Source organism: Podarcis pityusensis, assembly GCF_964106645.2.
Source record: "Podarcis pityusensis genome assembly, chromosome: 3".
NCBI lineage: Eukaryota > Metazoa > Chordata > Lepidosauria > Squamata > Lacertidae > Podarcis > Podarcis pityusensis.
The window spans coordinates 38,783,482-38,855,570 of record NC_138026.1 but is presented as its reverse complement, the minus strand read 5'-3'; the positions used below and the strand labels follow the sequence as shown (position 1 = coordinate 38,855,570).

The 72,089-nt window shown below is 40.2% G+C and overlaps 2 protein-coding genes and 1 long non-coding RNA gene across 4 annotated transcripts in view; 1 reads left to right on the top strand and 2 right to left on the bottom strand.

Annotated features, from left to right (window-relative positions):
* The window catches only part of MYO6 (myosin VI), a 105,618-nt gene extending 91,430 nt beyond the window's left edge, over window positions 1-14,188 (bottom strand). The window contains exon 1 of the mRNA XM_080998282.1: window positions 14,058-14,188. The gene's annotated coding sequence lies outside the window, so the exon portion shown is untranslated. The remainder of the gene's footprint in view (window positions 1-14,057) is intronic.
* A 5,862-nt stretch (window positions 14,189-20,050) lies between these two features.
* SENP6 (SUMO specific peptidase 6) lies at window positions 20,051-66,105 on the bottom strand. 2 transcript variants are annotated; one of them, XM_080997966.1, is made up of 24 exons: window positions 65,874-66,105; window positions 56,998-57,091; window positions 54,683-54,746; window positions 53,917-54,056; window positions 53,379-53,480; window positions 49,749-49,769; window positions 44,867-44,937; window positions 43,876-44,021; window positions 42,704-43,082; window positions 41,571-41,803; window positions 39,037-39,210; window positions 37,511-37,544; window positions 36,258-36,443; window positions 34,930-35,156; window positions 34,200-34,303; window positions 34,001-34,117; window positions 33,637-33,759; window positions 33,025-33,117; window positions 31,270-31,703; window positions 29,067-29,170; window positions 26,816-26,904; window positions 24,676-24,744; window positions 24,432-24,582; window positions 20,051-22,350 (listed from the first exon to the last, which is right to left on the bottom strand). In XM_080997966.1, exons 1-24 carry the CDS (start codon window positions 65,971-65,973, stop codon window positions 22,141-22,143), a joined length of 3,465 nt encoding a protein of 1,154 aa, XP_080854092.1. In that variant the 5' UTR covers window positions 65,974-66,105; the 3' UTR covers window positions 20,051-22,140. The 2 variants fall into 2 exon arrangements, with proteins under 2 accessions (XP_080854092.1, XP_080854093.1); XM_080997967.1 differs by lacking the exon at window positions 49,749-49,769.
* Window positions 66,106-66,802: 697 nt separating this feature from the next.
* Window positions 66,803-71,828, top strand: LOC308472860. The gene is made up of 3 exons (XR_013983784.1): window positions 66,803-66,924; window positions 70,014-70,150; window positions 71,129-71,828. It is a non-coding gene; the product is annotated as an uncharacterized lncRNA (long non-coding RNA).
* Window positions 71,829-72,089: the final 261 nt, after the last annotated feature.

Here is a 72,089-nt window from a genome sequence, read left to right as displayed (position 1 = left end):
TTCTGCCTCAAAGAACCTACTTTTTCAGTAATGTTGACTAATATATTCAACACTGTATGCAATTCAAATTAGTTCTCTCACCAGAGACAGATTTATCCTGAGAGATTAGCTGTGCCAAAACAAACAGGAAAAGTCCCTGGATAGTCTTCACTCTTCAATATCATGCTACCCTACCATAAACAGAACTCAAGAACACAGATGATTCTTCCACAACTTTTGTAGTATCAAAATTTTATCCTTGTAAAAGCCTACTTGCTATTCTTTTAGGCATTCCACGCTTAAAATGCAAAGGAGATTTCCATTTATTTCCAGCAGATGGACTAAAACGGCTTAAGGTTTTCATCTGCCTCTTAGGATCTCCTAGTCCTATTAGTCTGTTTTCATTAAAAATTTACCAGGCTGAAATATTGTGTTTCTGCCTTTGAGGCCATTAGAGGAAACCAAGTACATGCTCTACCTGACTGAGAATGAACAGCTACAGTGAAAAGCTAGGTGAGCCACAAAATGCCCTTAGCAAATATACTTATTTGGCAGACGTATGAGAAGAATTGCTTATAGAACTGATGTCGAAACTGGTTTTATTTTGGCAAATTATGTGCAAAAATAGAAGAAGAAATCTATTAGTATCAGTACAGTATTGTTATTTTCTAAATTTGTATACTGCCTTCATCCGAAGATCACAGGGTGGTTCACAACATAAAAATACAAAACAAAAACAAACCAATAATCTGAGAGCAGACCATCCTAATAGGTCCCCCACCTCTGCAGAGGCTGTAAGGTGCTGAAAGCCTAAACCTCAAAAGGAAGTGATCTGGCCAGGACAAGGGACTAATTACCCCACTTTCAGATCACCCTCTTCCTGCCTTGTTGGGAAAAAAACCAAGGCCCAGAGTGTGGTTTGCCACATCCATTGGGCCAGTGATGTTGATCAGTGATGGTCATCATGGCAGCTATGAAGTTCTGAGCCACCCCAGAGCCTGTAGCCTCAGCAGAGATGTTGAAACCAGCATTCTGGGAATCTTCAACACTGTGTCTCTGCCAGCTCAGGCAGGGAGACTGCTGGGTAGTGAGGCGGGTGTTAAACCAGCAGAATCCCTAATCTGTCCCAATTGCCCAATGCCAGAAACACACACTCTAGATCCCGTCTCAGTTGGGACAGAGAGCCTGGAGAAAGAGACAGAATCTCTATAGACTACAGCAACTCCCCCTCCTCGACTCTCAAGTCTGCCCGATGCAGCATCAAGTACCCAGGTGGGCACAACTGGGTGAGACCAACCAGATCTGTCTTCTCATCAGATCGTGGATGAGGGAGGTTTTACTCAGAGCTGAGCAACAGCAGCTGCAGAACCAAGGGCTGGCTGATAGGACAACCACGATTCCCCAGGAACCACAATTCCCTAGCCTGACCCACCTCAACACCATACTTCCCTTTGCCCAGAGCCATTGCGATTAGTCTCAACCCTGCTCCCCTAGCTCTTCCCTTCCCATGTATATCTTACATCCCTTAATTTTAAAAAACAATAACAGCTATGTAGAATTACATTTATACATCATTTAAACCTAAAGAAATAAGACTAAACATTCTAAAGCAGCTGACAATTTTACCCACTCAGCCTTCTTGATACAGATATAAGTAAAAGGTGAGGGTTGCCACTTCAAAACAAGATGCTTTCGCTTGAATGTGTCCTTGAGATACAACTTTTTGCATGAAGCACTTTTAACTAAATACTTTTCTATGCCAACTGTACTCACAACTGTACTCACATCTACTTATCTCAAACAGGAAGTGGAATCGCACACAGAGAGTAGAGGCAAATGGCCATCAAAAACCTGCTTCTGATATTCATGCAAAACTCATTTAAATGAAACCTATTCCTGCACATTACTTTTAAGTCTAAGGACGCTTCACAGCAGCACCTGCAAGACTGAAGAAGCCATCTCCTGGTTCTCAGGTCAATGAGTAAAGCACACCCTTTTTTTAGAGTTTACCGCATAACCAGCATGCAAGTGGTCCCCTCCCACTTCCATGAAGGACTGAGGCTTGAAATACACCAAGATCCAAAAAGGCAACTGTTGGTTTGCAAGATTTGGGAATACCCCTCCCTTTTGTCATTGTGCTTGTTGCCTATTGGTGCTGCCCTCCTACATTACTTGAGGTGTACCACAAAACTGACTCATTTTCTTTGAAGGAGTATACAGAGAAGTGCAAAAAGAAAGAAAAAATAACCTAACCAACAGAGACTGCTCTTGTCCCCATATAAACACTTCACAGAAAAATAGGGGTGGGGGATAAAATAATAAATGATAATAATAATACATTTTATTTATACCCCGCCCTCCCCAGCCAGAGCCAGGCTCAGGGTGGCTAACAATAGTAAAATTACAGTAAAAACATAATAGGGGGGGAACCAATTTAAAATACAGGTTAAAATGCAATTTAAAATGCAGCCTCATCAAAACCATAAGGGGAGGGAAACATAAGGGTCAGACTGAGTCCAGACCAAAGGACAGGCGAAACAGCTCTGTCTTGAAGGCCCTGCGGAAAGATGTCAAGTCCCGCAGGACCCTAGTCTCTTGTGACAGAGTGTTCCACCAAGTCGGGGCCAGTACTGAAAAGGCCCTGGCCCTAGTTGCGACCAGTCTAACCACCTTGTGACCTGGGACCTCCAAAATGTTGTCATTTATGGACCTTAAGGTCCTCCGCAGGGCATACCAGGAGAGGTGGTCCCGTAGGTACATGGGTCCTAGGCCGCATAGGGCTTTAAAGGTCAAAACCAGCACCTTAAACCTGACCCTGTACTCCACCGGGAGCCAGTGCAAGTTTGTACTAAATACAGCTTATTTTAGTTATTTTTCATATCACCCTTCAGTTCAATAACTCCTAGGCTGGTTTACAATAAAAATAATTCGGGGGGGGGGGGGAATAGTTCCAAAGATGTACAAGTATGTGAGTAATGATGAGCGAAATTTCAGAAGCCAGAGAGAACAAAAAGAGGATGCCCAAGAACTGCAGGCAAAACTATGAAACAGTAATGATTCCTACTCATTACTAAGGTGGGGGCACCTTTGTTCCACTCATATCTTAATGCAAACTTTCAAAATTTGCTCTTCTCAAACGAATACGTGAACAGGTCTTTGAAACAGAAATTTGATCTCCTCTGAATTTTGCGATGCAGTTCTCCAGCCAAATCATGCATACAGAAACGCATGCATTTGTAAGAAGTGCTTGGGAAATGTAATGGTTTCTAAGGGGTTGCTCGTGCGTAAGCAGGCACCTATCTCCCTGGCTGGGTGCAAACACCTGGCTGGGCTGCCAAAGTGAACCTTTTCTGTCCGGACCACCACTCACCCGTGGCTGACTCAGTCGCTGGCAGAATCCGTGAGTGGGTGTTTCTTAAACTTCTTCCAGCAAAGAAGTTCTTTGACGCCTAGTCTCTGCCTACCCTCTCTGTGCGGAAGCCTTCTGCGCAGGGAGGGTGTGGGCAACGGAGGACCCCTACTCTCCCCGCTGGTCCCAGGCAAGGAGTCATGGGACCGCCTCGCCACTTCCCCCACCTGCCCCCCTTCTCCACTGGTGCTACGCTGATTCTCTTCCCCAGAAGATGGGCTGCTTCTCCCGATCCCTGGACGCTCTCTGGAATCCCTCTGGATTTTGCGCTCTCCCTCCAGTACTGATGGCAGTTCCCTGACAGAAAAATAATGCATGAAAATGATATACAAACATGGATTTTATCAGGGTGTGTGTAAATTTCCATGCAAACTTTTTTCATGAAAAGCTTTGCAAATGTTCAGCTGTTTATGAATGATATAAATTGCAAATGAAGAAAAAAGCACAATTAGAAGCAGAGGGGGACTTTGTACTTGTATGTGGAAACGGGACACAGAGAATTTAAGATCAGAAAAAGTGGGAAACTGGAAGAATTTGAAACAGAGAGATTTGTTCACTCCTGCACTGACCCCAAAAGAGAATACACACAGACCTCTGAATAACTAAAATTATATTGTTTTAACATATTGCATGTTTCAATAATGTTTCCCTAGCGAAGCTCCTCCTTTCTGTTTCCAGCACCACCCAAGTTTAAAGCAGCAAAAGTTTCTACTATTAAACAATCCAAGGAATATTTAACAGTACAGAGTAATGGGATTAGCACACTTAAGAGTCCAACGGACTGCAGCTGTTATTTAATTCTCAACAGCCCAACTTTGCTTTAAAAATGAATTGAGCTCCATTTTTTCTATAAGGCCACACAACAGGGGTAGCCAATGTGGTGCCTTTAAGATGTTGCAGACTCCCACTCTTACCTGCCCCAGCTGGCATGGCCAATGGACAGGGCAGAGTTGGAGTCTATGATATCTGGAAGGCACCTAGTTGGCTACCCCCATCCATTTAAGGATCAATGCACTTTCTGAGTCTTCTGCAGAGGTTTTATTATGAAATCTACACTGACGTAATTACAGGTTTGCTCAACTAAAAAGCCTGGCATTGCAGAATTGCCTGCTCACAACACACATCAGGGTGCCTACGTTAGTCCTCATGCTGGTTGTTGTCAACGCTACAGGCTATATATCCTTCGGCATTCAACATCTTGCCTGGGGAAGATACAGATGTTCCACATCAGCTTCATAATGACCTTGTCTGAAACAAGTTTGGCCAAATACAAGCTATATTGTTAAGCAACAGAGATTAAGCATTTGGGTGAGGAGGAGTATGGCAGTTGTAATTTAATTGCTTCTTGCCCTGCTGAAGTCTTGAGAAAATAAACAGAAATTTATTCTCCCTCATGTTCCGCACCTTCCTTGCCATGACTCTCATCAGGACAGAAATGACATCATTTCTCATCTACAGATATAGATATACAGTGGTACCTTGGGTTACATACGCTTCAGGTTACATACGCTTCAGGTTACAGACACCGCTAACCCAGAAAAAGTGCTCCAAGTTAACAACTTTGCTTCAGGATGAGAACAGAAATCGGGCTCCAGCGGTTAAAAACGGACCTCCGGAACAAATTAAGTACTTAACCAAGGTACCACGGTATATATATATATTGCTTGCAAAAAGTTTAGTATGTTATGCTAGAAGATGACCTGTCATCTACATAAAGATACACAGAGTGCCTTAAAGCAGCCTTCCTCCACCAGGTGTTCTCCAGATGTTTTAGACTGCAACTCATGTGCTGGCAGGGGCTGTTGCAGTCTAAAACATCTGGGGAGCACCAGGTTAAGGAAGGCGGTCTTAAAGAAAAGGAATTCGGTTTATCTTGTATTTAACACAACTGCACCAGCAAATTCTTGAACAACCTGTTTTATTACATACATTTAAACCGTAACATGGTCAGGTATGCTCACCTAAAGGCCTGCTTTTGCCCATAATCACCAGCCAGCATTTCAAGATCACCATCTCAGGCCCTGCTCTCTGTTGTCCCTTTAAATATGGACTCGTTTGGCAAGAGAAAGGACCTTTTTGCAGTGACACTTCAGCTAGGAACTCCTTCCATGGAGAAGCCCACCAAGCTTCTCCCGTTTTCTGTTTGTTTTTAAAAAACAAATCTTGAGGGAAAAGTTTAACCACGAGTCTGTGTCTGAGAAAGTTTCTCCGCCAAATATTGGCTTAGCTCAACGCAGCATGGGAGTAAAAGAAATACTCAACAAAGTGCCTGTGGCCTCCTCTCCATGAGCCAACACGTTTGTCCAGTTGCAGCACTGCATAATTTGGTCTACTGTGTTGTGTGAACCAAGCCCATGTTTTTATCCGTGGTATTCCCCCCCCCCCCCAGTTTCTTTTTTAAACTGGACGGGTCAACCTGCTTATTTTTAAAACTGGATGGGTAAACCTGCTTTTCAAACTATTTTTGTTAGCTTTGCTGCTTTAATTATGAGAGTTTTCATTTTTATATCTTCACAGGCCACCTTCTGAGAAGATTTCCTAAAAGACAGAGTATAAATCTATAATCTATCCTCCACAAGCGGCGATAAAAATTTCCATAGAAAAAAGGCTAGCTCTCGAGATTGTCGCATCCCAGGAAAAACAAGGACCGAACAGTGTGATGCAGATGAAAGGGGGAGGCCTGCATTTATGGGAAGGAGTAGGCTTTCATTGCAACCTGGAGGATAAAATAACGATGTCACAAAAACAGGCCACCAGATCTGCCCTATAAATTTCCATCCCCGCTGGCACAAAGTCACCAGGGGCACCCTACAGCTAACTCTTATATGTGGATGGTTACCTTTCCCTGATAAATCACATGGCAAACCGAATGTTTTATTTCATAGTTTTTTTCCTAGTGTAGGAATAAATCAGTGCTAATCAGAGTGCATTACATATTAATTATAACACTTTAGTTTTACTTGTCAAGTTCTTGTACTTCTGTTGTAAAATCCATGTGAGGCCCAGTCTTGATTTGTACAGATACCTCAGGAGAGACCAATTGTACCACACAGGGACCCTGTTTGTAATATTCAGCTCTTCACCTCCAAAATGATAAGCACAATGCTTGCTACAGAGTAGGCTTGCCCAACAGCTGTGACATTACCTAGCTTTCTAAAACGAAATTTAAGCCTGCGTTGCTGAAGCCAATAGGATCTTACATTTCACTTGACAGATAAACTAAAGCTGCAATTCTAACCCCATTTACCTGGAGGAAGCCCACCGAATTCAGTAGGACTTCTGAGTCAGCATAATTAGGAGTGTGCTCTAAGCTCCTAAAGCAAATATTCTTTGCACTGTCCTCCTATACTGGAAAGAATGTGTATTCACGAAAAACAACCATCCTTTACTTGTCAACAACTCAGTGGAAAAGCACAGTCTATGATTCTCTGTTTTGCTTGCATTAGGTCTCACATGGAATCCCTGGCACCTCCAGTTAAAATGAGCTGCGATAATGAGGCGTAGAGAAATTGTGTCCACAGTCACTGCCGGTCACTTTAGGCAATATTGAGCCTAGTCTCTGTCAATCCAAAGGAATACTTTTTAAAACAAAAAACAAAAATTTGGCATAGCAAAGGATCTAATATGATATTCAACTGGCAATTCTCACTTCAGTAACCATCATTCCCTCATATTCAGTTGCCTTCACAGACTTTCACCAAATGTAGAAAAGCATCATCTTTTCATTCTTTGCATATCAAGCACCTCCCATTCTCATTATCTATCTAGTTTATTAATTTTCTAGGTAAGTTAAATGCCATTGCATGGCCATTTTAAACCAATTCATTTTGTAAGTGAAGTACAAGGTAGACTGTAGACTCATGTGTCCAAGAAAAATAAAAATACCACAGGAGCTAACATCCAAACAGGAAGAGACAGAAGACAAATGCAATCAAAATGAGTTTCTTTATTTATTATTATAAATATTATTATAACACTTAACATGAATGTCTCACCAATGCATCTCTCTTAGACACAAATTTATTTTTATAGCTATATATTTTATGTCAGGGCCTTTCTGCTAATTTGACAATGGGTGAGTTGCTGGAGTGGGAGGAAAGGAGTATCCATCCATCATTACTTTGGTCAGCAACTGCCTAGAGCACTGTTTCCCAAAGGGGGCAATACCGCCCCCTGGGGGGTGCTGGAACGACCCAGGGGGTGGTAGTAGCCTTGGGTGCAATTGGGGCGGGGGGGTTGAATAAAAAGAAGGGGGTGGTGGAAGCATAAAGAAAGAAGAATTTTTTGAAAAACCATCCATACATGTTTCATCTGTTCTGTAATTATGCTTACCAATGTAACACAGAGTTAAAGTCGTCGTGATTATTTTCCAAATAAACAGACAAAATGCAAGTTATAACTCGAAATCAGTGGTCAAGTCCGCCGACAGATCTTAACAAGCATTTTTTATTTTAATATTATCCTTTCGAAATTTAAAAATTGTCCAGTAGCACCTTAGAAACCAACTAAGTTTGTTCTGGGTGTAAGTTTTCGTGTGCATGCACACTTCTTCAGATACTTCTTCATCAGACCAACATGGCTACCTACCTGAATATTATCCTTTCCGTGTAATGCACTATGTTACTATGGTTGATTTTAATAAGTAATTTTATAATTTAAAGCTTCAAGGTGTCTTATTTACAATAGCATCTTTCTTTACTATGTTGTAGGACATAGGTAGAAATATAGACACATAAAAAAATGCCAATTTGTCACTGCATCTTTCTGTTCATTCACTTAAAGAAGGCAGATTTCCAGGAGGGTGCTAAGTAATTATTTTTATGAAAAAGGGGTGGTAGGCCAAATAAGTTTGGGAACCTGTGGCCTAGAGGCAGGTTGAACATTATGATCAAGTCATAAAACCCCATGAAATCCCCCTCTTTGCTGGCCTCTGTCATAGTGCTGTCATGCTGCCAGAATTACTTAGAGATTTCTCCAGTACCCTTAGGAAGCACTACAGATATTTCATGAGGAAAGCTACAGAGGGTGAAATTCTAGCTGCTCTGCCCTTTTCAAGGCACAGTAGCCCTCAGGGCCAGGGCCTGGCAGCTACCTCCCTGCTTAGGCAAGAAAAGAGAGAGGCAAGCAGTAGCCTTCCAAGGAAGCCCCACCCTGAAAGCGTTTGATTAAGAATGAAAACAGCTATGACTAACAGTGTAACAATGCAAAGTCCCAATGGGCAGAGCTGCCAGTTCCCAGCTGCCAAGCTGCTAATAGTTTCACCTGCTATTACCTGGTATCAGGTGCTTTATGCTCAAACCAGAAGATCATCTCACCAGGTAACTTGGCACAATGACAACCGACGGCAAATGCCTCCTGATACAGGCACACTCTAGAAGGCAAGTTGACCCTTCCAAGTGGCCCTTCAAGAGAGGGAATCAATAATCAATTTCCACTTTGCTCTCAGCTTTAGGTTCTCCCATGCATTGTTTGCTTTAATGTTGTGGATGCCCCAAAGGCAGATATCCCTGAAGAAGCATGGAAAATATCCCAGGTTCGTTCCCCAACATCTTTAGGTGGGGCTGAGAATCATAGAATCATAAACTTGTAGAGCTGGAAGAGACCATGAGCATCATCTGGTCCAACCCCCTGCAGTGAAGGAATCCTTTTGCCCAATGTGAGACTCGAACCCAGACCCTGGGTTCTCATGCTCTACCAACTGTGGGAAAGACCCCTGTTTTCAACCATAGAGAACTGCTGCCCTTCACTAGAAGCTTTAGCTACCTACATCCTGGCAAGATTTCTTGACATAGTCAGTAACACTGGCTACGTTCTCCCCTGCCCCCCCCCCCCCATGATATTGTTCATTTTTCTTTTCTATTCTATTTTTAACAGACATGCTGCTCATAATAAATACAACTAAGGGTGCAGCTAAATTACTGTTTATCCATCTTTCTGTGAAACTTTGTTCCGTGTGTATTGTCTACAAAGTTGCCTACAGCTATCCACAATAAGAAAAAAAACAGCAAACTGCCTGGGAAAGCAGCCTTTCTACAAAAACAACAACCAAAAAAACCACTCTCATTTAAAAAAGAAAACCTCTTTTACTGTGGGGTAAATTGAAGTCAGAAAGGCTTTTCATCATTTCTTTTGTTTTGAACTTTTTGCAGGACTCCAGCCTTGGCCTACTAAGTATTAAGCACTGCAATGCTCTGTTGGTTTTCAATAATAACTTGATAAAAATAAGAACTTGATAAAAACCATTCGGAATGGCACAGACCCCTTCAGACAACTGGGCCAGTTCCTTATGAGCTCTACTGCAGCAGTCCTCACACAGTGTGAATAAACTGTACCTCTTATAATGGGTCTCTCATTTGGTGATATGCTTCAGAAAGGCAATTTCCCCCCAGGACTAAACCTGGAGAGATTATTTATACTACTGAGCATGCCTTACATAAATTAGGTTTTATTAAGTATGCTGTGAGTGTGTTTTATTTTTACCTTGTCAGCTACCCTGAAAGGGCTTCTGCCCTTAAAAATGCAGCCTAAAACTCTTTCTAATTAATTAAACATGCAACAGTTTGGCTTTTATTCCAATCTTTCTCTTGCCAGTAAAGATAACAATGCATATTTTTTTAGTTTTTATTATCGACATAATGCTGTAATCCTTCAAAGACTCTTGAGGGATGTTAAAATAACCACCATCAACAATTTATAGTGTACTTGGGTTTTGGCAGAGCTTGTTACTAAAGCTAAATTGGAGAGCAAGAGTCTCATTTTTCACCTCTGTTAATGTGTCATACTTGCAGCACAAGAAGGCTTGCTTCAGTTGTCAACCTTTGTACTCTCCTGAACTGAGGATCAGGTTCACAGGCCATTTTACAACTTAATGATTTCAAGAACTGTGTGAGGAAATTAGCTCATCTCTCCATCAGCATTAGTTGCAAATGACAAGATCTAGTCCTGCTCTGGGATCAGAATCTGTAATTATTCAACTATATTTATTGCTCTGAAAGACACCATATTATCTAGATCTATTACTGCAGTATCTTTAGTTATTTTGCCTCTGATCTGAAGGGTGAAAGCAATAACACCTGTTAGGAACTGCTAGCATCACATTCACTGCTAAGGGACCTCCTGCATATGAGATTTTCCTGCATCTGCTCATATAGTGCACCCAAAACTCACTGGATACAAAGCCCCCATTTACAGCTTGTTGAAATGCCCTTTCTACATAGCACACACACAGAATCCTGCACTATGGGTGGGTGGTGCCATCTGCATATGGGAAAATATGATGCGAGAAATGCCATGCTATGGAAAATGCACACATTTTCTAATTCAAAGATCACTCCTGCAAGCAATTCCCTTCTTCCTTTGCCCATGAAAGTGTAACATGTAAAAATAATGCATTCTGTCCACAGTCCAAAATAATATGTTGCATCTCAGGTTTCCCTGGTTAATCTGCAAAATATCCAGCACCATCTAATTATGTCATATAGTCAAAAATACTGTGCTTCAACTGAGAAATATGTTGGCAAGTGGTTTTGCACAGGTTACAGGAACATAGGAATACCTTATACCAAGTCAGAACATTAATCCATCTAGCTCAGCTTTCTCAACAATGACTGGCTGTAACCCTCCGCGATTTCAGATGGGAGACATTCCTTACCCTACCTTGTGATACCAGAGATTGAACCTAGGATATTTTGCATGTAAAGCTCTACATCTGAACACTTGATAGTTTGTGAAAATGTCCAATTAACAATGGCCAAGATCCAAATAGAGGTATAGGTTTATGCAAGAGGCTTGTCCTAGTCTAATGGAATCTACAGTATAATTTAAGATTCCCTTGCCACCCAATAGCAACATTCTCTAGGTAGCTTACAGTATCCTAGACAACATTTTAAGAAGCTTCACTTACTGATATACATGTACATGCCACGTTCAGCTTTGCATAATTCAAGAGACAAATAGCATAATGAAAGTCACTCCCCTCTACCTTAAGGAGCTTTTGAAATACCATGAACTAGTCATGTCCCATCACCAACATAGAATTTGTCCAAGGAAGAGGCAGGCATGGTTCTTGACTTTAGCAATACCATTCCAGTGTCTCCACTTTTCCCAATTTCTGTACAAAACCCACACAAAGAAAGGCACAGCTTCCCGAAACAGGGGCCATCAGACAAACTGAAATTTAATATCAACAGCTAATGCAAGACCAAACACTTAAAATGATTAATTTTCTGCCACACGCCACAAAGGAAGCAATTTCTCAAGATTCGTAGATAACCATCACCCTTCCTTCCTGAATTAATCCATGATAAAATGTATTATATTATCATTTTGCAGCCCAGTTCCTGTTATCTTTCGTTCTCACCTTGCTCACTGCGGGCAGTCAGCACAAGTTACAGTTGCCTGGAGATGATGCCAGAAATTACCTCCTAGCACCCTTTGTGCTTTCTGTCTCCATCTCCTATTCATTGCGGCCTTGGAGCGGGCCAGGATGGCATAGTTAGTACTTCTAAATAGAATGTATAGCTTCTTATAGTACAGGCATGATAGAGATCTCCATATACAATAAAATACACTCACTACACAGCAGTTGCTTTTAGTAACATGTATGTGGAGACGGCAATGTAAACTTAGGCTCACTATTGTATCTCCATTTCCTTATCTGTGAGTATGTACACCAAGGGTACCCAATCTGGCTCCTCCAAATGTCACAGTACTCCAACTCCCATCAGCCCCAGACAGGATGGTCAGGGGTTCTAGGATGATGGGAGTTGTAGTCCTTCATTATCTAGGGAGCACCATATTGGCTGAAGTCAGAGAGAGAATACACATATGCGTATAAATATACGCAATCTACTTAGAACACCTGAGAGATTCAACAAGAGATCCGGGCCAGAGGTTGTGAATCACAATTTCTGCCACAGAGAAATGTGTGAACTCTGTTTTCCATCTAGATTATGAACACTTCCCAATGGGGGAGACCCCCCCCCCAAGCCTCAGCTTCAGACATTCAACAGGAGTCCATAAGCACCACGGTACCATTATTGCATCCTGGTAACTTCTCTTTCTTACCTACCAGATATCCAAAGCTGTTCCATTTAATGTATCTCACAATTAGTTCCTGGCTCTGAAAGCTGATGCAACTTCTTTTTTTATAAGTTTTTTTATTGTAGCAGACAAACATAGATATTCTTCTGTAACTTGTACTAATAACCTGTGACCTTTGATCTCAGGTGTGCATTTTGGGTCAGAACCTTCCACCAAATGCTGGTGTTTATCTTTTCCCTAAAAGTCTTGAGGAAGGTTATGCTGTAATAAACATCCTGATAAGGATGTCTAGCTTTTCCCTGCTGCAAAACCCAGAGTGCACCCTCATTGCTTCCTTCTTTAATTATAAGAGATTACTCAGGTAAGGGCTCAGGACTTCTCTATTAACACCAGAGACTCAGGTTCCACAGTAATCATCACATTCTGAATTAATTAGCAGGCGGCATGTTAATTTAATGAAAGAGGCAGGCAAGGTAACAACCACTGTGTGCAAGGAAACCTTCTTTCGTAGCTATAGTTTCTAATGTTTAGATGTTGCTGTTATTGTTAAAAATAATAATAATATTTTAAACCTCATGAGTACCCGCTATCCTCCCACATCATAAGGCAACACACAGCATCAGGAACTTTAAACCCCGCTCCCCATTCTCCAAATACCAACTGCTCTGGAATCATAGCTGTCAACTTTTCCCTTTTCTTGCAAGGAATCCTATTCGGAATAAGGGAATTTCCCTTTAAAAAAAGGAAAAAGTTGACAGCTATGTCTGGAATGTCAGCTTCTTTCTTCATTTCAGAATATCTGATATATCTAATATAAGCAGTAAACAAACCCAAGGTAAGTGTGTTTGTGGGGAGGATTTTTTTTCCAGAACTCAGAAACCTTCAAAGTTCTCTTTAGGTCAAAAGTTCTGCAGCCTCTCCCAGCTGCAATCACTTCCTACAGAGAGTAATTACCGCATTTAGAAGTTCTCCTAAAGGTGAGCAATCAACCTGCAACAACTGCCACCCAAAGTTTCCAAAATCAGAGAGAGAGGCTAAATCATTCCATAAAACAACATGCCGAGAATGACGAACAGGATGGAAAGCCACCCTTTAACCTATATATACACATACATGTAAATTATGACACATATATATGCACAAACATACCGTGTGTGTAGAAAAAAAGATTACTTGCAATGTACATAAAAAAGAGCAGGCTAGTGTATGCTTTTGGAGGTGACTTTTAATGCGTGTTTGTGGGAGGTGATCTTGGAAAGTGTTAACAACTTCCCCAAACCAAAGCCTGTGTTGCTGTTTATATCTATCTATAATAAAACAAGTCGTATTCCAAGCTTTATCTAACAAAAGTCAATCAGGGTTCCCACATGAACAGCGTCAGCAACAGGAGGGGAAAAGCCCAAGACAGAAAGCAGACCCGAATGCAAGCGGAGAGAGGGAGGGAGGCGGAGAAAGAGAGAAGAAACTCGGGATGGAAAAAGAGGGAAGGGGCTCAGAGACGGGGAGGCGGAAAAGAGCCAGAAGAGGCGAAAGGGGGGACAGGGCAGCAGCAGCGCAGCCGCCGGCTTTCAGAGCCGGGAGGGAGGAAGGCAGAGCGCGGGGCTCTCCGTCTGGCCCCCCCGTTTACCTGCCGTCGCCGCCGCCGCGCTTCGTCCCCAGCTGATGCCGACTCGGCCCGGGCGTTGCGCGGCTGCTGCTGCTGCTGCTCCTCGCAGCTCCGCCCCGGCGCTCCTGGGAGCCGAGAGCGGCCGGGCCGGGGCGGGGCCTCCGCTGACGCCACGGCAGGAGAGGGAGGAGGAGGAAGCGCCTGGTGCCGGCCGGAGTTGCAACTTGTCCGCTCTCCTCCCGGGCCAAGGGATGCTGAGCATGCGCCGACCCAGCCGAGCGTGCTCAGTAAGCGGCGCCGAAGTCGCCTGCCCAGTTCGTTGCCCTTTCTCGGACTTCTAAGTCATATACAGTGGTACCTCGGGTTAAGTACTTAATTCGTTCCGGAGGTCCGTTCTGAACCTGAAGCTGTTCTTAACCTGAAGCACCACTTTAGCTAATGGGGCCTCCTGCTGCTGCCGCGCCGCCGGAGCCCGATTTCTGTTCTTAACCTGAAGCACTATTTCTGGGTTAGCGGAGTCTGTAACCTGAAGCGTATGTAACCTGAAGCGTATGTAACCCGAGGTACCACTGTATGCAAGAAGTAGAACTCGAGCGATCTGCAGCGGGGCAGGAGGACTCGGAGGGTTGTTCAGATAACAGAGGCTCCCTGCTCAGGGCTCTCCCCTTTGGCTGCCCGCACGAGTCTAATCTTCCGAGTCTGCTGCATGGCAAACGCAAAGCATCGCCTCAGGCCCCCCACCCCATAGAAAAGGAGAGAATTGGTACCCACACCACGATCATACGCAAAGAATACGGAGGTTTTATCTAGCACAACACCAACAAAGCTTGTGCGCAGCTACAGCAGTCCATGCATTTTAATATTTTATGAAATATTATATTTAGTATTTTATTATCCCTGTCTTTCCATGTATCTTGGTATTTCGAGGTTCAATTTGTGATTCAATATACTGTATTTAGGAAGTGAAGATTGAGTTTTCTATGTTCATCCAAATGTGACATTCCCTTCCCCAAACCTTCTTTTTTGAAGAAGTTGTTTTTCCTGTCCTGACATACAGGTTTATGAGATGAATGAATATCTGTAGCAATAACAAACACTTTTGGAACATTAGGAGAGAAAGGATAGATGTTCAATGTGGGCATTTGTTAGGAAGATACATAAGGAAGGAAGGAAGGAAGCTCGGAGCAAGTAGGACTCATGTTGTTTGAGCACAGTAAGGCAATAAATCCCCTGTCCAGCCCAGAATTTCCTGTGTTATTGAAACCAGCTCTGAGCAAGTTTGTTTTCTTTTTCTTTTCATCTTTGTGGGACGCAGAGTGGCGCTTTCAGCTACAAAGCTGACCTGCACATTCTTGCAAAGAATACTTTCCTCTTTGGCCTAGAATGCAGGAGTGCAGGCTCAATGGAACACCTTTTCTTTCCATGCCCATTGTCACAGGAGCGCAGTAGAAATCCCATTTCTAAAATAAAAAGCTAACAAGCAAAGTTCACAATTCAAAGTCTGAATAGCTTCACTTTAGGCTTTCCAAAAGCAGTTTCTGAGATGTGTTTGGGCAGGATTCTTACAAAAGGCATGCTTTGCAGCTAATTACGTTCCTCATTCACATAACATGGCATTCACATAACAAAACAATTATTGCTGGGATGGTTAAAGTGGGTGACCCATTTCTGTGATGTCAGTGCAAGGTTATTTCCACCTTGTTTTTCATGCCACTCCCACTTTTCTTCTTAGTTCCCTGTCACATACCAACAACCTCTGTTAGGCTAGAAAACGCCTTCATTTGTTTATTGGCACACACAGAGGCAATCACAGATCATCTTGTTAATGGGAACTTTACAGGACATAGATGGTCTTTGGTTATGAGAGCCAGTGTGGTGTAGTGGTTAAGAGCGGTAGTCTCGTAATCTGGGGAACTGGGTTCGCGTCTCCGCTCCTCCACATGCAGCTGCTGGGTGACCTTGGGCCAGTCACACTTCTCTGAAGTCTCTCAGCCCCACTCACCTCACAGAGTGTTTGCTGTGGGGGAGGAAGGGAAAGGAGAATGTTAGCCGCTTTGAGACTCCTTAAAGGGAGTGAAAGGCGGGATATCAAATCCATACTCTTCTTCTTCTTCTTCTTCTTGTTATTTTCCCTTGTGTCAATTGTGTATAAATTTACATAGATCTTGCTCTTCAATACAGAAGGGTTCCCAGAGCAGTTATCATCCAAAAGCAACCAATGAGCCAAAAGCCAATGGTTTCACTAACATAGCAAGCAAACAGCAATAATTTTTAAAATTTTAACTGGCAAGATACCACAGCTACAACCTCACTCCCCAAATTAACCCTTCATACCACAGTATCTGCATCCTTCAGGATGGTATTTACCGGTAACTATTAACGTCACAAAAATCATAGTAAAACTGCAGTAGCAAGCAAAATATATAAACTGTGGCAGGCAGAAGAGAAAATTGCATCTATTGCCCACCACTGCCCCCCCTTTTTTGTCCAACTCTGCCTGAGCCAAAATTATATAGTATTATCATACAATGGGGGTGGGGAATCCCATGGACTGGGAGGTCTGGTAATTATTCAGGTTGCCATAGGTGTGGAGAGAGAATTTAACTCTTTATTAATGTGCTGGAGTCCTGAATAAAATTCCTCCCCGAAAGCTGCTAATTGGCGCCATGATTTCCTCACAATGCACAGAGCAACAGAGGAGGAATCTTATTCAGGGTTGTAGCACTCAAAGAAAGGGTTAATACTCACACACTTGCTGCATCTTGGGTAATGATGAGTCATCCTCCCTGCACAGTTGATGCTATTAGCATTTGCTTAAAATCTGCCTGTTCAATGCTATGATGCATTTAATGTCATGTGTGCTCTGGTGCTCTTCTCTGCTGCATAGTTCATGAGCAGGCTTCACCACTGTGAGTATTTTATGTTACGAAGTGGTGTGCAGAGCATCTATGGAATTTTAAAGAGTTGTTTTAAATTTGCTGTGTAGTGTTTTGTTTTGTTTTCAAGGCACAAGCAGGATGCATAAGAGGAAATACGGTAGTTTGCTGCAGCGTAATGTATTTTAATGTATACAAATTGCTCAGTCCCCTTCTTTTTTTGAGGCCAGAACCATCTTGTGTGACAAACCTGCTGTATGCTTGGGGCTATTCCAGTTGTAGCAATGTCCTACACATATATGCTTCTCCATATACATTTTGGAAGCAGACCAGGAATGGGTTTTCCCACTACAAGTACATTTATTGGCAGACATTAACATAAGAGTGCTGTTAAATTGCAACTCATGTTGCACTTCAAAAGGAAGGACAGGGTCAATCCCACTTATAGTGGTGGACTATGCTAATATGGCACCCTGGACAAGGGCACACTTTGGCACCCACTAAATATATATGTGTTCTTCTGTATAGAACCCTGCAAGGCAATTCTTGAAGTTTACATGATCCAATTGCCCCTTTTTAATACAGTCAAACCTCAGTTCTTGAATGGATCAGTTTTTGAACGTTTTGGCTTCCAAACGCCAAAAACCCAGAAGTAACTGCTTTGGTTTTTGAACGATTTTCGAAACCCGAATGTTCTACGTGGCTTTTGTTTTGAGTTTCCCTATTGTACTGAGGCTTCCACTTTCCGTTTTCAGTTGTCGAACGTTTTGGAAGTTGAACGGTCTTCCGGAACGGATTACGTTCGACAACCAAGGTTTGACTGTATAGGAAAAGCTGTAGTCCTATGTTCCTTTCAATAATTTGAAGAAAGGACTCAACACTATTTCTTTTTATAAAGCTTTGTATTTAGGAAACAAAGAAAACAACTCAAAAAAGGCAAGATGTGCTCCAACCAGATTGGTTAAATTTTTGGACAAAGTACACAATAGTCTGCATTCAACTAATCTTTACTCAGAGTAGACCCACTTAAATTAATGAAACAAGTTAGTTGTGGCCATTCATTTCAATGACTCTATTCTGAGCAAAAGTTCATGTTTCTGCTTATTTTTTTAATAGAAAAAACGTAATATGCTTTCTTCTGACCAGCTTTGGTTTTAATGCTATAAAGGAAAATCTTTGTAGTGCTTTACAAGGAAAGGTGAGAATGAGTAATCTGATGCATTATTTATAGACTTGAGTACATTCTACCCAAATACTCCAGTGAAAAAGGAAATGCTGCCTTGGTTTACTGGCCCACAAAAATGTCTGGTTTCTGTAAAACTTCTCTAATGTTACAGGGGAAGGAACAGATCAAACTAAAGGGCAAAAATGAACAAGAAAATTAGAAGTAAGATTTAAGTAGTGAAATGCATGCGAGTTGTACATACCCCACCAACTCAAGTGATTTCAAAGGTGCATATACTCACTTGTAACTCTTCGACCTAATGCTTGGACTACCAGTTCGAACACAAATCACCATGCTTGGTTTCTTACGACAAAATGAAATCTAACAGTATTCAGCAAGGCTTCCTAGAATGAGGAAAGTTTCCTAGCCAGAATTCTATATACACTGGCAGTGTAGTAAGTTCAAGTAAAAGTGTTGGGACTTGCCTCCAAGCAAGATGTGTTTAGATCAGCGGTTCCCAAACTTTGTTGTTTATCTCTGGACCACTTGGAAATTGCTATGGATCTTGGTGGTTTTGCTGCCTGTTTAGCAATTGTAAAGCACTGTGCTCATGGTTCACCGTACTGGGGGGGGGGGGGGGAGTGACAAGTGTGACACCACTGGGATCTATCCTGGCCCCAGTGTTGTTCAACATCTTTATAAATGACTTAGATGAAGGAACTGAGGGGCTGCTCATCAAGTTTGCAGATGACACCAAACTGGAATGGGTAGCTTGTACTGCAGAAGACAGAATCAGGATTCAAGAGAAGGGTAACACATTGGAGAACTGGGTCAAAACAAACAAAATGAATGCCTTAGTCATACCCCACCTGGAGTACTGTGTCCAGTTCCGGGCACCACAATTAAAGGAGGACATTGAGAAGCTGGGATGTGTGCAGAGGATGGCAAGCATGAGAAAGGGTCTGGAAACCAAGCCTTAAGAGGGATGGTTGAGAAAGTAACAACAATACTACATTCTCCATTTGCAAAACCAAACCAATAGGGAACATCTACTGAAAACAAGAGGAAAATATTAAACCATACAATGCTTGGGAGAATTTTTAGAGGTCATGAAAGCTGGTGTATAAATTGTCTCAAACGTGTCTTCCCACTCCCGCCCCCACACTTTTCCTATCATGTGCTCTATCATTTTATAAAAACCTGCTTTGAGCACCACCTCACATTTTAAAAGGGGTGTCTGAAATGTTTCTTCAGCTAAACTTGTCACAGAGCCTTTGGGAAAGAAAGATACAAACATCTAAATAAAAAGGAAAGTCCTGTTACACTAGATTAACAGGACCTCATTTTAGAATATTCCCCAAACAGTTTGCACTCTTAAGTGTAAGCAGGCAATTCTCTCAGCAAGAAAAATAAAGAATGCCACAAGGGAATATTAAATGTCACCTCTCCTTCTGCCTCTAGCAAATGTTTACCAGCACATCATACATTTTTCATGCTAAGTAACCTAAAACTTTTATAAGAATTCCTAACAGTTATTCTATCCAACATGAAAACCAATACAAGAGAGACATCTAATTAGTAAGCTATTTGATAGCTTTCTCTGAAGAACTCATTCATGCTGCTTTTAATGAATACAGGTCATACTGTCTTAAAGGCATTATTATGCAGGCAAGAATGTATTTTTATAAACACACCCACTAAGAGTACACCTCTGTGTATGTCTACTCAGAAGGAACCTTCACTGACTTCAATGGAACTTATTCCCAGGCCAGTGTGTTCTGGACTGCAGCCTCTATTGGTGCATTCCCTCCTTTGGTTTCTCTGTATAGGATTTCAGCTCGACTTTTATACTTGAACTCAGGTGCTGATTAATGTCAGATGAGCATGTGCTGTTGTTTTTCAAAACACTGTAGAAACAAATCAGGATTAAAGCTTAGGCAACATGCAGCATAAATTACCCAAGGTCTTCAAACTTGTTTTTGACCATTTTATTAAAAAAATAAATTTCCTATATCAACATGTGTATCAGGTTGCTGCATGACTGATCCATTACCATAATATTAAGAGAAACATTGCATTCTTCACATCTCGAAAAGGAATACAAGCTCCAGGACATTCTGAAAAACAGAACCATGTAATCAGAACTAAAGTATACCACAACCTGTTTTGTTTTTGTTTTTTTAAAAAAATCATTTCAACAAAAAACCTTGCCCAGGCTGGTATGCATTTTGCTAAGTCTACTCTTCTAATATAACTTGTTCAAGAAGTACTATTATTATTATTTTGCCACACCAACAAAAGTTTACATTTGTTGCCAAACCTTTTTAGGTTTTACTCTAGCTAGCTTTTTTAAAAAATGACTAGTAATTCTCAATTTTGAGGATCATTAGTGCCACTTGTGCGCTTTTATATCTAATCCCAAGAGCTGTTGCTTCAGAGTCACAAGTTATCACTATGGATTTCTTGAGTGTAACACTGACAATGCCATGAGGGCTCTACAGCTGGTCTGATGACGGCAAATATTGGGAAAGTATGGAAAACATAAGGCTGCAATCCTAAATCTGGGCTCCTTAAATTGAAGCCAATTAGACAGAAGCAATTTTGTGTGCTGCACTACAGCGCCAAACAGTACTGCCTTGGTCTTCCTCTTTGGACAAAGTAATATCAGAACTAGCTGCGTGTAAAAACAAAAGCAAAAAGGTGTACTGAGCGGGTGACACTGCTGTAAAAATCAAGAACTGATGCAAAAGTAAAAAATCCTGTGTATACAGGTTAAAAGGACATATGGAGTCATGATGGTCTAAAACTCAGTATATTCCAACAGTATATTTCCTCCCATTCAATGTCTCTTTTGGACAAAAGCATTGTTACACCAAAACGTATCTGCAAAGGAGTTTCTGTTCCGCAGTTTTCAATATCAATACCTTGTGAATATTTAAGGAGTTATGGAAGAGACTTGATTTCTTTTGGACTTTTTAAAAAAGCTGGCATCATAAGGCTGTACTTCTTGAAACGTAATTTAAAAATCAAATTACATCATGGAAATATGCCAATAAGTTGTCTCAGTATTGGAAGATAACTCTACTTAAAATTGAGGGGGGAAGGAAGCAAGCAAGCAATGACATCTAGCAATATTTTGGTTTTCTGGACAATACAAAAAAATAGTACTCGTACATTTAAGAAATGTTCCATCAGATAGATAAAGCACATATGAATGCACATTCAGAATTCTGACACAGAAAATGTAATGTGGACAATTTGCTGCTATTTCCAAGCACACTTACAAAAAATACAATTTCATAATGAAAGAATTGTCAAAATACAGTTGAGCAACGATCGGGAGCCACACCCCCAAAAAGGATTCAACAGTATTACTTAAGCTCTGTTTCAGACTGTATTAAATACTGCTTGAGTAAACTTGTGGTCATAAAGCAGCATTATTCCAAGCACTTGTGAAGTTCCTTCTTTCATTATCTGAAGTGTCCTTTACTAAAGATTACACTGCCTGGCACTCGGATTCAAAGTGCAAACTCCTCACCTTGGAAACACAATGCATTTAGACACATTCTTATATTGTTGTACATAGCTGAAGCAGACACATCTTGTATATGGCAACTGTAAATCAAAGTATGGGTTTGATCACCTTGCTACATAGGTATTCCCCGTGCATTACATAAGTCTTACTGGGAAATGTTCAATGACAACTTTACTTAAACACAGAAAGAGTTAACCAATTCATCCTATAAATATCTTCTTTATTTGCTTTGTGTCTAGAAGTTTCTATTAAGTTCTATTAACAGAAATACATAACAAAAGGTCTTCTATGTAGTGAAAAACTTAATTACAAATATTGAAAAAGGTTGGACTAATTAACATATGTACAGATTTGTCTAGTTAATATATTGAGGGGAATCTGTTTAATTAATGACATACATTTATAAGCATCAACAGTAAGTTTCAGTTGATAGTACTCCAAGTCCTTAGTTTGGGCAATGAGGATATGGTAAATTTCAAGATTGTGTTGTTTTTTTAAAATGTAGCCATAACATGCAACAGAAAATATTCAGTCTGAACAGCTGCTGATAAATTGTTCTATTCCTTCCTGAAAAGATTTCTCTGCCAAATTAGTGTCCTTCGGTCCCTTCTTTTCTTTGTTCTGCTGTTCCTGTAGATTCAGGATTATGTTTCGTATTTCTTCTCGTTTTGTTTTCATTCTTGGGCGAGGAAACCAGTCTGTTAAATTCATTGGTAGTTCAAAACTTAGAATAGGAGTCTAGTAGGGACAAAAGAAGTAGGTTTATAGCAAAATGGCCTATAATGTATGACTTTTATATGACAGATTCAAAAATTAAGAATATCGGAAAATGCCAGATTTGTTACATTTTTACCCTTCCTCCAGTTTCCTCTTAAAAGAGCATACACATAGTACAACATACTCCTAAAGAAAACAATCATACAGAAATTCTCAACAAAACAATAAAAACTATATTTATTTCCGCTTGCTGAAATGTACAAGGCCTTCATGAGCAGAGTGCATAAACTAGCCTAGCTGAACTAGTTTTGACTACATTGAAACATTGATTACTATATTTGGTTCTATTCAGCTACCTTCTTAAGGTCCCAGCTGCACAATACATTTAAAGCAGCGTCATAACACTTTAAACTGTCAAAGCTTCCCCCACGGAGCTCTGGGAACTGTAGCCTGTCACAGCTGAGAATTGTTAGGAGGACCCCAATACGCCTCATAGATCTACAATTGTGGCTTAACAGTCAATCTGTCTTCTCAGGAACTGTAGCTCTATGAGCGGAATTATGGGTCTCTTAACAACTCTCAGCACCCATAACAAAATGCAGTTCCCAGAATTCTTTGGAAGAAGCAGTGACTGTTTAAAGTGGCATGATGCTGCTTTAAGTGAATAGTACAGATGGGGCCAGGATAAAGCTGTGACAATGTTCTGTAGACCCGGGGCATTAGGCTAGAATGCTGGCTTAATAAGAGAAGCAGGAAGGTTGTCTTGCTCACACCTTACAGATTTATCTATCGTTAGAAGCAGTTTATGGTCTTCTACCAGAATGCCCTAGATAACTTTTGCACAGGCTCACACAATACGGCAAAAGGGAGTGAAATGCTTTTTCTTTTCTTTTCTTTTTTGTCACAAATGGAGCACAGGTTTGCCATTGTTATAGTACTCGTGATGGATCATCATCTGCAAAGAATTCTACAGCTCCAACACTCAGCACAATACAACATGCATTGGAAAGGGTTCCTACTGACACCTCACTACACAATTTAAATGTGTACTTAATCCATTTGCATCTATAAAATTGTTCAAGGCACACTGGGGAACTAGAGTCCCCACAGCATTTTAAAGCTACTTTACATTAAATGTGTGCATGTTTATATAACCTATAGAACAAAACAAAACAAAGTATCAACAGAAGCATTAATCCTAGGATTCAGCCATCATCATTATTCTATGTTGTGGAGAAAGCTACACTCTTGCTCATTCTTCTTAATTTAACCTATAATAGGTGCTGCCGCCAACTAGTCATCCTGACACAGTAGCCTACTGAGAATGTGGCAAAGATAGGCAGGAGTTGCCTTATCAAATCCAAAGCAAACATAACATTGGGAAGTAACTGGTCTTTTACAAATGCCGTACTGCAGCTTGTTAACTACCTCTAATCATTGTAAAATAAAAGCCATGGAGGTATAAAAATGTGGAGACAGGGCCAAGAGGTGCATACAAGCACTGCTTCCAATGTCCCTGGGTACATGAGCTTCCGTTCAGATGTCTGAAGAAAGTGATTAGTTCTGCATAAAATGCCATATTCCACAAAGAAAACAAGATAGCGTGACACTGAATTCCACTATTTTTGGCTATTATGAACATTCCGCCTGCCCGAGCTTGCCAGATTGAATGATCCCTCCACCCCTCCCCCACTGTGGGGGTAGCAGGGAGCACATGGGGGAAGAGAGTACAGTCATACCTAGGATCCCAAACGCCTTGCGACTTGAACGTTTTGTCTCCCGAACACCGCAAAAGTGAGTGTTCCGGTTTGTGAATGTTTTTTTGGAAGCTGAATGTCCGACGCAGCTTCCTATTGACTGCAGGAAGCTCCTGCAGTCAATTGGAAGCCACGCCTTGGTTTTCGAACCTTTTTGGAAGTGAAACGGACTTCTGGAACGGATTCTGTTCAATAACCACAGTATGACTGTATAGAAAGCCCAGCTGCATGGAGTTCATTAGGTGACTCCCATCCACAGGCTCCAGAAATGTGCATGGTGGCTAAATTAAACCCAATAATTTCAATGTCCCTAAAATTTTAAACTAAAAATACCAGTAATCTCACCTCAAAAAAGCTCTCCACATACTGTAGCACATAAACTCCACAATCACTAAAGTTGTTCTGCTGTGGCACTTTAGGGTTTGAGCCTTTCATAACATCTTTGGAGAAACTTCTTTTAGTGCCTTTCCTGACTTCCCACTCCACCTCCAAGTATCTGCAATATAAAATCAAGAGGATGAGAAAAATGCTTTTATGGGATGTTCCAGCATTGACTGAAAAGGTTTTGCTTGAGAGGTCAACTACTTACTCCCGTAGTGTTCTAACGACGTTTGATCGGGAAGGCCCTCGCAATGAATCCATGAGCAGAATGCAAGGCCTACAAGAAAGCAAATTGTTTTGGTCTCATTAGAATTTTGCATATGCCACAGTGTTAAAACAAGGAAATGATATTATTTGATGAGGGTTCATATAGCTCTCACAGGTATGTGGGGGGGAAAAGGAGATTTCTTTCATGATCCGTACACAGTAGAAGTCTCTTTTTTCTTCTTCACATCTATGCAACCAGGAAGAAGACACAGGTTTTGTTTCACTCCACCTAAAAACTATGCAAGGAAATCAGCCCTGAGTGCTCACTGGAAGGACAGATTGTGAAGCTGAGGCTCCAATAGTTTGGCCACCTCATGAGAAGAGAAGACTCCCTGGAAAAGACCCTGATGTTGGGAAACATTGAGGGCACAAGGAGAAAGGGACGACAGAGGGCGAGATGGTTGGACAGTGTTCTCAAAGCTACCAGCATGAGTTTGACCAAACTGCGGGAGGCAGTGGAAGACAGGAGTGCCTGGCGTGCTCTGGTCCATGGGGTCACGAAGAGTCGGACACGACTAAACGACTAAGCAACAACAACAAAAGCTATGCTGCATTTTGCTTTCATTTCATTGTGAATGCTACATGAATGTACAGTAAATTACAATGAGATTTAACAAAGGACTAAACACAAATAATTTGAGCAGCTATGTACATGTATTATTTCATGACAATATAAGACTAGATCAGGAACAGGGAGGGAGCTTGCTGCCCTCAGGATGTTGCTGAATGAAAACTCCATTCTTCTCTGACTACTGGTCATATTGGCCATCCCACTGAGTGATGGAGTCCAAAAACCTCTGAAGGACCACAGGTTCCTTAATCCCTTGCCTAGACAAGACCCAGAACTACACTCAAAAGATCAGAACTTTACTTCATTTTTCCTCTAACCTGTATATCTCAAAGCAAGTGGATTTAGATTTGCATAAATATGCCTACCTTTTAAACCACCTACTATTATTGCAAAAAGAAAAGTTTATGTCCAATTCTTTATATTCTTATAAGGCAGATGGGAGTTGAGGTTGTGAAAGAGTGCTGAAGGTCACATAATTACTTCATGATGGAGAGGAAATAACAAGTCAGTCACAGCTCAACTGTAGAGCCACAATGATAAATAATCTACCTAATTCTTAAAGCAGGAAGGTAATTAACAACTATACAACGAATGTAGCCCAGGTGTGTGTATAAGGATAGCTATCCAGCACCAAATCCAAGGGTCAGATCCTGCATTAGTATAGCAATTATATTCCCCAAGCACTCCACTGGTAGGACTTTTCAAGCATAGAATAGAATTATGTACAGTTATATTTACCCATATCAGTTACTCTATGTTTGGCCCATTAAACTTTTAAGAGGAACAACATATTAAGAACAGCTTACACATAAGGTGCAAAACAGAAAAAAATCAAGTGAATAATAATAATAATAATAATAATAATAATAATAATAATAATAATATATTTCTATTGAAAAAGCAAATTTAAGGAACTGGTTAGCAACATAAGGAGCCATAGCCTAATATGTGTGGATATTAAAGTAGTTGTGCCCTTTTTGCTAAGCAAAGCTGATATCTGAAGTAGTATTACATCGACCGTTAAGCCTTTGGATTCGAGCTGGATAGATACTTGAGCCACCATCTGCTTGAGACAATCCATGCCAGGCTGTGGCACAGAGTCACAGTAGCTCTGAATGCGATATTCTAAAAGCTTACAACATTAACAGGTTTCTCTCTGGTGGAGCAGGCAGACTGTTAAGAATACTTCACTGGTGATGCAGATACTTACAGCAAACATAAGCCATAATAATGTAACAATGTATATTAATTCTTTTGTAAACCCAGAATTGGCAAATGAAGAAAAAGAGGTTGAGTAATCTAAATTCTGAAAGAATAAAAAAGCAGAGATTTTATACAAGCTTATTTACAATGTTCAAATCCTGCCTTACCAGAGCAGGAATTAATTTTTTTTTAATTTGAGCTTTTAATTTGGAAATGACAGAACAGGGGAACGAAAAGAACACTGGATTCAGAAGACACATCTGTGATTATTAATGGAAAGCCATAAATGTGTCACTTCAAAACTTACTGTTTACATATAGTTGGCTTCAGATGCCATTGTCCTAATTCTGAATTACAATGATCATCCGCAAGACCATCATCATCACTGCTGTTGTCCTAAAATAGAAAATATGTATTTGTAAGATTCTATCTTAAGAAACTCAGGAGAAGCTAGATTTACATATGCAGCAAGGTGGCATGATCCATGTGGTTATAGGACTCAGGCAAAATGCCAGCTCCCTCCCCTACTCATGCCTTTTATGTTACAGGCATTGGGGGCTGGTGCACATTGGGATTGGTCGGGCAAAGGCAGTAGATGAAGCCAGGACCAATGACAGAGAGAGACAGAGCCAATGAACTTTTCTTCTTTAAGTAACCGAGTTTGGCGGGAGTGGAGAAAAAGAATTTAAACTTTTTCTGCAACAAAGACCGCCACCTGTATTTGAACTACTCTTTGTAATAAAATCAGGAAGCAATTCTTCTGTTCCAGGAGGAACATTATCTAGAAATTAGAACTTAGAAACCAAATGAACCTATCAGTACAGAAAACCCCCACATCATAGAATGATGGGAGAAAAATAATCACACACAAAATATAGTTTCCATTTCTGCAGTAATCTCTGCAGCCTGCAATGCAATGTAATGAGCAATATACATTTCTGCCTTTATGCAGGTAAGTGTGATACTTCAAAGTTTTGAAGTTCCACCTTTATGCTATGTGAATATTTTCTTGGAGGACAGCAAATGACCCTTCACCCTTCTGAAAAACTGACCTGTTTACCAAGGCAGGTGCAATCCAAGTACGACTGCAAATATATGAATTATATATGACTATATAATTCAAGCTGCACACAACACAGAAACTACATTCAGTAGATTGCCTCTAGCTCTTGAATAAAGGCAGGAGAACTAGCCAAAAGAAAACCTACAGGAAAGGCTAGAAATAACTCAGACAAAGATTACAAAGTATTTAAGAATATAAAAGCTAGATAAAAGGTTATGTTTAGAAATTTCTAGGTGGAGGACTATAAATCCAAGCCATCTTCCTATTCAGAATCTAAGTATCACAGGATGAGAGTATTTCAAGTGTACCACTAGGACTATGAGGATAGAACTTCTTTCTTAGCTATTTTTATTTCCTGAACAGCTGTGAAAATACTTTTCAAAAAGATTCTGAAGTCCCTCTAGGTAGAAATTACTGACCTGCATCCAGTCTCACTATGCCTCACATATACAGCTGATGAAAGGAAAAACAACTCATTGGATGAAGGAACAGGACAGCCTGTAAGTATTAGTCTGTATAGTCTTTGAAATTGCAAACCACACTAGTAACTCTTCAAATAAAGACTGCTATTTAATATATAACTGGACTGATATCCTTGAATAATAGAAGGGGAAAAAGGGAAAAGCAACATTCCCTTGGTGCACGTAATGTGGAACAAGTTCCACATTAAAGTGAAACTTTAACACAGTCCAAAATTCTGTTTAACAAAGAAGCACTTTCTGCTCAATTTTTGATGATTACAATGATGGATAAAGCTCGCCTTCTAGTGGCTGGAGTTGGGAACATAACCACAGAAAGTGCTCCAGAGAAGTACTGGAGAAATGCTAGGCTGTATTTTATTGAAATAGAAATACAGTGGTACCTCGGGTTAAGTACTTAATTCGTTCTGGAGGTCCGTTCTTAACCTGAATCTGTTCTTAACCTGAAGCACCACTTTAGTTAATGGGGCCTCCTGCTGCTGCCGCGCCAACAGAGCATGATTTCTGTTCTCATCCTGAAGCAAAGTTCTTAACCTGAAGCACTATTTCTGAGTTAGCGGAGTCTGTAACCTGAAGCATATGTAACCTGAGGTACCACTGTAGTGCTAACAGCACTAAGTAAGAAGCCTTAATCTTTATATATATCTTTAATATATAGAATACATGCATGTACACACACACGTATCACTAGTTAAAATTAATCTTCCATTTGTCTTTGCAAAAGCACAGCCACTTGAAAACACAGTTAAGTGTCACATTGCCATCGTACGTTAGTTTACTAGCCTCAAATAAATGACTGATAGGTTGTTGAGGGAGTCTTGCAATATACACTACACTAAGAACACCTCAGCTACAAAAATGCTGAACACCTACTTAAAAAAAAAAGTACTGAAAAGGTGATTAACAGGTTATTTGCTCCATTTTAATACCTGTTCTACTGAATTCTTTTAAACACCTTCACCCCTAGAAATAAAGAATACTAGTTATATCCAAGTAATGCTGTTTAGACTTTTTACCTGGTTATCTTGATCTTCTGAAAAATCTATTAGTTCATCTTCATTTAGTTTAGTGCTGTCAGTTGAATCTTCACTGTAGTTTAGTCTAATTTTCTGTAAACCATCTGCATTAACCACAAAGATTAGTAAAAAAATGAAAACAGAATTGCCACAGACATATACATTATATACATTAGCTTCTGGACAGAAACAGTAAACCACAAAGTGGAATAAATGTTGTTGGGTTTTTTTTTTGTCAGCATCATACATGAGAACAAGTGTCTAACTGAAATCTATACTTCCAACAGTGCAATCCTATCCCTGCTTAATAAGTCCCATTGAGTTCAACGGGATTTACAGGCAAGTGGGTTCAAGACTTTGGGCTCAGCTATCAAGCTAAAAACACTCAGCTAAATTACATCTCACAGCAGTGCTGAGACATAGCTTACTGTACTGACTGGGAAGCAATATAGCACACACAGCAACACAGTAGCAGGATGTCAGCTTGTGAAACAATTTTTTCTGTTGTGTGTTCAACATAACATTAAGCCAAACCACATTCCCAGAGAGGAGATTGCAGCCACTTTGCTCCTTCCCTGGTCCTGCTATTGTGACCTAAATTGTGGTTTGCCTTAGTGCATTGTCAGAACCCGGGCTTGTAATTTGTCTTGCTCCAGACAGAGCAGGAATTGCAGCCAAAGTCTGTTCTTGGAGCTCAGGTCGAAATGACACCCTAAGCCAAAAAGTGGCTTAGCTAGCAACAGGACTAGAGGAGGTAGGTAGGTAAGCAGTCACAATCTTCCCACTCACATTGAGTCCACCCATTCGCAGTGAGCCAGTTTGGCTATTATGAATTAGGCAGATGCACACTTTCTATACAAGAACTGCTTAAGCGGACAAATCAAATGGTTTGCTTGATCAGAACTAAGTAGACGGTTTTACTCTTCTCCAGTTGTGAAATGATATATTTTTGTTTTGTGTGGTTTGCAATGTGCACAAGTAGGAAAAAACACACAGCAAACCTTGAGCTCGGACCTTCTGTTCTCTCCCTTCCTCCCTTATGGCCAGTAGGATTTCAGAAGTTTTAGCTTTTACTTTTGGTTTATCCAAATCAGCCCAAGGCTCACTGCAGCTTGTGAATGTTTCACTAAAACAGGGTTTATTGAAATGTGTGAACAGGACCACATATTTCACGATGTAAAATATGTTGTAAAAATGGTGTCCCGGGGGGTGTATGTGGCCAAATCAGCAAAATGTCAGGGAAAATCTGGACGTACGGCAACGCAATAGAAAAAGCTGTGGAAACAACTCAAAAAGCTTAGGTTTACCCAACAATGTTGGAGTCATCCTAAAAAAACCCCTTGAAATATGGCAACCCTAAACAAGCTGATCACTTGGCTCTAGTTATACAGGGTGAGCCCGTTAAAAGAGGCCCCGTGGATAGTATGACATCTTCCTCATACATTTACCTCAGCAACAAATTACTTCAACAAAGTACCGAATGCTGCATATTTTTAGAAACCAGTAAAGCTTAGTATCTTAAGGAGGCATCACTGATTGCATTTCTGATTTTGAAAATGGTGGTCTTTGAATTCCACATCTGAATCTCCAGAAGGAGCAAAACAGTGATGATCTGAAGAAAATCTAAACTTGAAATCTATGACTAAATTTATATTAGCTTTTCTGCAGCTCTAACTAAAGAAAATATAAATGTTAGTTTTTAGTTTTCCGAGCCAAGATTCACCAACCACTGCACATTTACCGTAGATCAGCTAAAATTCTTACATTGGTGTTTTTGCAACACTGAAATGTTACCATTTGATGCACAGCTGGAGGAAAATATGTAGAACAAATCTTTAGTGGCTGGCTGATTCTAAAGAAACCGGATTCTTAATGTGAATCTAGAAAGTGGTCTTATAGTGAGCATATACTTGGCTTATCTAGCACGGTATTGTTTACTGTCGCTGGCAGCTATTTGCCAATGCTCAGCAGAGGGCATTCCCACCAGCAATCGCTGACATGCTTTTTTACAAGATATGCTCCATATTGAACTCCCACTGAGCTTTAGCAGTGCTACAGTCTCAACACTCCCCTCCTCCACCCCATCATTCACTGGGATTTTTTTTAGCAGTTTAATTATTTAAAGGAAAAAAATATAAGTTATATTAGCAGTAATAAGGTATCAAATTCCAAATATCAAACATATATAGCCAAAAGTACATACCCGTAGCCTGGATGTGAATTTTATCTTCGTTCTGCATGCCATTTGCCTCTGAAATCCTATGGTCATGTTTATGAAACACAGATTCCACAGTTCTCAGTCCTTCTGGGGTGCTGTTTAACTGATTTAGTTTTTTAAAGCCACTTTTCACAGAAGGGGATCTTTTGCAATACTGTGATTCAGTCTCCCCGGCTTCTATGCTTGTGTCAGTTAATGCTGCAATATGTTTCTTGTTCAGCACCTTCTTTGTAAAAGATGCCGAAGAGGAGTGATGTAACGTATTCAATTCACTAGGTACAGGAGGAGAAGTGCTTCTTTCTTGATCCAAAGAGGAAGATTTAATCTGCATAGATACGTTTTCGTGGTAGTACGGATTGGTCTCATATATTGCATTTTCTAAACCAGGGAAACAGATGACAGCCAAAAACCAATGGGCCCTGAAAAAAAAACAAAAAACTAAGAATTGACTCATCATACACACACACACACACACACACACACACACACACACATAATATTACTCATTTAGTATAGATCAAATAACTCCAAAATTATTTGTTCATTATTTACATTCTTATCATAGTCATCTGATTCACACATTCATATATGTAAATAGTGTGATCACATTTAGAGAACAAGAAACAATAATTGTATGGATAAACTGTAAAGGGAAACTTAAAAATTGCCTCCTCCTGGAAATTTCTGGTAAATTGCACTGTTTTAAACCAGAATCCCTGGTCAAGCACAATGCAAAGCCAGGACTCAGTAAAAGGGAAACCAAATGTTGCTGAAGTACAGTGCAATCACAGCTTATGCGTTCAATTTCAAAGGTTCTGTGTATAAGCAAAAAACACATATACTCAAACCCTTAGAACTGAACTACCTAGGGCTTTTGGAACTGGTACATTGGCTCTTATGAGATCTTGCAGGGCCATCCAAGTTTCCACGAAATCTCACAGGTGCATCCCTGATCCAAGAAGAGGAGACAGCTATGCTTGGGAGGCAAGGCAGAGAGCTTAAAAAGCTCTTTTTGCACCAGGAAAACCCAGCACAAAAAAAAACCTTGCCAGACTTCAACCAGCTAGCCTTCAACTGCATATATTTGAAATTGCGCAAGTCAGATGTGCAAAGATGTGATTGCATTGTACTCATCCTGTGTGGTCAGGAGGGGAATGGGGGAATTTGTGCACATGTGTGCCTGGTGTTTTGCTTGGGCTCATTCAAGCTCATCCTCATAGCACTACATCATGGTTTAGCATTACGTGCAAACACAGCCAATGACCTGTGCAATCCTAGCATGTGTTTCATCATGAAAACAGTCTGTACCAAAAACACAGCTGGTTTTGCCCATACTAGCTGCACTGCTCAGGAGCAAATGTGTCCTTCAAACAAATAGAGACGCCGCATTGCAATGCAACTACCTATTCCAATTTTCCCAGATAAGTGATTTATGCAAGGATCTCTCTGTAGATCTAGTTTCCCTATTGGGGGGAACTTGAACCAAAAGAGAATCTTCAAGGACATCAGAGAGGTGGAAGAATACTCAGTTTGTGGTTCTGACAGTTGAAGAGAAGTGGGGAAAGAATATTTGGGGGAAAGGTGTGCATATTGAGAGAATAATAACTCAGGCCCCAGAGAAGATGGGGTTACATACAGATGATATCCAGGGTTTTCTGGACGGTATGATAGTTGAGAACATGGCTCAGATAACAGACACACAGTCCCACAACCAGTCATAGCAGAACAAATTCTACTTACGCTTCATTAAGAGGAACAAAAATAAAATCTTTTTCAAATATATCAACATGTCGTGTCCATGTTTTCACTCGTCCATGCCGTTTCTGCTGAATTCTGCGAACACATCAATATAAAACAATATAAAACACAAGGATTGGTATTTAGGTGATATTTATGCATTCTCCTCTCCAACAATGAGGATTTGACTATTATCACAATCTTGTGGCACCAGCTATGTGAATATGTTTAGGACTTCTCCTGCATCTTCAGTTGTTTGGGCGGAAATAATATTTTTAAAAAGTCAAAATGAATTGCCAAGTGGTAAATCATACAGCTTTTACTTATAAAAAGTACCATTCTGTTCTTCTACTCAATTTATGATAAATGAATTTGTCACATATTAATCTGGGTCAGATGTACATGACCCTCTGGCTTGTGTGCTCCCTCCCTCTCCTTCTCTGGTGCAGCCAGAGGCATATGGGAAATTTTTATTTTCAATCTCCTTATAACCATATTGGAAGGGGAGGGCCTTGAGTCTGAATGTTCATCTTTAAAAATGCCATTGTCCCCACAGGGGATGGATGAGACATGCTGAAACTGGAATTTTATAATACATATGTTAACCAAACTTACGTAAGTTTTGAGGTTTCTTGGAGATTTCTCCTCTCCCTCTGATTAAGGCGTTTGTAAAAGAAGGAACTGAATACATGAATTCTATCAGCATCTTCTTTTTTCAATTGTTCAAGCACCAGATATCTTTATTTTGAAAAAGAGAAACAAGAACAAAATAAAACAATGCTTTCATTCTTGCCTCTAAAGACCTGTTATTCTTGAAAAGACTGCCACATGCTGGCCATTCTACGCAGACAAAAGTAGACAAATGTAAGAACTTTATAGTTTCAGCAGATATACTTTATTTAGAATTTAAGGTTTGTCCATCAACTTGCCTAAGTTAGACAGACACCACAAAAGGTTTCAATACACTCAAACAACTTACTTCAAATAGAAATCAATGATTACGTCGTTTAAAAATTCTCCTTCATTTAAGCAATGAAGATCTTCATTGGTCACAGAAATACCACCCTTTGCAGGAGGTGGGGGATAAACAATCAACCTGCAAATAATAATAAAAAGTTAAATAAATACTGAACTGAATTATTTAGGAAATAATTACAACACTCAGAAAGACCTCTTACTTTTCTATAGGACCTATAAAGACTGTATGTGGTTCAACACTTTCATCATCATCAAAAAACTGGAATTGTGTTGCATTTCGCAGCTGCATTTTCGATTCAGAGACCTTTGGGGGGAAAAGAATACTTATTTACAATGCAATACCAAAGTCATAAAATATTAAAATCCTTTCCAATTCCCAAATAGCACAGCATGTCCCTCTTTTTATAAAACTACCTGTTGAAACCAAATAGAATATGAATTTGAACACAGTGGGCACATAGAGACGTAATGTTCCCAGCATCTTAAAACCATGGTTTATGGTACAGACAATGAGCACCAGGCCTGCACCCTCCTCTGTTACCCCTTCCCCTTTCCTGCTCTATGTCAGCTCCAGGGCAGATTTCCTGGACTGTTTCAACCAGATTCCCCATTATGTATGAAACAGGTAATTCAATTTTAATATTGATTTATTAACCAGGATATTAAGTTAAGATCAGAACCTGACTAAATATTCTGTTTAGTAAACAGACATAAAATAGCTGAAATATCACATTGACAAAATATGTTACATGGAAAGCATATATTTTGACTTGATAACATTTCATTTTTTCAGTTTTACTATCCAAAAATATATACTTTGGCCCTCTCTTTGATAAAATTTATCTAGAACATTGCAAAGGGCATTTCTAAACAAATGACTTCACAACTTATTTAACATTTTAATTCAATTTTGAAGAAAAGGAGTAGTACATGTTTTGCTTTGCCTTCTTTATGAGCCGTGCTTCCTCTAGAAGTGTCTTCAAAGGATTTTGTAAAGGCCACAAGCCTACTATTTGCTTCTTCAAATGTAATCTTCACAAAAAAATCAGAAATGTTGTTCCTAACACCAATATCAATGATTATTTTTTCAAATATTGCATTTGCATGTGGATCAAGGCCCGTCTCAAAAATTAAAATGATGTATTGTTCTTCAGGATCTATGGAGGGGGGGAAGAGTTAGGAGACAATGAAAGCATGCTTTTAAAACCATAATGCTTACATTTTCAAAAGTTAAAGTTGATAATAATAATTTTATTATTTATACCCTGCCCATCTGGCTGGGTTTCCCCAGCCACTCTGGACAGCTTACAGCACATTAAAAATGTCTGAATAACAATCACAGCTAAGAGGTCCCTGGCTGAACCAATTAAAGAAATTATTCATAAGAAACCGCCATATAAATGGAACAAAACTAAAATTCAATGCCTCATTCTAAAGAAAAGGTTCTGCTCATGAAAAAGCTAGAGTAGGGCACATTATGTCAACTGCTACTCGTGCAAGTTGCTGAAGAGACTGATGGAAAGGGAAAGAAACGGACACCAAACTCAGTTCAGGCACCCCCTTTTTTACTCCACAGCTCAAGTGCTTAACTACTTTCCTATTCTCTGGAATGGTAGCAAAGATCACCCAAGTGGGGGGTGGGGGAGTAGTATTAAGATACTGATCCCCAAAAAGGGCAGCTTGAGCATAACAGCACACACAGAGTTTTGTGCTGCACACAATTATCTCTGAGTAGAGTAGAGAGAACTGTGGTTCCTAACCTATTCTGGGCCACAGATCCCTTTAAGAATCTGATGAAAGATATTAACCCCCTGCCCAGAAAAAAAGGACATAACACATACCAGGGCTGCCAACTCCTGGGGGCCAAGCCCTTTTGCCCCCCTCCACCAATATTCTTTGGGAGGGGTCACTCCCAGAAATGCAGCATAATTGCAATAAAACATTCCAAACCAGTGTGTTACTTAAAACTTCAGGAAGTTGGGAAATGCAAAATATGCTATGCTGTCCTCAACATGATCTAGACAAAATTTTCTAAATATGCCAGACAAAAATATACCGTCTCCATTTATTAACCTAAAAGTACCACTGAATTCTGGTGCTGGCAAAATATGACTATTTTTTTCTAGTGCTATTTAATTAGAGCATTTTCAGAGAAACCAAAATAACTTTTAGTGAAATACAGCTCATCTCTAACACATCTCTGTTTCAAAATATTTTAAAACACCTTAAGTTTCAATAGCATACAAAGGTTCACTTACTTGCACCTTTACAGTCATACCAGACATTATCTTTTTGCCTGTTCATCTTCAGTTGGGATCTCAGGCTCTGACAAGCAGCAGGTATAGTTTGGAGGAAAACTACTGGCAACTTGCGAACACCACACCACTCACACTTCGTAAGGTCAGATGTTCTTAAAGAAATATCTCTAGTATCGTTTTCTGATTCTAGAAAGGTTCAAAACATATTTTGGTCAGAGATACTTACATTAACATTATCTGAAAAATGTAACTGTATGCATTTCAAGAAAATAAAACCTGTTAATCTATCTCTGAAATTTGCAATAGGTATATTTGCCCTACTATCAAATATAGCCTCGTAGTGTGTCTCTCTGCCTGGCTTGACAGTTTTAAAACTGAAATTCATGAAGTTAATACTTAAGGAGCGATTATTATTTCCAAGATCTTTTTTGAAAAGGAACCACTGAATAGTCATACAATATTAGGTATATTCCCTGCACCATCCAATTTTACTTTACAAGAAGGGAAACTGTCCCTTAAAGACTTATGCACTATTTACATGTGATGATATTCAGTATCCATTATTTCAATGGATCTACTATGGGTATGACTAATATTGTATCTTAAGGCTAAAACAATATATTCAGCAGCAAACACAGGAGCTTGGATCTGCAACTGGGCAAGAAGAACTTCCACTCACAGAAGGAGCACATTCTGCGCTTCTGCCATTCTCTGTAGGCCACTCACACCACAACCCGTATCATTCTGGAGTGACTTTGGGGGTACACAGAGGAAAGCAGTGGAAGGGGTGAATGTCACCAACACTTCTTTAGTTCAAATCCAAGATCCCCATCTTGGAATAATGCAGCCTCCTATGTTTACAAGTCAGGCCATCTGTCTCAGTACTGTCTACCCAGACAGGCAGCGGTTCCCCAAGTTTCAGGCAGGACTATTCCAACCCTACCAGGATATATTAGGAATTGATTCTGGAATCTTTTGCATTCAAAGCAGGTAAGTCTACCCCTGTTCTTGCCTATTATATGCAAAGCAAGGGCAGGACATGGTAAGTTAGGCTTACCGTATTTCAAACAGTGAAAAAGTGCTAAACATTTATCTTCTGTGGTAAGCATATTAAATCAGAAACTCCAAATCCAAATACATAGATTATTCTTCCACCATTCTCAGTACTTAGTACAGCTGTTGTGCACACTAATAATTCCAAACCAAGCACTGCTAGCTGCCCAAATTATAACTTAGAATAGGGAAATACAAACCTTCCAGACGTATCTTGATATAGTCTAGGCAAAACTAAAAGAGAAGGTCCAAATTACTGAAGTTATACACACAGGGAGAAAATCAACATCACACTCTTCTGATCGTTCTGTCAGCACGAACTTTTCTGCTTGTCAGATAGAACAACCCAATCTTTCCCCCTCCCCCTGTGTGCATTTCTGGGGATTTTCTTGACCCTCCAGAGCGGATTTGGGGGAGGCATGAGGAAAAGCCCCATTGCACGAGTAGGAGTCCTTATGATGGCTTCCACTGGTGCACTGGGTTAGTTGAATCTAGGCCACTGTCTCATTAACAACCTTCCCAACCTATTTTTCAAAATCAAAGCCCTAGTCACAAACCAGATTAGAAATTGCACCTCCTGACATAAAAGCCCCACTTTCTAAACCCCAGCATCATTTGATTGTAAAAGAAATGCATTTTAAGAGGTATGCAGGATATAATGAAGTAGCATCTGTGGTTGGTATACTAATTTTATAGAAGTTTAGGAATACATGGCTTTCTAAACCTGCAGGAACTATTCCTTTTTGTGTAAACAGAACTACGTTTCATTGCAGTGGAAATGATAGCTGCTTTTCAATCTAAGTAGAACTAGATTTTTTTTGGTGACACAACTATGTCTCCTGAAGCTCTACTAAGTGGTGAACATGGTCCTCTAATACATTTGAGTTTGAACATTTGTAGCCTGTGGCAGTTCAAACTAAGCACACTTCTGAATCAATATGTACACACACCCTGAATCTGCAGTACAAGTATAGATAGAATTATCTTTAAAATGGTAGCACATGTCTACAACAGTGATGGTTACCATCTGATTTTCTGCATCCAACTACAGATGGCACGCATGCACAAGACTCTAATAAATGGGCATGCTGTCTTTTTGGCACCTGCTAAAGACTTTCTTTGTTCAAAAAGCTTTCCTAACAGATTTTTATTCCAGTTGGCATCTGTATTGGAATTGTTTTTATATAAGTAATTGTCTTAACAATTAAAACTTGCCATTGTCATAATCATCTTCATATATCCAATTGCATTTAGTTCATCATCTTCCTGCCACCCAGCCCACTAACTGCATTTCCAACCTGTTCCTTAAGGATTTCAAAATTCATCTTGTTGGCCCAGCTATCTTCTGCCTCCCATCCAAATCTCCATATCCTTTGACCTCCATATTTTGAAAGACTTCCCAAATACTGCTATTGTCATTGCCTTGTTCTTACCTTCAAGAACTGCTCTTTGCAGCCTTTACTACGGAATTTCCTTTAAAAGACAAGGTGACAGAAGAAAAACACTTCCTGTGTTTCTCACACTTTGGCTCCTTCCATGACCTGCTATTGATACTGTAGCTCAATCATTTTTCATCACTCCATTTTATCTGCTGATTCCTTAAACTCTTCAAAGTTTCCATTTTCAGCTGCTTCCTACCTTCTACTCTCAATCTCGATGCCCCATTAAGCTATTTGTTATTATAAAGCAGGAACTAACCAAGCACAATATTAATTCTTTTACTTACAATTACAGGCTCCACCACCATTCTTCGCAGGGTTCCTATTCTTATGCTTCGACAATTTAGGATGACGCTTTCATAATTATTCTGATATTTTAAAGATACGACGACGTCAGTAGCATGTTCTTGCGAGAGGACTTTGCGCCGTTTTACTGGAGCATTGGCTACAACATTGCCAAACTGAAAAATAATTATCAGAATTCATCAAAACATTTTTACTTCAAAAGTTGCCTTTAAAATGTGCCTTTAAAGATGATCAGGCATTAAAGGCACTGATGGGGGGAAATGTGCAAATGAAGCTTTTCTTTCTTTAGAAAAAAATTTTCCAAACTTCTGTAAACATTAAAAACATAAATACTGGAAGTATGCAAGAGATAAAAACACTCCAGGGAGGGAGGAGACACACCAGAAGAGTAACAGATGGAAAAATAAAATTCTGAACAAGGACAGCAAAATAATTGTAATGACAAAAGAAAAAGGCATTAAGTTTGTTTGTTCAGAGAAAGAAAAAGAAAGAAAAGAGAAGAGAAAGAGGCATCCTAGCCAAAAGCAGTTTTTACGCAAGCTACTGCTGTGATGGTCAAAAGAGAATTGGCTGGAAGGCTGGAGCCACAATCTCTTGATACATGTGTATGGAAGTTAGAGACAAGGAGCCTACCAAGCCCATCGTCTAGTATTAAGAATTTCCTGAATGAGCTTGGCACAGGCACCAACGCCATATGTAGGACTACACAGAGACTACAAAAGAATATACACATTTTTTGATCTGGTCTAACTGTTTCTGTTTATTGGCTTACTATATTTACCCGCATAAACTGAACTGCCTATCACCTCACACCAGTTATAGCTTAAGAGTCCTACTCAAATCAAGTTGGGGAGACTGAATAGTAGGGTAGCAGAACAGAGGACGTGCAAAATAACAAAAAGGAAACACTTCAAAACCAACCGTGAAAATAGGTTAGATCGAAATAATGAAGTAACATCAGACTGCATTATTTTATTGTACAGCAACACCATAGGCACAATCCAAACAAATCCCACTGATTTCACCACAAGATTTAATCATGTCCTCCCGCTGAAATCAATGGTTAACTGGGAATGAGGGTGGAGTACGATCCAACTAAGTGACTAAAATACAAAATTGGAAGATCACAAAAAATTATAGAAAGACAATCCAGTAATTTAGGTTCCCTAAAAGAGATATCATATATTGAAACCAGACTGTTTCTTCTTTTTACATTATTATAAGCCCTGGACAAGCACACTATGTGAAATTTATTTCTGTAAAGTTTCTGTGACCCTCTAATTTTGCCAAGAATAATGTATATTAGTGATTTGTTATAATTTCTATTACATAACTTCTAATATTAATTTACCAGGTTTGCCTAACAGTCTGTATGGGTTGTTTAAATGTTGCCTTTTTGTCAGCTTTTGTTTGCAGGTCCTCTGTTCAGCGGACTTCTCTGGAATATCTTTTGCATGTTCCATGTATAATATTTCCACAAATCTCAAGAAACCACATATTTAAGAGCTATAAGCAACTTCAGAGGTTTGAAGATAAACTGTTACATAGAACACGCCCTTTTTAAAGAATTGCTGCCACGACTGTTAAGTCTTAAATTAACATACCGTGAAAGTTGTCCCCCTTGACAGCACTGCTCATGGTGCATTTTTGTCTTTGTTTATCCAATTCTTGCAGAGATGCTCAAACTAAAAAACAAAAATCCCCACCACGAAATCCTTATATTAAAGTGCTATTAATTGGGACAATTTTCAAAGTACTTTAATTTTAAGGAAATTATCGTCCTTGCTGGGTGTCACTTTGCTTACCGACAGCTAGTTCACACATACCAGCTGCACTGTTGAAGCCACTTCCCTGTTGCTACTTTCCATACTCCACTGATACTACAGGACTAAAAATAACACATAGGACGAGTGAACCACATGAAAGAATCATCCTCTTCCCCCAATCTTACTGATCCGACACTAGAGTTACCTTGCTCCTCTAAAATGGCTCTGACAATGTAAACTACCAGAACAGCGTGAAAAGCAGTCACAGGAAACTGGTTCTCACATAGTTGAAGCAAACTAAAGTCCCAATCCAGGGAACACTTTTAATTATGCATATGGACCTGCTTGTGCCCAGTGTGCTTCCCCACCCCATCCCCTGCTTTTTGAATGCAACTTTCTCTATTCAACCTGCTTCTAAACCTTCCAAGTTTCAAAAGCAGCTTGTCACACAGTCTGTGGGATCCGATGTTTTCAAATGCCTTGCTGGATTTATACTATTAGCCACACACATTTCCAGATTGTGGTCCAGATTTGTTAAATAGCATTTGAAGATGTTAACACAATCCAATAGAGAGAGAAAGCGAGATGAAAACTATAACGTCATGTTTTGTTTCGCTCAAGAGTAGATTATTTCCCCATAAGAATACTGCAGAATATTTGCATGTATTAACTATCATATGTTCACATTTATCTATCAATATTGTATATGCGCTTACACAATCATTTCAAACTACATATGGATGGACTACCTGGTCTTTCATTCTTGATTTTCTTGGTAATATGACTGCAGGTTCTGTGTCTGCTGTAATACTAGTTAACCTTTGTTCTAGTTCACAAGTGTTTTCCTTCAAGGCTGCCTCCACCTTTCCTGTGGAAGGGGCAGGAGAAGAGCAGGCTGAATCTGCTGGACGTGGCGATATGCTCTCAATTCTGTTAGTGCTGCCACTCTCCTCCTCCTCTTCATCATCACTGGATAGGACAACTGAAAGGAAAAGCATTTGTCTCAAGTTCAAAATATTAGTAACTGGAGGTGGTGACCTTTTAAGATCTAGGCTACTAACACCATTATTTTACCCCACAGCCCTTTCAGGTAACGAACGGGTTAAGACAGAGCTAAAGAAACCTAGTTTTACAGGGTGATAATCCTCCCTTTTGAATTATGGTGCTGGAGGAGACTCTTGAGAGTCCCATGGACTGCAAGAAGATCAAACCTCTCCATTCTGAAGGAAATCAGCCCTGAGTGCTCACTGGAAGGACAGATCCTGAAGCTGAGGCTCCAATACTTTGGCCACCTCATGAGAAGAGAAGACTCACTGGAAAAGACCCTGATGTTGGGAAAGATGGAGGGCACAAGGAGAAGGGGACGACAGAGGATGAGATGGTTGGACAGTGTTCTCAAAGCTACCAGCATGAGTTTGACCAAACTGTGGGAGGCAGTGGAAGACAGGAGTGCCTGGCGTGCTCTGGTCCATGGGGTCACAAAGAGTCAGACACAACTAAACAACAACAACAAATCCTCCCTACCTTCTCTACTCAGTATTAATTACATTTATACCCCACTTTTCTTCCATGGAACACAAGGCAGCATTCCTCATATCTCCATCAAAGCAGTGGCAAGTCCAGAACTACTTTGCTTGCACCAAAACCAATAAGCAACATCTGCATTTTGTTTCCTCCTCAGAAATCTCCCTACCAAGAGAGGGACTTTTTACAAATTAATGTATAACCAACATTATTAGGAAGTCTAAGGGTTCAAAAGAACTCTGTATTTTAATGTTTGAAATCGCTGTTTTTTATGTATACTTTTTTTTCCAAAAACTTAGTAACACACACACACACACACATATAACCAGCATTATTTGTTCTATGATTTAAAACTTACTTGGATCATTTAGATCAGATGCAGTTGTATTCTTCTGCCTTAAGTTTCCTGTAATTTTAGAACTGACTTTTCCATTCAACCGCAACATAGTAGAGCCGATGTTACGCCTCGCTGTGAAATCAGCTGAAACTGCCCCAGGAGAAGATCCATAAAACTTCTTTGTATTTAGTCCTGTGTTTAAAGATTTTTGCCCTGTTGAATTCTCATGTATTGGTTCTCGTGCTAAAGGTCCCAAAGAATCATTTAATTGAACACTTTGCATGGTCTGCCTTTGCAAGCCCCCATTACAAAAATTTCCACACATTTGGCATTTGATCTGACTTTCATTTGGTTTTCCTACGCATAGGCAAACGGTGGAGTAAGTATTCTGTTCCAAGCCCTAGAGATTAAAAAGAAGGTGGGGGGAGAGAATAAGTAGCTGTATTTATTTTGATCACATTTTCAAAATAAACACATTCGACATCCTATAAGGCTTAGGCAGATTTGAAGCGATGAGATGGAAATCTAAGCAATCTCTTTGTGAAATTTCAGGTTGAGAACCTGCCACAAGAACCTGGCTGCATAATTCAAATTATTAGGTCACATCATTTTATTTGGGCCTGTGCCTCCACTTCTAGTCTTCCCTCAAGTCAGTGTTGTTCAACCCACATTCTACTTTACCTCTGCCCTTTACTCACACAGTTTCCAAGTCCTCATATCCTTTTGCCCCCGTCAGCCCCAGAGCTTCTTGCCATTCACCTACCAGGCCTCTAAGCATCACTGTCTACCCAACATCTTCAATAATTTGGAAGAAATGTTAGAATTGTTGAGGGGCAGATGTTCAGAATGTAATCAATATTCATTATGTTTACCATTATTCTATCCCCTCTCCATACAGCAGAGTACATGTATGTGCGTACTAGCCAAAAAGCAGGAATCAGCAAGTTTACCCTTTGGGGAACAGTATTGGGAAATCAAGTTCTTTGCTTTCCAGTTAAGTTTTGACATACAACAGTTTTCTGCTAAAAACACAGTGCCAGTGCTGTTGTGGTAGCAATGGCACCTGAAGCCAAAGTACAACAACTACAAGATATTCTGTAGCCCAAGACCTAAAAATGCAAATTAACCTTCTAACAATATCAACGTCTGAATGAATTTAACAGAATTTAAGGACATTTCACCATATAACCCACCTCTAAGTGAGTTGCACATTTTTTGGTAGCAGGAGATGGAAGCAAACCGGACTGATACAAAGTGCAGTGACGTTTCAGTTGTACCTTCCTCGTAATTCCTGAATCTGACTCTGAGTCAGACTCTTCTCTGTTCTCCATCACACTTTCTGAAAGGGGAGAGTGAAATCATTAACAACAACTTCCCAATGTCCTCAGCTGAAGAACAATGTAACTCTATTTTACTCCTTTATATCACTCCAAAAACAGCAGAAAAAGTTTCTAACTGCCTATCTCCATGTTTAAATGGAAGGTCTGAGGTGGTACTTATTGAAAGCAACTACTGCTCACCCAAAGTGTGTGAAAGAGAACAACAAGTTTTTTCTGCCTGTTGTAGCCATTGTAAGCACTGTGCTTGATGCTGTATGATTTTTAATTCATCTCTACAGATATACTGCACACCACCGGAATGAAACTCAGCTTGGAAACTCCTTCAGTAGGTTAATCTGTAGATAACCAATGCACAAATGACAATGGCCAGCTATGTGTAATCTTGCAGCATGTATTGCTAACATACCAAACAAAGCCAAGAAAAAGCACTGCAGGCCACAGCTGCCACTTGGAGATCCAGGAACAAATCCAGGTCCAAACTCTGGTCTATACAGTATAGGATAATTTGATCTCATCTATAACAGGCAGATTTAGCCTACTTAATCTACCCACTTTGATCAACTGTGTGTTACCTGGATGAAGCTTAAGTTTATTCAGTCCCATGACGTCTACCACTGATCACAGGCACATTTAATGAATACTGATGAAACCAAAACATACTCCATGTGTTAGTTAGCTCAACTAACACATTTCAGCTACTGACAGAGCAGCCAACATGCGCCATTCTAACACATTTTATCAAGAGTGCTTCTACTCAGACATTCGTTAATGCACTTAATCCATATATAAAGTACACCTATTTGACAGACATTTAATGGAAGTAAAAACAAAGTAAAAAACTTACGCATCCCCTGAAGCCGAGACAAACTATCATAGTCATTTTCTATCTTCTGGATGTTAGGAGGATATTCTTTTCTGGGGGGAAATAATTAGAAGCTGTATTCAGAAAATATATGGCTTATTTAAATGGAACAAAAACAAAAGATTTAACACTGCAGAAATCTTAATTTAGAATATTGAAGCTTGCCATGTTCTAAAACAATAAATGTACATATTCAAACACAATTCCAATGCAAACAAATGAATAGTCAGGATAAATGAGAAAAGATAAGTTTTGCAGCGTTTTTAACAAAATATATTTAAAAAAAAAATGCAGTAACCATATACTGCATTGAAAGACCTACACTGGCTCCCAGTACGTTTCCGAGCAAAATTCAAAGTGTTGGTGCTGAGCTTTAAAGCCCTAAACGGCCTCGGTCCAGTATACCTGAAGGAGCGTCTCCACCCCCATCGTTCTGCCCGGACGCTGAGGTCCAGCGCCGAGGGCCTTCTGGCGGTTCCCTCATTGCGAGAAGCAAAGCTACAGGGAACCAGGCAGAGGGCCTTCTCGGTAGTGGCGTCCGCCCTGTGGAACGCCCTTCCAGCAGATGTCAAAGCGATAAACAACTACCTGACATTCAGAAGAAATCTTAAGGCAGCCCTGTTCAGGGAAGTTTTTAACGTGTGATATTTTACTGTATTTTTGGTTTCTATGGAAGCTGCCCAGAGTGGCTGGGGAGGCCCAGCCAGATGGGCGGGGTATAAATAATAAATTAATTATTATTATTATTATTATTATTCACACTACTTTTCTGATTGCAAAAGTATCCATCATACAGCACTGCAAACTAAAAGTTTAGCAGAAAGACTACAACTACTACTAGTTACAAGTAGGTAGCCGTGTTGGTCTGCCGTAGTTGAAACAAAATTAAAAAGTTCCTTCCAGTTGCACCTTAGAGGTCTCTACGGTGCTACTGGAAGGAACTTTTTTATATTGTTACAACTACTACTGTCTTGATATAAGCCCAGCTAAAATTTGATTATGTGCAGTATATTTTTAATTTTCCAAATACTTGTTAATTTTCCAAATGCTTACTTACCAGAGCCTGGTATGGGTCTCCCGCAACCTTCCCAGAGCCCAGGAAGTAAGGAAAACCCACTTGGTGCACAGGTGTGTGTGTTTTATTTATTTATTCTCTCTCTACACGTGGTATGTTGCAATAGTGTATGTAAAGTGAGCACAGGTTGCAGGCCCACTGTGGGAAGTGGCCAATATGCAACTGATCCATTATGGATGCAGAAAGTTATATGTCGTTTTATCAAGCTTCTGGATGTTTTCACTCAATTCACTGCATAAAATGTGGCTGTTTTCTCTTGCGACTGTGTGTCTGACACAGCCTTTAATACTTCATATCTTTTTATTTGAAAGATAGACATGTTTATATAGCTGGCTCTATTGCAGTTTCTACCTCAAGCCACTTAAATGATTTAACAGAATTCCTGCTTGAAATTTCCTGATATTTAATAATTGTCCAACATCTAAAGAAGTAATGTACAAGACATATGACATCATGTCCATAGTGCACATGTTGCTATTTCTGGCCACAGGATAAATTCATTCAGCTTAATACCAGAAGGGGTGGTTAGAATAAATTCTCAAATAAAGTTGTTTTAATTCCATTAACAAGTCACATAAATTACCACTTTAGTATTAGTAACCTTTCATGAGCAATCACAATGAAACCCCTGCCTAAACAAACCCAAGTACTAGGAAAAAACAATGACTTGAAGATTCTCTCTACCTGAACAAAACTCAGGGAGGTACATAGAACAGTTTTAGTTCTAATAAAATGGACAGCAGCTTAGTGTGGTTTAGCTGAGAACAAATCCCAGCTTGTGGTTAACAAGGATAAAGCTTGACCATTAGTCCTGGTTTGGCCCACGTGCTATGCCATACATTGGCTTAGCTAAGCACATTTGTGCTTTCTAAGTCAAGGTGTAGCTTAGTGTGTCAGACAAACCACATCAAAACATATTCACATGTAAGAACTTCCAGCGAAGCAAGATGGCAAGCGCCACAGCCCCGCAGAGCTCCTAAGCAGCACCAGCTGAACTGCCTGACTGGTCCCCGCACCACCAATACAGCCACTGCCACCACCATGATCCAAGGAGAGTCGGAGTGCTCACCACAGAAACCAAAGAGGCCACATGGAGCCCCCGGGACTTCCCTGACAATCACAACCCCATTGGGACCAAGATTGCTCCAGCGACAACTCAGTGGAGCTCCAGGGCCCAGAGGCTCCAGAGTTGAACTACAATCATAGAATCATAGAGTTGGAAGAGACCACAAGGGCCATCGAGTCCAACCCCCTGCCAAGCAGGAAACACCATCAGAGCACTCCTGACATATGGTTGTCAAGCCTCTGCTTAAAGACCTCCAAAGAAGGAGACTCCACCACACTCACACTCCTTGGCAGCAAATTCCACTGTCGAACAGCTCTTACTGTCAGGAAGTTCTTCCTAATGTTTAGGTGGAATCTTCTTTCTTGTAGTTTGGATCCATTGCTCCGTGTCCGCTTCTCTGGAGCAGCAGAAAACAACCTTTCTCCCTCCTCTATGTGACATCCTTTTATATATTTGAACATGGCTATCATATCACCCCTTAACCTCCTCTTCTCCAGGCTAAACATGCCCAGCTCCCTTAGCCGTTCCTCATAAGGCATCGTTTCCAGGCCTTTGACAAAGAGCGGCCCACCCCAACCCCTAGCCAAGCACCCACCGATTACCATCGCTGCCATAGCAACCACCAAGGGAGAAAGGTAGGAGGAGACCGGGAGAGAGTTGGTGCAAAAAGAGCAGGCCGGTGCCGGGGTTCACCCAGGAAAGCCAAGGCATGGCGCAGACCTTCACTTGCTGGCATGTGGGTGCTGCTGGCTGCCAGAGACGGGCACAACAAGAATCCTAAGACTAGGATTTTTATTTTATTTTAATTTTTTATCCCCTTTTTATTAAATAAAAAAAGTTTTGAAAATTTTTATTAAGAATTGTAAGGCGGCACCCACAAAGGAGGCCTGAACCAGCAGAGGCCACTTCCAGGGACTGCTGTCTTAGCCTTGACGCAGGGACCCTCACCAATACCCTTTTTAACTACATATACAAGCCTCCATTTCAACAATACCACTACATTATTACTCATTTTCATCTCATTTTTTATTCACTTTTCTTTTCTTTCTCCCTTTTATCTGTTTTTTTTAAACTGCCCTCTCATTTTTAACACACATCCATATGTATAAAAGAAAGAAGTTCCCATGTATAAGGAAGTTGCAGTAATGTTCTGTCATTATTATAAAATGTATAAGATAAATATCCTCAGAATAAAAATCAAAACTGCACTTTTCCTGACAGAAAGATCTCCATTGAAAATTTATAAAGAAAAAATACTATTTTTATCCACTATACTCCTTTCCTACATAAGTGAAAAAGCAAATCAAACATGTACTTTTGTGTAACAGAGTAATATTGTGTATATTTGTTTCATATACTGCTTTAAATAAATCTAAAGCAGAAAACACAATGTTGCAAATCAGTTCTGCTTATAATCCAACTATACACACACACACACACACACACACACACACACACAAATTATGTAAAGAAACAACTTGCAGAATGGCTCCAATGGTTTCTTGCACCAACACACTATCTCACCCCCACCTCTAAGATGCTAGTGTAAAGGCTCCACCACACCAACCAAGGCACTTCTGCTCGCATACTAAAATGCTTCTTCTTTCTAAATCCAATCAAGGTTGAAACATCTGTGAATGTGAAATTCCCATAGTAGAAAGAGAACTGCCTCAATAACTACAAAATAGGCCCAGCTCATGGTCTCACAGAATGGCTTATCTCCCATCAGGAGATCTAGAGCAAGGACTCCCCTTGTTGATATTAACTGACATGAAGAGTGGCATGGCAAGACACTGTCCCTTATGTAGTGGGACCCATGCAGTTTCTGGCTTTAAAAATTAACACCGAATGATTGTAAAAGACAAAAATATATACCTAAAAAGTGACTGCAACCTTTCTATACCCACCCTGATGATCTGCACAAGTCAAGTGCTGGATAGAGTAGCAGTCCAGGATGATATAGGACAAAACAGAGCACTCTGAATCAGTCAGCCAAGTCTAATACAGCTCTGGTTAGCTGCCACTTCTATAACGTATGGAAGGCAGATTTTTTTACTGGCAGTCAGTTTTGCATTTACCAGCAATAATGCCATTCTGGTGGCCCCAATAATAATAATCTAAAGTATGGGTGCGGGCTTGGAGCTAGATCACAAGGATGTAAGATGTCCCAAGTTCCCTTACCTTCCTTCTGAAGCCATACCTTCTCTTGCTCCAAATCTCCTGCATGTTTGCCCTGGCCAATGTCCTCCTCTGTCCAATCTCAATAGAGACACATTTCTCCTTCTCCACCCACCACAACCAGCAAGCAAGATCTGGTATTTCTGTTTAAATTAGCATATCACAGAACACTGTTTTCTTGACTAACAGTGCAGTCCTAACAAAGTCTTCACAAAGTCCTATTTAATTCAATGGTGCTTACTTCCAGTTAAGTGGAGCTTAGGTTGCTGCCTTAATGCCTGTGCTACATAGATGGACATATGTAGTACACAAAGATGTACGCATACATGTATCACAGGTATTTAGTCAAGAAAACACACCAATTTAAACAAAACAAAAAATCATTACAGCTAAATGAGTGGTAACACACCAATTGTTATTCTAGCAAAATAGTTTTTCCATCAATGTTGACCATTAAGCTTGCTAGTGTGGATTTAGCTATGAGACACAACTTCATTATTTCCACCACATTTTTATTACCATGCTCATGTCACCATTGAGCTTACCTTTCCTTTCGATCCAGATTGCTTAAAATATGAAAGAGAAAAATATAATAAGATACAAAGCCCTTAATTTGTAGAACATCAGTAGATTTGAAAAAAGAAATCTGTATCTGGATATCCAATATTCAATTTAAATTTGAACTCTTTGTTGTAAGTAGCACTTAGCATCTAAATTTGCCAAAAAAGATCACACTTTTTAGCTGCTTAATACCATATAATTCCAGGTCTGTCAACAGTTACTGGCATAATGCTCTATAGAATATATGTCAGAATATAACTGAATGTATTGTGTCAGCATATTATAGTTCTGTAAGGTTATTTAAATAACCGTATAACAAACATTCATTAACACTATTGTATAACCATTGAGTCCCTTTTGCTAAGAATTTAAAGGCAAAACTATTAAGATGATCCTAGCGAGATGTCCACTAAATAGTGGGAACACATACAAAGGAGATTTTATGATGCAGCAGCATCTAGGCCATATGGTGTCATGCACCAGATCACATTCAAGCAAATGTCTCTAAACTTCCTATTCAGGTCTCACATGAATCTGCTTTCTTCCGGGTCTAAATAATTCCTTAGTCTTTTTAAAAAGTGGGGAAAAGAAAGAGAAAGGGGGACAACCAATCTATTGTGTTTATATAATATGAAGAAAGCATGTAAATGAATGTCCGTGGAGGGCAGCAAGGCCCACATGTTCACATGGTTGGGTTTGTAAAAAAGTTTGGTAAAAATAGGTTTAAATAATTAAGGTTTAAATAATTAGGCACAATGGAGTAGGCCCATTTGAGCCTCAACATCCCCATCTTATTACCAGGCTTTACCATCTTTATTTTGTTTAGTTCCCATCTTGTCTCATCTTTTCAGCCCCTGCTTTCTACACCTGCATCCTTTTTCAAAGACTTGCACCGTACTCTGTCAGTTTCCTTTCCCTTAACCTCTACATACCTTGTTTCTAAGCCAGGTATTTAGCATTTTAAAAATCTGAACAAAGTAACACTTCTATTCCAAAATGTCTGGCACAGATGTATTTACATTTGACAAAGTTGCTGTTTAAAAATTTTTTATCCCTTTGCCTCTTCATAAAAAACTTTTAAAAACCTTTCTAAATATGGCATTCGAGCTGCATATGTAACCAAACCTCAAGTCACAAAAGCAATATATGATGCAAATTTGGGGATTCCGTCTTAATTTCAAGAGAAGATAAGTTTTGTTAATCTTACTGAAATTCTTATCAGGAATATATCATTTGGAAAAGAAAAGTTTCACTCTGAATGTTTCACTCTGCTTTTCTGTGGGTTGAATCCAGGCTTGGTCATGCCTAGAATAGATCTATTTAAACCAATGTAATTTAAGTTAGTCATAACTAACAAGTCATAGATTTCAGCGAGTCTGTTCTAAGCATGACCAAGTTAGACTCCAATCCTAAGTAAAGAACAAGCCATGGGAAAACATATATTGAATGCTTTGATGGTAAGCACTATGCATATGGCAAATAAGTCGTGGACACATCCCAAGTTGCCTGGGGAGAACTTGTTATAGTACACAGGTGAAACTAAGTAACTGGTGGACTATCGTTGCCTAAGAAGTTTGGGGATCTTACACCATTCAACTGTATTTTGGTAGGATACAGTAACAATTTCCCCTCAGTATACAAACAGAATACTGTGGTGCAAATGACAGTGTTGTCCCCTCACCACCTGCTACCCATGGCTCACTTTGGGAAAATCTGTTAAGATAGAGAGTAGTTACTTAAATTTTAAATATTTACAAACTTAATGTCTGACTGCATTATTTACATGGCATAAGCATGGAATTGTGGCAGGGGTGGGGGTACATGAGGGCTGTTAACTTTATTTTAGTTTCTAAAAATATATATAAGAAGAGGAGGGAATATTCTATTACTTCATCTCCATCCTCCACATAAAGTTTGGGAGCTTCTGTCTCACCAAAAAACCTCATCTAGGGAAGCAAAAATCAAAACTATTTCCCTCAAAGTCCAAACCTTGATTCCTTAAGAAATGCACTACTAAAACCCATGGTGAAGTAGGAAGATTGCACAATCAACCACACTATAACTAAGAAACATTTTTATTTTATTTATCAAATTTCCATGCCACTGATGCATGCCCCGCTCCCCCCCCCCCCCGCCGCCCCAGATCTGAGGTTCACAGGGTGGTATACAGATCAGACTTTAGATTAAGGCTCAAGTGTGGTTAACAAGTTCAGGACCTGACATATTATATAACAATGTCCAAATTTGTGATTCAATCAGGGTAAGGAAAGGTATAGATGAAAAGCCTACACCACAGACATAGTAGGCAGACTGTGCTCGGTGGACCTACAGTGCTCAAAATATCTCTTCTTCTGGGTTGTTGAATGAGTCTAAATACTGTAAGCTGGTGAACACTCAAAGCTTCAACAACAGAGAGTTCCATGTATGAGTTGACCCATAAATAATACAAGTAGGACAGAAGTAAGTAAAAGATGACAGACATGTGTCTTTATTCCCCAGTAAAGCTTCATTGTGGCTGCCTTAGAAGTACAACTCATTGGGCGCCATGTAGTTATACTACATACCACTTACTTGGTCTAGAAAAGACCCTAATTCACTTACTCTATCTTAGCCCCTAGCCAGATAAGGAACAAAATATTCTAGAACCTCTTAGACTGGTTGCAATACATACAATTTAAAATCTCAGATAATCAAAGTGACTTTTGTGCTGTTTCAGCACATGATGAACCCACTATGGCAGCACTACCCTTTTTCAAAGTTTCTACATTTTTGTAAGGTCTGTAATATTTTCTGATAGATCCTTTTTCCCATCAAGTAGTGTTTCACAAGTCTACACCCAACCTGTTTTTGTTGTGCGCATTTAATGCGAGCCTTTAGCTGTTCGTATACTCTTGGATTTGCATAAGGGAAAAACAAGATGAAGCTCCGGGTTAGAAAACCAGCCAATCTGGAAGGAGGAATCAGCACAATTATACTACCAATGGGGCTTCTGCTGTCCTCAACACTCACTGTGGAAGCACAGGTGGGATATTTTGACTAGGAGTGCCTTTCCTCAACTTCAGTTGATATGCCAGCTATAATCTTAGTTAGAGATATCAGGCTCTGCCTCAAAGCCATACCTTAGGTGAGACTACTGTAATGCAATCAACAAGGGCACCTTTGAAGATTGTTTGGAAGCTTCAACTGGTGAAGAATACTGCTGCCCTGTAAGTGGGAGCAAGATTAACAGAGTATGGAACTGATTCTGTACCAGCTGCACTGGTTACCAGTTTCTGAGCCCAAATCAAAACGCTGGTTTAGGTTTAAAAGCCCTAAATTATTTGGGATAATTATTTGAAGGACCACCTTCACCTATAGGAACTCGCCTGGGCACTGAGACCTGCCTCAGAGGCACTACTCATGTGCCCACCTGTTAGGACAATTTGGTTCATTGGCGCTATAGACAAGGCTTTTTCTATGGTGGTTCCAAGTTGTGGAACTCTTTCCCCACAGAGGTGTGCATGGTCCCCCCCCCCCAACACTACTCAGTTCTAAGCAGATATTTAAAGAAAGACCCACAGCGTACAAAGCTGTTTTTTTCATGAGAGAAATTAAGTATGTCCTTTAAGTCTTACCTTTGTGCTGCTGTTTTTACTAAAGATGTTTGTGCATGAGCATGGTGACAGCGTCTAGCTTGTACTACTGTTGCGGAACAAGGAATATTTTGAACATTTTCACTGCAAACAGAAAAAACAGGTAAGAAAAAATGTTAAAATTCACAGCATGGAAAGAATTATAAGTCTGCGTAGAGAAATTCCTCCATTACTTCACTTTCTAAGTGATACCTGAATCAGCACTTCCACTATGCTACCTAATCATAGTTACACTGACACTTTTGATTAGCCAGCTGCAGCAAGAAATGATGAGTTATTTGCAACTAGTGGGTGCAATCCTTCTTCTCCATAGAGCATCATAGTCCATCATAGTCAAGATCCCAGGTCTTAGTCCATAACAACACTTGGATATTACAAATAGAGCATCTAAATCTATTTTCCAAAGGTGCAAATGTAACAAACTTAAGGTCCTTTCACAAGCAGAATTCTCACAATCACTATTTCCCCCAGAAACAAGCCATTTACTAAATAATTTTTAGTATATTAGGAATCACTATACCTCAATTTCTTGCTGCTTCCCAACATGTTGAGTCCAATTGGGGTTACTCTTAAAGCACCAGGTTCAATTTTGCTTCGTCTAGCATATGTCCTCATAGAATCACCTCTGGCACCAATAGTTCCTGAGTGAAATCGCAGCACCTGAAACAATTAGCAAAAGCTTAATCTACAAAGCAGCAGCTCTCAGATGGAGACATTTTACATTTTTATTAAGCTTTCAAATACTAAGATATTCTCAATCCTCCAAACACCTACAGCCAACACAAGAGTCTTTTTGGACCTGGAAGAAGAAAGAACAGGAGGTGGAGATGGGGTCATGCACACTCTGCCAACACATTTGGGGGCCAGGAACAGAACTCCCATACAAACATTTGTCACCTGTGATAATAATACAAATGAAACTGGTTCTCAGATGAATTATGTTGCAAACTTTAAATATGAGAGAATGTAGTGATTTACTATTTACTGTGTTGCTTTACAGGAAAACAATCATGATTGTTTATTGTTTTTACACACACACCACAAGAAGCGAAAAGTTCACTTTGCCAAAGCTCCAAAGCTTCAAGGCCATATAGTAAGTTGCTGATAAAAGTTTAAGAAAGCATGTGTGTGCTCTTTTTTTGGCGGCATACACACTGCATGAGTTTGTAGCAGTCACCTCCTCATATTAGAACTTCTTTTTTTTTAAGTGACATACTGAAATCTTTCACTCAACGTGAAATATAAAATATGCATTTTCATGTACATTATATTTGATAAATACTCACTTTTTTCCCACCAGTGGGACTGCAGCTTCCATCACTCTCATCCACAGTCAGCAGACTGGCTTCACTTAACAGGCAAAGAACAGGAAACAAAATATGTATATTGTAATTCAATAATAGCAAACAGGGTTTCAACAACTACTCCAAAAAGGTCTAAGTAATGTTTTCTCAATCTGTTAAACAATCACGTGGTTTACACTTTCCTCTAAAATATTTTGGTGCTAGTTTGCCTCAAAATAAAGTGTATACAAAAGACAGGGGGAAATACAATGTCAGTAATAGTATTACAAACCTGGTAATATGTAGAATTACTTTAGCAGATGGCTTCACAGTACCACTTTTGTATGGATTTTATGGACATTGTTCTAAGCAAACACAGAATTTGAGATCTAGACCTGAAACTAATTTTGTAACCAGAACATTTGCTTGTAAAGAGGTAGTACAATTTAGCAGTAAATCTAAATATGATTCTCATCAATAAATGTGTAGCTGTTAACCATTTGTGTGTAGATCAAAGTATTTCACACTGAAGGTTGTGCTTCTGTTTTTGGAATATACAGTAAATCTTCTTGGCACCATACTAGGTACCTAGAAAAAATAGTATTCCTCCCAGAGTTAGTACATCCATTGCATTTACAAGGGAAGAATATAATTAATACAAGTGGAAACTGCACAAAAATGCATCCTTGTATCCCAGTAAGAGTGCTCCTGTCCAGGATTCTGCCATTCCACTCCCTACCCCTTTTATTTTATCTGACACTCAACCTTCCATGGCTACAGCATGCTCAGTTTTTAGCGGACTTTTTTGGGGGGGGGGGCGCAAAAACATGCTGATCTCATCCTACTAAGTCAGTTCTTGCATTCTTGGGAAAAGGTTCCATTGTTATCTCAACAGAAACTGGGTTTCAACATCCAGTTGATACAACCACTTGGGCCTAGAACATCCACTGTTCCTAAACTTTGATACTAAACAATTCTCTGCATCTATGCTATGATTTAGGTTCCTTTCTTTTCTAAATAATTGCAGTAATAAAAGGATGGTGGAAATGAAGCACTAGAACCTGGGCAAGAGCAAACACAAACATAAGAAGTCTGCGAGAAAGTTACTGAAAATAAAAACACAAAATTCTTTTTGTTAATTAGCAGCACAGTGCACAAATAAGTACTATTATTCTGGAACTGAAGCACCCAAAATGAGTACCAACTGTGGTATATTAGAAGGGGATGTCATGACTGCTTCAAACGTGACCTTTCTTTTTTTTAAGGAATAATCCTAATATAAGAAAAATGTGTACGCAATCACTTGAGATGTACAGCATATGTTACCATATGCACACATCAGGAAGTCATTGTGTACATTGGCCTATACACACAAATGCCAAACTTCGTAAGTATAAATGTCTTCCTATTTACAGGATTATCTCTCTGAGGAAAGTGTCATATGGTATAGAACACACCTGACTTTGAGATTTGTGAGAGAAAAAGAATCGCCTATCCTTTGCGAGGGATCCAGCTATCTGTTGTTATGTTTCACTTGTCACTTTTTCACCCTGGTATTGTATTAGTATTTTTAAACGTTCATGAGACCAAATCGAATTATATTGTTAACATAAATAATTAGCTTGCTTACCAGTAGTTGTTCCATAACTCTTCTCCACCAGTCTATTAAGCAAGGAGGCTGAATGTCAGTCTACCACTCATCCCCAATCAGTAAAATTAAAAAAATGATATACTCCCATAAATATATAGTGTTGTAGGAGATACGTGAATGGAAGAATTTGTTGTCTATAAACTGTCCAAGTCAGGATTTTTGTAAGACTCAAAACTAAGAAATTTGCAAGACAGTAGTCTTCAGTTTAGGTAAATAGGACAGGGTAGGGTGGAAAGCCATCTCAAGAGACACATAACAGCATGCATGTAATGAAGTTTCTATATGACCTTCAAGTGTTTTTATTCTAAAATAAGTGCCAAAAAAATATTGAATTCTTTTGCTATTTAAAACATTTCAAAAGTTCCTGACTCGGTTGTTTTAACCTGAGCTAGGTAGGCTCCATAACTGCACTAATTCCCTGAGATTCTAGTTATTAAAAATTAAAAAATAAGACACCTACTACTTGCTTCTGGAATAATCCGTAACATCGTTAGGCAATAACTAGCCTGAGAAAAACCTTACATGAATGTGACCCTCTTGTGGGTATGAATTAGTGACACTATGACACTTCCACTTTAGAGAATTAGAAATGAAGGGGTGTTCAGTTTTCTAATTACTGTAACGTTCCACATTTTACTTTCTGTAGCCTAGATTAAGGTATCCTTACTCTTTTTCTGCATCTCCTTCACTTTCGTCTGAACAATTAAAGCCCCAGGTATTTTTGAAACCTCCATCTCGCTTGGACTGTGATGTATCCAAAGCTGAAACAAAAATAAGTTAAAATCAGTTCACGTTCCAAGCAACACATACTAAGAAAGGAAAAATTACAGCTAACAATTCCACTATTTAGCTGACAGATCACAAGACAATACTTTAAACACTATTTTACTCTTCTATTTATCAGCCTTGGAACATTTGAAACAACCACTTAAGGAGGGTGCAGAACAGGGCTAGGGAGGTGCAAAACCTGGGAAAGTCTTGAGGGCTAAATAGAGAAGCTTGGAGGGTCCCATGTCACCCCAGCGCCTGAGGTCCTACATTCATGATGTAAACCAAAGTCGGGAACATAATGTTGATGATAGAAATAATGTTTAGTTACATTCTGAATTCCGTTACTGTCATGAGAGGATTTTTTAAAAGCAAGTTATGTTTAACAGTATTATTTCAATAAAAACCTTAAGGTTTATTTTGGTGAACAGTGGAACGTTTTATTGTAGCAGATTTAATGACAAAATAACTGCTAGAACTTAATGGGTCTACAAGGCTGATCCACATCTGCTTCCAAATGATAATCACAGAACTCACAGCACTGCACAGAATGCTTGAAAACTCTAATGTGGTATTTACAGACTTTTCTGTGGAGGGGATATCATTTTTTTCTTAAAAACTGGGGTGGTACAACTGCCAAGACTACACTGCTAAACAATGGAGGTTCCAAAAGGTACTGGGATTCTTCCATTTCAGTGTCAGCAACAATGCTCTCTATCTCTACTACAGTGGTACCTCTGGTTATGAACTTAATTTGTTCCAGAAGTCCGTTCTTAACCTGAAACCGTTCTGAACCTGAGGTACCACTTTAGCTAATGGGGCCTCCCGCTGCCGCCGCGCCACCACCGTGAGATTTCTGTTCTCATGCTGAGGTAAAGTTCTTAACCCAAGGTACTACTTCCGGGTTAGCGGAGTCTGTAACCTGAAGTGTTTGTAACCCCAAGGTACCATTGTATGTATTTTGCTAAATGGTTTGTCTGCTTGTTTTCTATGTGTTCAGATGCCTCTTGAGATACTGTTGCCAAACTCAGTATAAGGTTGAACTCAGGATAAGGCGGCCTTTATCCCCATTTGGATGCTGGCCACCATTTTGAATCAAAATGGTTGACCAAAACATCACTTTGGTGTGACTTTGTCTGTTTGTGAGCATAGGTTTGATTGCCTCTCAAAATATTCTCACCAAATTCAACATGAAGATTCTCGAGATGGGGATAGAAGTCTCTGTCGGACACCACTTTGAATCAAAATGGTGGACAAAAATGTGACTTTGGTGTAATTTCACCCAGTTTGGGGCACAATGGGTCCAAACTCACAAATTATACTATTCATTTAAAAATCACAATATATTTTTGGTTTCTAAAAATTTATGGGCAGCACTGGGCACTCCACACTAGTTGGGACTATATGCGGCATCCAGAAAACCTTCCAAAAGAATATTCACTCTACATATTTCTATCTGCAATGCCGCTGTCTTTTACAATATCAGGGTTAATTAATATATCTTATAATTCTTGCAATTTACCAAAAAAGCAGTGTTTCAAGTACATTACAGTGTTATTTCAGATTTTGAAATTAAATTCATATGACTCACTACAGATAAAATTCATTCTCACGCCCAATTAGATTCATTCATGAAGTATTCTTAAAAATCTATACAACAGCAAAACCCAACATTTCCTCAAACATGTCTTTTTCCTGGGGACTCATACGAATCAAAGAGTCTCCAAGTATTTTGTACAATTTGTACTTTTAGCTTAATAAAGTTGCTCACTGTAACTATGGCAAATTAGGCTGCATACATATGATAATTTTACAAGATTCTGAAGCACTCTTGCATAGCTATTATTACCCATAATATACATAATCATTTTTCTATCCTGTTGTGGTCTCTGATCAACCAGATTTCAGGTTTCTGTAGCACTTTAAACAGTATCTGAAAGGAAAAAAACTGGCTCCCAACAACTACTGCAACAGATGCACACACAGCTGTTGCTTAATAGTTAAAAGAAATGTTTAGTAAGCAAAATACATATACATATCCACTTATGATTCCATTTCAAGAGAAAAATAATAACAAAAGGATACCTCCTTCCACAGTGTCAAATCACATTGTTTCAATAACCTTTTCTTAGTTTTAATAATCAGTCCCCTTCTTCAGTACTTTATTTTATCCTTAGGAGGGAACATTATTAGAATAGTAACTGGTTTCCATCTGGGCTATTCACTTTCACCACTCAACTGAGACTCTTCAATCCACATACATATATCAAAACGACAACTGCTGGTTCAGGACTACTGCCATGGTAATAGTAATGAAGAGGAAGCTCTCACTGTTCTATATAATAACTGAATGTACACCACCTTAGCATGCATACCACCTTAGTAATGCAGAGAGAGAAAATGCCACTGTTTTAGAATATGAATTAGTATCATGTTCCTCAATTACTGCTGAGAACTAAATGTACTCTGTATTGTATTGTATTGCATTGCACTTATGCAGGTAAATCATCTGATGATCATTATTTGAATTAAATGTGAGGATTCAGAATGCTTACTCAGTAAATAAAGTACTGTAATTCACATTCCAGCTTCTATGAAGAAGCAGTATTGAGTCAGTCTGTAATTTAAACTGAATACAGGAGCAAGCACAGGTCAGTGTAGAGGTATGTGATAAACAAAAACTAACACACAGAAAGCTCAGAGGAAAGATGGTTTCAGAAAAAAAAGAGAATCATGAAGGAAAGTGGCTGCATTCCCTCAAGGGTAATCCGTTGGGTGTACAGGTGTCATGTGGGGCCAGATCCAAAAGTGAGCAGTTTATAGTGCTGCAGAACTGCATTGTTCCTGTTCTGAAACACTACTATGGATAGGCAAATATGTCAATTTCAATCGGTTTCTCATTTTTACCATCTTAAACTCAGCTCTCCAGATCAGATCCAGATTTTTCTGGAGAAAGAGCCTCATGAAAATTTAAGAGCATTTTAATGTGTGTTTTTCCTAATACAATGGTACCTTGGTTTACGAACTTAATCTATTTTTATACCAAGGCGCACGTTCCCTAATGAGGCCTCCCACCATTGGTGCCCTTCCACCATTCAGATTCCGTTCTCACTATTTCCGGTTTTGAGGAGTCTGTAAACCGAATCGTTCTTAAACGGAGATACCACTAAACATATACATATTTTGTATGCAATTTTGCCTAATGTACAAATTCTTGAAGCATTTCCCCTAATTTAATGCATCATGTTATTTTAACTAATATAGGCATTTATATGAACACTTTACTGCCCTAATATATGAATTTTGGTACATATTGCTTGGCTGGCGAACTGCACTGCCAAATTCAGAGAAGTGCACATTTAAAACAATGGCTGTGTTTTTGTTTGCTTATTATTTCAGAAAGCGCAAATTAGATAGATTCATCTTCAAATATAAGCTGATTCAAATCCCCCCCCCCCATCTGTAGACACCTTTCCCAAGCATACACTTTATGCGGAAGAGGAAGTGGTTCTCAGAGAGGTGGTTCATTGAGCAACAATAGGTACACAGCATCCCAGTGAGCACATGACATATGATGCAAGGCCACAGGCTACCCACCACTGGGTGAGAGAATCAGAAGGGAGGCAAAAACGGGAGCTCTGAAAAAGCTTCACAAAGCATAAAAGTAGCAGGTGGCTAGAAGAAATTTGAACTAGGTAGCCAGTGGCTCAAAACAAAAAGACCTAATAAAACTGCAGGAAGTAGAAACATGAGATTAAATGATGAGGCAATGCAGAAACACGGGACAGAAGGGGAGAGTGCTCTTTCAGGTAAGCTGGCCCTGAGTATACAGTACTAGAACACACAGTATCCTAAAGCAGAAGATTTCACTACTGAGAAGAGAGACTTTGCAGAAAACTGCTTAGAATTGGAGGGGGAGGTCACTCTGTCATATTTAACTCCTAGTCATGCTTCAGCACATCATCTTATGTAAATTAGAAACTGGCTTCCACCTTGTTCTCTAACTGCTGATGTCCTTATTACTAAACAACACAGAGGGTGGAGAGAACACTGTCAAATGTGTTTTTCCTTAGCTACCCTGCCCCACAGTGGGCCCATTTCATTTCTTTGCCATTCAGTGTCCTAGCTGGGATAAAAAAATCTGCAGGAGCGGCAAAACTGAAACCAGAGCAAGTGCTAATGGAATCTTTTTATTCATGTAAGTCTGAAATAAATATATCTAAGGGGAAAATATTAGAAATTGTTCGCCTCCTTGGAAGTCTGTCTATAAACAGTTTTTAGTCCAAAATGTATTAATGCTGCTGTACAACAAACTGCAGAGAATGCCAATAAAGCCATGGTTTTCAAAGTGGGAGGCAGTTTTCCAAAATGTGAAATGGTTGCTAGGGAAGACATTACCAAGCACAGAGAATAAAAAAGTGGGGGGGGGGGGATGTGAAACACACACTGCATTTTCTTTTAGATATAAGATCCACTCATCCTACCAACAAAAATCTTTCCTTTTACATATTATGAAGTATGGTCTCATCCATCATTAAGTTTGTTACCTACGGCAGACTAGCTTTTCAAAATGTAGTCATGCCCTGTATTTACCCACAGTGAGCATTCTCTCCAGGCATTAAAGAGGAAAGCACACGTCCACTTACCTAGCTCAGAAAATATGTTTCAGATATTGTTAGGTTGGTGGCAAAGGCAGGGGAATAAGAGGAATAATAGTTCCTTCACCTGAACTGCCCTCATTATTTACTGCCCAAATTATTCATGACCAGTGACACTGTCAGAAGTACAAGGCCATCCAAAGTCAGGAGAATAAGACTACCAATGGTTACTAGTCATGATAGCGCTGTATTATCTCTAGTATCAGAGGCAGCATGCTTCTGAACACACTGATGGGGATCATGAGCAGAGGAAGACTATGTTCTAGTTGTGGCCTTGCCATAGGAATTTGGTTAGCCACTGCAGAGATTAGGGTGTGGGCCTAGCAGAGCCTTTGGTCAAATCCAGGCAGCCTTTTTAAAACTTACATAGAGGAGTACTGGGCATCTTCCCCTTCCCCAAAACCACAAACCAAATGTAGCCTTTTAGTTTTCCTGATAAGAATGAAGAAGAAGAAGAGAAGAAGAGTTTGGATTTGATATCCCGCTTTATCACTACCCGAAGGAGTCTCAAAGCGGCTAACATTCTCCTTTCCCTTCCTCCCCCACAACAAACACTGTAAGGTGAATGGAGATGAGACTTCAGAGAAGTGTGCCTAGCCCAAGGTCACCCAGCAGCTGCATGTGGAGGAGCGGAGATGTGAACCCGATTCCCCAGATTATGAATCTACCACTCTTAACCACTACACCACACTGGCTCACGTTTCTGAGAGGAAGTAAAAGGGATGCTTTCAGAGATCATGAGAGTGGGCTCCTAAACTAGCTCCCTACTCCTGGTGATGCTGACTACAAAGAAGCGAACCTGCTTCAATCTACATAGCCCCATCCTATGTTTCGTTTCTTGGGCATACTAAAGTACCAAAGAACATTTGGAACTTGGTTTTATAAATTGATTACATGTAGGGTTTCCCAGAATCCTGTGCCCCATGATCAAAAGTTCCTTACAGACTCAGAAGTGCAGTGATGCTTTAAAGCTACTGAATTTTTGAAATCAACAGAAGTCATTAAAGAATGCAAACATCAATAAATAAACAGGAGCAGCTCAGTAAAGTAAAAAATAGGAAATTGCTACAGAAATGGTTTCATTCTCACTAGAAGTCATTGCTTGCTTGCTGTGGGAATTATATAGAAATACATTTATTCTATTTAGTTATTCTATACAAAAAAAATTATGACAAAATCCTGATGCCCCAAATCCTCATTTTTGTTCATTCCTATTGGAAATGAACACCATTCATTGGAAACAATAGCAAGAAGGGATTAAACATGCCTAACGTTCTTGACACTGGATGGCCCAGCCACTTTGATAGGGACCATCGCATATCATAGTCAAAATCTGTTCATGCAACTATGTTCCCATAACATGATTGTGTGCGCTGTTCAATTAAGTCTAAAATGTATTCATAGCCTGAAAAACTGTGCAAGTTGAGACCTATGCCATCTCCTAGAAACTATATAGATGTAGAAGTTTAAAATACTGTTAATCGGGCTTAAGAATACCAACATGCCCTTTCTTGTGAAAGAAAACACTAACTACCAGACCAAGCACTTCCTTCATTTGCAACTCCTGCTGTGGCCACCTGACATAGTCAAATTTTAGTAGCAAGGGACAGGCCTTGCTTTTCTATTTTGTGTTTATTTAAGGTAATCTTTTTATGCTTTGATTCTGTTTAGCTACCTTCAGCACACGACTGAAAATAATCACTATTTCATTTAACTGGAACTGAATGAAATATAGTGTATAAATGCAATACCTAGAAGCCTGCATACCCCATATATATGAGATTACTAATAAAATAAATTTGTAATCTAAATAGTAATCACCTATAATACATTCCAGACTGTTGTTTTTGTTGTCATAGTTCTTAACCACATCACCAATAAGGGCACATCTGCAACAGCTGGCTTTCTCTGCATATGTTCCATGCTGGCATACTCTGAACTGTTCTTGGCACTCAGTATCCTTGTTACTGACCCAGTCAAGACTTTAAAAATATTAGTCCAATAAACCTTTCTCAAAGAACTGCATGTCATGGCTTGATTCTGGTTAGCAAGCCAGAATTATAGTCATCACTTCAACCTCTGTTTCCTGATTTAGATGTAAGGGAATAATGTGGTTTAACAAACCCCAGAAAGTTTTGGATTAAGGAATGTGACCAAAGGGAGGAAAGACTCCTGCCACAACACTCAGTCTTAGCCTGATAAGATGGACCATAGCGATCAGATGGAGAACATTACATCTAAACAGGGACAACATATGTCTGCTTTCAGATTTTCATGTGGAAAGGAAATATCTCACTGAGGAGAAAATCACTGCCCCCACAATATTCCTCACAACACCTACCAAGACTCTGCAATACAATGCCCCCATAAGAATACGGCCTGGAATAGCAAACTGGATTACTTCTTTGAGAATCACAACACCACCCTCATCATCTTGCCAATTTAAGCAGCAGGCCGGTGTGACCAAGCAAACCAATTTGCAGAGACTACAGATGCTGGCTAAAAGAGGTTTAAGCTTGATTCACAGTTGCAAGAGTGCAAGCCTGACCTATTAAATGGGACTGCAAATGTGTAAACAGCAGTACTGCAACTTACTGTGGCAGGGTAGCAGAAACTAGTCAGTTTCTTTGTCCTGATAATAAATCAGCTTCTACAGATATTGGCAATATTAAATGTAAGCAGCCTTCATTCACTTGGAACACACAACTCTTAACAGGCAGCAGTAGACTCAATTCACACATGCAACCATTCTTGTGAGTGTCAACGTGAATAAAGGCTCCTATGCATGTAAAACTCATTTCTATATTGAGCACCCACTAGTGTAGATAGTTGCATTTGTGGATCAAGCTTAAACCTTTTCTTTCAGCTTGCATCAATTGTGCAGTGTCATTTTCTGACACTGCACTGCTACATCACCCATCCAAAGAACTGTATCGGAGAGATTCTTCACATTACTTTCTAGCCATTGATTTTGCTCTTTGTACATTATAATAAATTAGTGTTTCCCTTAACAGATCAATATGAAAGAAAGCATATGAACTTGTACTCATAATTCTCCATCTCTCAATTTGAAGCATCAGTACTATTTGATTTATGGAACAAAACACTAAAAATAATATGTTTGACAGGATTATCACATATATTATCTCTCTAATTATGTGATGTATAAATGCATACTACCATTTAAAAATAGGCATAACAGGAGAGGAACTATTCTTTGAAATCTATCTCCCAGATAAAGTATTTTTTAGAAGACAGCATGTTGCATTATCACTGTGGGGAAACAGGATGCAAAGCTATCATGCTTGCACAATTCATTAAACTCTCTGTACCCTAAAGAGAAACAGAACAATATTAGAACAAATTATATGAGTACTTGGCAAACTTTTTGCTGTACTTCATACATTTAGTGCTGCAAAAGCTACCTTTTTACAAATAGGACTAATTAAGTCTAAAAACCCTATTTACACTTTGCTAGAAGTAACACAGTGGGCCCAACCAATACGTATAGGATCATGCTATATATATGGTAAGTCGTTCCCTTACCTTTCCAAGTGAAGCAGGTATGAAAACAGAGAGAGAGAGAAAGAAAAGAAAAAGAGAAACCTTACATGGCAATATTCCCACGTTAGGATTCCCACCAACCCACCTGTTCTTCCTTCCCAGTATATTCAATATGACATTTCTAATTTCCTTTAAAATAGAAAATACGAAGAAGCGGGTGGGGGGGGGGGAGAAAAGGAGATGAGGTGGAAGGATGAAAAACAGGCCACTGCCCTTAGCAACTGACCACGGCGAACAGCCATACACAGAAAAGTAAAACCCGCTTGAGCTTCTCCCTAAACATTCACCTTTGCCAGTCACCCATCGCCACACACACACACACACACACGCTCCCCTTTGAAAGCCCTCGAAACTGCATAGGAAATATCCCCCCCCCCTCCGCCACACACACACTCAAACGGGGCGGGAGGAAACCTGCCGACCCCCTTCTGAACCTCCAGCCTCTCTTTTTCCACGTCTACTCGGAAGCAAGCGGTGTCCTTAGGCTGCCCACCCTGGGTGGGCTTCCCCCCTTCCCGGCGCTTGCCATAATAAAACAACAAACCCTACTCACCCTCCAGGAAGAGGCTGTGTCTGGAGCCCCCGACGCTGCTGCGGCCCACTCCTCCTCCGCCCCCGACACCGCCGCCCCCGACTCCAGCACCGCCGGCCATCTTCGCTCGGCCAGCCCTTTCCTCACACCATCGCGCCCCCGGGGAGCAGCTGCTGCCTCTCGTGCCCAGGCGCCGGCGCCTCAGAGGCGCAGCCACGGCACTAGGCCTCGTTCCTCCCGCTTCGGCCTGCCTCTTCCGCCGCGGCTGAGGCCCACTCGGCGCACGCTCGGCGACTGGATGCAGGAGGGGGGAGGAGAGAAAGGGACTTCCAATGCCCCTCACCGGCCAACCGCCTATTGCAATGGCGGGCGGTGGGGGGGGGGGGAGGAGGGAGAGAGACAGACGCCGGTAGACCAGAAGCGGCGGCGGCCCCTTTTCCTCTCTGTCTCTCTCCCGCCGCCTCCCCTTATGGTGTGTCCGGCGTCAGCGAAGCTTGCCCCCGCGAGAGAGAAAGGCGGCAGCCACGCCGGCTGCCCTTTCTTCTCCGCTGCCTGGCACCCGAAGGCGGGGGCGGCGAGAAAGAATGGACGGCAGCGACCGGGTCGAGCCGCCCCTCCCGTGTTGCTACTGCTACTGCTGCTGCTGCTGCTGTGGTCAATGCCTTCCCTCAGAGCGAAAGCCAGCCTCCCGAAGACGACATGCACCGCTCAACACACCACCTCTCTCGCTCGCTCTCTCCATTTATTTATTTATTTTCCGCTCCCTCCTTTCCAGAGGAGGAGGCCAGCCTTTAAAACACACGCACACAGAAAGAAGGTGTAGTTCGTCATTTGCAGAAGCAAAACGCAACACCTCTATCCCTCCCGCCCCCCCCCCCAAATGTTTAAAATGGCCGCAGCAGAGCGAGGCTGCTTGCCACTGTTGCAGCAGGGTTGCCCCCGTGGCTTTTCTCTTCTTTGCAGCTGCATGTGGGGGGAGAGAGCGGGCGAGCAGAGTATGTGGAGAAGGCGACGACATATCAGCGGAGCGAAGTCGAGGAAATAACTGAAATTGTTCAGGGTGGGGGATAGGGTGAGTGCCTGGTTGGGCAAGCAAGCTTTACTCACTCCTTTCCCTTCGAAGCATTAGGGTAGAGCATTTATTTTTAAGCATTATATGCACAGGGCATTTCCTCATATACACATACATGCACAAACATTTATTTAGAAACATTTCCTTCCCCCGACCTCCAGGCCAACCCCAGTTCAATGGGCTCTGGGCTGAGTAAAGCAGCCTCATCATGAACAGGATAAAATATGGGATGTTTCCAGTGGCATAAGTATAGCAATGCAGTGTGTTTTGTTTATTAAAAAAGAAAGAAAAAGACTGTTCCATGTGCAACATCCTGCCCTCAAGATGCCTTCTGGTATAATGGATACAAGTAAATACAAAGTATCAAAATGACATTCTGAATTTTACTGGATAGAATAGTGTCTGACTTACTCAACAGTTATTATGTGCTATAGTTGAAAGTGCGGAAACATCTGCCCAATTTTGGAGTACATAGCTCTAATTACTCCAATTAGTTTATATGAGAATTAAGGCTGCCTGATCTGCTAGTTCTGCAATACCATGATTCTATGGTCAGGGAGATTGTTTCCTCCCTGCTAGCAGAGGAGCACTTGTTGTTGTTGTTTAGTCGTTTAGTCGTGTCCGACTCTTCGTGACCCCATGCACGCCAGGCACTCCTGTCTTCCACTGCCTCCCGCAGTTTGGTCAAACTCATGCTGGTAGCTTCGCAAACACTATCCAACTATCTTGTCCTCTGTCGTCCCCTTCTCCTTGTGCCCTCCATCTTTCCCAGCATCAGAGTCTTTTCCAGGGAGTCTTCTCTTCTCATGAGGTGGCCAAAGTATTGGAGCCTCAGCTTCAGGATCTGTCCTTCCAGTGAGCACTCAGGGCTGATTTCCTTAAGAATGGAGAGGTTTAATCTTCTTGCAGTCCATGGGACTCTCAAGAGTCTCCTCCAGCACCATAATTCAAAAGCAGCAATTCTTCGGCGATCAGCCTTCTTTATGGTCCAGCTTTCACTTCCATACATAACTACTGGGAAAACCATAGCTTTTACTATACGGACCTTTGTCGGCAAGGTGATGTCTCTGCTTTTTAAGATGCTGTCTATGTTTGTCATTGCTTTTCTCCGAAGAAGCAGGCGTCTTTTAATTTCGTGACTGCTGTCACCATCTGCAGTGATCATGGAGCCCAAGAAAGTAAAATCTCTCACTGCCTCCATTTCTTCCCCTTCTATTTGCCAGGAGGAGGTGGGACCAGTTGAGAGGGGCACTTATGCTTCACCAAAAAAGAGGATGTTGCTTGTGTAACTTTGCATATGCTAACAAAATAGCTATAATTTAAATATAGTGAAAACAGAGAGCTGAGTGCCAGCTTCAAGGCCACTGCTCTTTCTTATCCTTAATCCTGGCTTGGACTGGACAGTCATTCAAATAAGGCTTGTTTTATATATAAGGTAAAAAAGGTAAAGGACCCCTGGACGGTTAAATCTAGTCAAAGGCGACTAAAGTGTACGGTCACCCTACTCTTCACCCAGAGTTTTAAAGGCCACATGTGTTTATACATCGGAAGCATATTCCTGTTTAGTCTGTTAAATTACAATCCTAAACCTAGTTACCTGGGAGTAAGCCACACTGAATTCGTATGCATTTATCAGAAGACATGTCTAGGATTGTACTGTAAGAGGCCTGTCTCTCTTCCACAGATACTGAAATATGAAAGAATAAGCCTTTCTATAAATTTGCTTTCTCTTTGGACAGTCATCCCTAGTGCTACTGAAAGTTTAGGTCTTTGCAAGTTTGTCTTCAAAGGCAGCCCCACATAGAGCACAGTGCAGTAATAACCCAGGAAGTTAATGAACCAAAGATTAGTATGCCAAAGTCTAACCTGGCCAGAAAGGACAGAGCCTCTGCACAAAGAGCAGGTGGAAGAAGGTCTTCTAGTACCAACGTTCAGTTTTTGGCATCTCCAGGTAGTGTTGTGGGAAAGAAACTTGTCTGAAACCCTGGAGAGCCCCTGCCAGTCAATGTGGACAATGCACAACCAGATGGATGGACAAATGCTTCCATTCAAGTCATCTGGGTTTCATTTTGTATATCCCTTCCTTGGAGCACGCTAAAAGTAATAATAATAATAATAATGCTGCAACATAGGTATGCACACATTCACACATATTTATGCACCTCTAAAATGCAGGATGAGTAAATATTTGTTAAAGGATAATGTTACTCCTCCAAGATTTATTCAGTAATGGTATTTTTGGCACCATTCCAGTATCCAGCTGTAAGATTCTTTCCCCATGAGAACTTATCACAGAAATCCAGCTTTCCACTTACCTGTTTACCAAGTATTTCTCAAAAGTAACATTGAGTGTGGTTGGGTGCTGCAAATGCTTCTAATGCAGCCATTGATAAAGGATCCATGGCAATGAATAAATTTGACAAATTTTGCAGTGCAGTTCTCCAGCCAAGTGGTGTGTACAAGTTGAACATAAAAATGCATGTATTACTGGCAATAACATACCAAAATGCATCATATTAGGGGAAGGTGCTTTGCAAAAATGTGTGCATTAGGATAAATTTGCAGGGAAATGTTAATGCATTTTGTTGAAGACTTTCAAAAATCACAAACTGATATGGAAATGTGAGGAACTGGACTTTAGAAACTGAGAAACTGAGAGGAACCAAAACTGTCACCCACTTATTTCTAGCACGTACACCACACCTTGGTGAACCGAGACAAACGGAATGTACTTTGTTCTCTATAAATGATCTCAGGAATGTGTAAAATCATTGTACTACATTTTTGTCTTGATTAAATGCCAAATTGCAATAGCAACTACTTTGAAGCGGTGCTCAAAGTGAGAGAGAGAAAAGAATAGTTAGACCACACTCAGTTGTGTCCACCTGAAAAGAAATGGGTGTTAAGGTACACCCCACCGCACCCCACTAAACAAAATCTGCCCTTTTTCCCTTATGCGGTATCCAAGAGCCCATATAGAGTCCTTAAGTGGGTTCCCTATTGGTAGGAGAAAATAACAGAGGCCAACCAGAGAATATTGAAAAACAAAGCAGCTATTAAGCCTGATCTTTATTAAACTGTTGCAACAGGGTGCTCCCCACACACACAGGAGAGAGGAGGAGAACCCAGAACAAAGGTGTGCCAGCCCTTATGTAGACTTTTCAAATTGCCCCCCCCTCAAACTCCAGACCACCCCCAGAAACATCATACAAACATCGCAGAAGGGGTGAGTCAAAATGGTTTCAGGACTGTCTTCCTGTACTGTTTCATACATGTGGTTTATGTATTTATGTACGTGTATGCCTTGTGCATTTAGTTTACATATTTGAGACCCTAAATTCTTATAACATAGCACTGTTTTGAACAAGAAATGCTTAGGGATTATGTTTTTTTGTGTAGGTGGGGGATGGTCAGTTGATAGCCTGTGGGTTGGATCTGGCCTTGAAGGCAATGTTTACCTTACCCACGGCGGCCATACCAACTTTTAGTCAATGTGTAGTAAAAAAGAGGTTTATTACTATTTCCCTCCCAAGAAAAGTTTGTTTTCCAAGTTGTAAGGAGCAGAATGTGTGACGTTATGCTTGAAAACCTAATTGTGCAACACTTTCTGCAATAGCTTTAGTAGGGGGCCACTTTGTCTGGCATAATACACTTCTGACATGCATGCAGACCATTTGGAGAACAGAGTGGTCCTCAGGGGCATGAAAGTTGTCCATATGCTGCTGTTGGAGGCTAAGGATGCTTAGCCTAAACTCTACACAGAGGTGCCTCCTGACCCAACAAGAGTCAGAATATGTGTTCAAGCCATACTTCCAAGTACAGCATCTTCACCCTGCTGTGTTTCTAACTGAAATAAGCTTCTTTATTTGGAACATAGCTGACTGGCAAATTGTGCCCCAGAAGATGACAACATTGTGCCTGCTGTGATATCAGTGGCAGAGCCTCGTCACTGCCCATCCCTGCTCATTTCCACCAAGGGTTTATTGGCAACATATAAATGCCTCCCTGAAATCCAATAACAGGGTATGTTTGGGGGTTGGGAGAGAATCTGTTAAAAAAACACCAACCAGGCAAATTATACTACCTCTGGAATAATCAAGTGGGCTGTTGTCATTTATCATGATGCTCTCATCCAGTGATGCTGCTGCCTCTTCTCAGAATAATTACCTTACAATGTGAGTAATCCTCTTTTTTATGTGTGAAGGGCCAGTTATCAAAGTAGCCATGAAAGATATTTGGGAGAAGACAAAAGAGCTGGAAATTCATGCATCCTTTAGAGGTAATCCGTTTATGCATTGATTCTTTAAATTCTGGTGGTTGTTTTTAACCATTTTGCATGGTTTTAAACTTGATTGTAAGTCTCTTGGAGACCCCCTGCCCTGTGCTAGGTGACAAAGAAATAAAATTAATAAATAGTGTGTGTGTGTGTGTGTGAGAGAGAGAGAGAGAGAGAGAGAGAGAGAGAGAGAGAGAGATTGGCATTCAGCCTGACATATCCAGGCAGGGCTGGGAATGTCCTTTAATCTGAAACCCTGGAGAGCTGCTACCATTCAGTAGACAGTAATTAACTAGAGGGACCTATGGTCTGACTTGGCATAAGGCAACTTTCTATGTTCCTAATATGCTTTCCTTTTTTATTTTAATGGACAGGCTAGGTTTCAGCATGCATGGCCAATATTCAGGGATTGTTTACAGACTCTGATAAACATCACTGAGCTTGTGAAACTTTTTAAAGCATCATTTTTCTGTGCCCACGAGCTGGCTGAATGTAGCTTCCCTGTTAAAGAGGAGATGATTGATCTGAGAAAACCTTTCCAGTGTAAAAAATAAATGATGGTTTACGACAAATTTAAATTTTCAAAATAATTTATAACTGTTATTTTGCTCTGCTTATTTATTGGTTCTGGACTGATGAGGAATACAGTAATGAATGAAATAATATTAGAGCAGCTGGCTTAATTGAACAAAGGATATCTAGGGGCGCTATTGAGCATTTTTCAGCTCCAAGATGAACAGAGTGGTAAGCTAGCTAGAAATAAAAAAACAATTTTTTTCCCTGTATTATTTTCATGCTGTAATTCTTTTGCTCTCTTTTTGACAAACATGTCCTACTTAAACTACAGTGTTTTTGTCCATGGTCACTAAACGGATTGTGCTCGTTTACT

What these genes read in the sequence shown, in the direction of transcription:
- SENP6 (XM_080997966.1), bottom strand. Translation starts at nt 65,973, where the DNA reads ATGGCCGGCGGTGCTGGAGTCGGGGGCGGCGGTGTCGGGGGCGGAGGA. An exon ending in AATGTGCAACTCACTTAGAG is followed by an intron (nt 43,083 to 43,875) that starts GTGGGTTATATG and finishes TTTAATCTCTAG; the next exon opens with GGCTTGGAACAGAATACTTA. An exon ending in ATCTGATCTAAATGATCCAA is followed by an intron (nt 41,804 to 42,703) that starts GTAAGTTTTAAA and finishes TTTTCCTTTCAG; the next exon opens with TTGTCCTATCCAGTGATGAT.